Source organism: Vigna unguiculata, chromosome 2 (genome assembly GCF_037176805.1).
Source record: "Vigna unguiculata cultivar grain cowpea cultivar isolate G323 ecotype 2 chromosome 2, ASM3717680v1, whole genome shotgun sequence".
NCBI classification, from domain to species: domain Eukaryota; kingdom Viridiplantae; phylum Streptophyta; class Magnoliopsida; order Fabales; family Fabaceae; genus Vigna; species Vigna unguiculata.
Window position 1 is genome coordinate 31,268,061 of NC_140793.1, and position 52,930 is coordinate 31,320,990.

Sequence of the window (52,930 nt, forward strand, 5' to 3'; positions counted from 1 at the left end):
AACATTTAGATATTTAAAAGTTAAGGTCAAACATAGTTTAAATATTTTTTCCTCCACCCACCGAAACATTTTTTAATAACAAAACTGTGACAGAGCTCTATGCTCCAAAACGGATAATATTTCAAGAACGCGGTGATCCGAACAATTAGAAAAGTTGACTACCAAATAAATTAATCTTTAAACATTTTTTTTTTCATAACCGATCATTATTTAAGAAATTTTTATGTAGAGATGTTATTATTCTATTGTTTCATTTTAGTTTTTTTTATAAAAGCCACAACTTTTTCACTTTTAGGTTAATGAGTTTTTCGTTAAACTAAAATTTTAATCATTTTTGTTATCTAATATATACATTTAAAAATATTTAATGTTCGTTGTATTTTATAATTAAAACAAGTAACTAAATGACCTGAACAATAATTATTTGTATGAAACACTCATGTGACGTTACTATGCACAGAAGAGAAAAAAAATACAAATATCACCAGAAATTTCTCCAAAAAATTTTTGAGAAATATTACTTCATCGATCTCCTAATATATGTTTTAGAGACTTTTTTTGTTTCCATCAGAATAGGTATCATTTTAGGGAAGGAGAGATATGAATTGTTTTTAGTATATATATTGTTTATTATTCTCTACAATAAAATAATCATATTTTATATGTATATATAATTGTGAGATATACTGTGATATATATTTTACGATATTTATTGTGTTGTAAGTATTTTGATTGCACCAATATTAAACAGAAAATATATTAAAAAGAATATGATAAGTTTACAGATGATATAATAAAATAGATTAATACATATTTATGTAATAAATACAAGTAATAATTTTGAAATAAGAAACTGACAATGAATTTTATTACATAAATCAATAATTTAATTATTCAAACATACTAAACTAACGCTATTGTTTGATGTTGTTTAAGTGAAGACCGAGAGAATCCCTTATAACCAATTCAAATGTTTGATGATAGTACCAAATTCGAAAACGTAGAATTTGGTAGCGTAACGTTGAAACAAGGAGCGGTAAAGAAAATAAGATGGTTAAACGTTGGAGTTGGAAGGTTTGGCAGGTAGTTTGTATATAAAGGCAGAAAGCGATAAAGAAAAAACAAAATACGGAACTTTGTGGAGTTTCCAACAAAAAGGCTTTTTCCTGAGAAGTATACACCAACAAAAGTTAGGACACATATTTATCACTGTTAAGGAACCTCACTCAATGTCCTAACTTCCTAAACTTATCTACAGAATTTAACTTATTTGATATGGATTAAATAATCACTTTAGTACAATAATTATTGATGTATTTTATTTTTGATACATGAAAAAATAAATTATTATTTTGTTAGAATACAACAGACCGAAAATCTTGATTTGTCCTAACAAGGGGCGACCAGTGAGTCAGTAGACAGGTTGGTTAAACAATTTTTTTTTTAAATTTTAAATTATTTTTTTTTGCATTTTTTAATATTAAAAATAATTTTAATTACATACATATTTTCTAAAGTTTTAATTGATTAAATGATGTTTGAAAAAGGATAAATTGAAATAATTATTATATTTACATGTTAAATTATTTAATTATAATTAATCTTAAATTTTAAGTGTTAATGATATTAAGGTTAAATATGTTTTTGATCCATTAACTCATATAGTAAAAATTAAAATTACTTTCTCTTTTAGTCCAGTTTAGTCTCCAAATTTTAGAAATATGCTGATTTAGTCATTTTAACCAAAATTTTGTTAATTTTGTTTGACGTTCCAAATTCACTTGAGTTTTTTACAACGTTTGATATATTTTCGCTTCAATGTTATTTGAGAAATGCGTTTGAAACGTCAAATAAATTTAACAAAACTTGATTAATAAGACTAAATTCATGCATTTTTAAATATAAGAAACTTTTGAAAATTGACTAATTTCAATTTTCACTAAAAATTAAGAGATCAAAAACATATTTAACTCATGATTTAAATTATACTACAGTTAAATATTTCTATCATTGAAGGTAATATATAATATAAAAATGCAATTATTTAAATTCTTTTTTATTTTAATTTTTAAAATTAAAAAATGGTTGGTAGACAATCCTAACCATGGTGGGCTAGACAAAACACACCAAATTTTAATGGATTGATGGACCAATGTCTAGATCGTTACTCATTTGATCACCCTACTATCTACACTTTAATATATAGTATATTTTATATTATTTCGTAATATTATTTATTCAACTTAATTAGAGTCTTGTTTACTTTAACCAATTTAGTTACTAGAATTTTATCTGTGTTAACTAGTTTAGTTAATCGTGTACAAGACAGTCATTGAGATGTGACCTTCCCTCATGATGGACATCATCTGGGTCCATGAGATATTCTCAATCCATGATCAAGAATAGCATAAAGATAATGAAAAGATTAGTATTAGAACAATAAAGAGATTAACATCAGGATTAGCATACCCTAAATATCCCTACACCAAACTAGGTCTAACTTTTCTAGCTTAAATAAGCTTACTAACATAAGGACACATGAAAATAGTATAACTATTCATTTTTACTATTACATTTATTACATTTGACAATAATTGACTTGAGTTTCACATTATCTTTGTAGGCACCCTTCTACATTTTCATTTGAACCCATCCGATTAGTGGACCCAAGGAAGACAAGCAGAAGACAAGATCATCTTGACACTCGGAAAAATAAATTGAATTTAAGACATGTGGATTGGAAGTATTATCAATATAAATTAATAATTGATAATACAATTAGATTTTCAAGTATTCATCTTGGCTGGCTTTACAAGTTACTTATCAGCTTCTATTTGCTTTGTTATTTAAACTGCAAACCCTGAATGGTTAGCTAGATCTATTACTTTCTATATCAATTCAATTAGTTCAATAAACACATTTTCTTTCGCTCCTTTGCTTCATTCTGTTTCTCTCCAATCTGTATGAGTTATAACAAGCATCTAATGACGACCATTCATATAAAGTGAAATCAGTAAACAAAAAGTAAAACGAAAAAAAGAATGCATGGTTATGTGTGACATGTATTCACACAATTCCTAATTGCTAACCACCTTCCTTAATCTTATCCTTGCCTAACTTTACAAGTCTTTTTATAAAAAGTTTATTATCGTTCCAACATTTTTTTTTTTCACTCTTCCAAATTGAGTTTTCATCACTTTCTTAATATCACTATAGTTGTTATTGCAATACCGTTAATTAAATAATAGCTTGTTCATGTACATGTATAGTTTTTAACGTTTGAAATGAATATCTGAAGTAAGTTATATTTGCTTACAAAGAAAGTAAAAGTTATATTTAGAAATTTTGTCGAATGTGGTCCCATGTATACTACATTTAATTCGCTCTTCTGAATGAAAAGACTTAGGATGCCGGATAGTTATTTGTTGTTTGAGTGTGGCGTAAATAAATGGTGTAGTAGTAGCATTTGAGTATGGTAACCAAACAAATTTAATGGAAGGTGAGGCTCCATAATAGTGCCACCATATCAGGACATGTTTCATTTCCAACAACTTTAAGAAATAAGATAAGTGGGAAACTCATGAATCGGTCATAGAAAAGAAAGCAAGACTGGTAATATAAGATGTTAGGCTATGGATGGAGGAAACTAATTAACCATAGACTCATAACTAAGGTTGGCACATGTGGTTGTTTTAAACAAAACATTAGCTTCGACCCCAGTTTGAAGATTCTATGATTTTGTCTATATATGCATATCTCATATTGCAGTATTTACGTCATAATAAAAATAAATATGATGCACTCCAATTTTCTCATTCACGTGGTTCACAACATCAGATGAAAAGCACGGTTCAGCAAGACAGAGACTGTACGAGGCACAGAGATCACATTTAACAGCATTAAGGAGAAAAAAAATTGAAAAAACCTGCACCAGCCGGGAATCGAACCCGGGTCTGTACCGTGGCAGGGTACTATTCTACCACTAGACCACTGGTGCATTTTGCTTTGAATTAACTTATAAATTATCTACAAAATAATCGTTTACAGATACTTCATACCAAAGTTCATGAAATTTCTTTAGTGGATTTTTACAAGTAAAATATTTCATTAACTTTATGTTGTGAAAATAAATACATGAACAATGAAAGAGTGTGATCTCAATATTAAAATTCTTAACATTTTTCATATTTTTTTTCTTATTGCATCTTATCACATTAAAATAAACTCATTTTTATTTCTTCTTAAAAAATAAGCCCTTTTTTTTAACAGGTGAACCTGATTTCCTCGTGTAAATTACTAATTTGTCTTTACTTTTTGTGTATTCCTTTTTTACAAGAGATATTTAGTTTATTATATACATATTTTTTTTCTTTGTAAGAAATCAGCTTTTTATTTCGGTTTCTTTTTAACAACTTATAAAGTCCTGTCATTTTAATTTTCCCTTCTTCCTTAAACCCTTAAGTGGACCTTGAACAAAAGGATCCAAGTCATTTTGGTTAACAAACACCATGGGGGGCTTCTCCCTACACCTCCAACTGTTTCTCCTGTACCCCAAAAACATATATAATTCCATCTTTGTCCACAGTAAAAAGTAAAAAAAGCGAAAAGGTAATCCTCTCTCTCTTCATGCACCAGACCCCTGCACCCCCACTCTTTGCACACTCCATTGCCAACACACACACTCTGCCAAAATCCGTTTCAAGGCAACAACAAATTCGGAAACGAAGAAGAAAGAACTCTCGTCTTGGTGCAGCATTCTCTGCTGGGCCACTAAATTTTAGGTCTTTAATTTTCAGTTTAAGCTTCCACCACTATCTATCGAAGCTCTGGTGCATTCTCCAATGGCTCTCTACGCAACATTTATTCCTTCCTCATCTCCAAAATTTAACCTTTACGCCAAAATTGAGTCACCCTTTTACCCTCACTCTGTCAAAACCCCACAGTGAAATTACATTCCAAACTTTAATATCAAAGTAAACAAGAGCAACAATTATTTGCATAAGACAAACCCAATACAAGAAAAAAAATCTTGGAATCGCAGGGATGTTCGAAAGAAAAAGTTGAGTCATGAAAGAAGAACCTGAGTAACGTGCAGCTTCCCTCACACATTAAGGACACGGTTTGCCAAGTTTGACTTCAATCCCTGAGTTCACAAAGAAAATGAAAACGAAAACACAAAATAGAAAAAACACACAGAAGAGTTCAAAACGATGAAACGGAATACACATTCCGTTTTTACTTTTCTTTTTTGAATTTTAGTGAAACGGAGTGTGGAATCCGTTTTTTTTAGTGAAAACGATGTAATTTTTTTTTGAAACGGATTACAGAATCCGTTTCATAAAATTGTGAAACGGATTCTGTAATCCGTTTCAAAAAAATTTGATTTTTTTTTTGAAACGGATTATAGAATCCGTTTCACATTTTTATGAAACGGAATTCGTATTCCGTTTCCCAAAAATTTTCAATTTTTTCCCGAAACGGATTACGTAATTCGTTTCGTAAAGATGTGAAACCGAATTTGAATTCCGTTTCACCAAGTTGGAGAGGGTTTTCCCGGGGTCACAGGGCGGTGACGGTGGAACCGAAGCAGCGCCGATTGCTGTGACGGTTTTCTTTGGGGCCAACGACGCTTGCCTTCCTGATAGATGTTCTGCTTATCAGCACGTGCCTCTCCATGAATACAAGCGGAACCTTCACTCCATTGTTTCCTTCTTCAAGGTAAATTAGCCTCCAAATGTTTTAGATTAAATGATTAGGGAAAAGTTGTAGGGTGTTGAAACCCAGAAAAAAATCACTGACGCACTGAGAAATGAGAGGTGTTTTCAGCTCTTACACGTGCATCGTCATGGGATTGGGAGGTGTGTTTGGTTTGGTTTCATGTTAACCTGTTAAAACGGATTTCACACTCCGTTTCGATGAAAAACCAACAAAAAAAATCAAAACGGATTTTATATTCCGTTTCAGCGTCCTCCGACACGGATTTCAGAATCCGTTTCACTAAAAAAAAAAGAAACGGATTGTGTATTCCGTTTCAGCTTTCTGCGAAACGGATTTCACATTCCGTTTCGGACAAAAAAACTAAACGGAATGTGTGTTCCGTTTCGGTGCAATACAAAGTTTATTTTTTTATCAGTTTTCACGTTTTACGCTTTCTGTTTCCTCTAGGTGTTCTTCTTTCCTCTAGCTACATTTTCTGCGTATAAATAAAAGGTGTTTGGAAAGAGCAGAAGAGCATGGTTGCTATGTCATTCTAGTTAGTTCTCTGTCACATTAACCTCCAAAACATCATGGCCATGCTTGGTTTCCTTTTCATTCTCGTGCTTTTACCCTCCTTTGAGGCTCTCTCATATGAACCCATTCACTCAGAAATCCAAACCCAAGACATGCAAGCATTGATTGCACAAGCATGCATGGACATTGAAAACCAAAACTCCTGCCTCACAAACATCCACAACGAGCTCACTAAAATAGGCCCTCCAAGCCCCACTTCAGTGATGAGTGCAGCACTGAAGGCCACACTCAACGAAGCACTAGTGGCCATCGACAACATGACAAAGATCACCACCTTCTCCGTCAGCTACCGCGAGCAACAAGCCATAGAAGACTGCAAGGAGCTCTTGGATTTCTTAGTTTCTGAGCTTGCATGGTCCCTGGGAGAGATGCATAGAATTTGCGCAGGAGACACCAACGTGCAATACGAGGGCAACCTCGAAGCGTGGCTTAGTGCTGCACTCAGCAACCAAGACACGTGCCTTGAAGGGTTCGAAGGAACAAACAGAAGCCTCGAGAGTTACATCAGTGGAAGCTTGACACAAGTCACACAACTCATCAGCAATGTTCTGTCCCTGTACACGCAGCTGCATACCTTACCCTTTAAGCCTCCAAGAAACACTACTATTGCAGAATCTGATGGAACCTCAGAGTTTCCTGAATGGATGAGTGAGGGTGATCAAGAGTTGCTCAGAGCCAAGCCACATGGTGTGCGTGCGGACGCAATTGTTGCTTTGGATGGGAGTGGTCACTATGGCTCCATCGCCGAAGCTGTTAATGCAGCTTCGAGTCACAGTGCAAGAAGGTATATTATTTACGTGAAAAAGGGACTTTACAAGGAGAATGTTGACATGAAGAAGAAGATGACCAACATCATGCTCGTCGGAGATGGTATAGGCCAAACCATTATCACCAGCAATCGGAATTTCATGCAGGGATGGACCACTTTTCGAACTGCCACGCTTGGTAACTAATTCCGTTTCACATTTATATGAAACGAAATTCGTATTCCGTTTTAATTTTTTCCCGAAACGGATTATGTAATTTCGTGTTGTTTTTTGGGGGTGCAGAGGAGTTGGTGACGCAGTAAATGAAATTTACTGCGTCGTTACCTACTTTTACCTGTATATTAATGAAGGACATAACAGTAAATTTTGGGGGTGCAGAAGAGGTCTTGGAGGTGCAGGAGAAGTGCCCAACACCATGACCAGGTTTGAAAACTGTTAATGGACTTTGAGGTTGATCCAAGCCCGAAGTTAGGGCTGTTTGAAGGTTAGTTACATTTTTTCCCTACTAGGCCGAACGAACAAAGTCTCAATAATTTAAAACTAATTTATAAAAATTTATATGTGAACTGCTAATCAAATTTCCTGGAGTAAATCCTTAAATTATTCATAATTAAAAAATACAGTGTTACAACTTAACTTTATGACTAATTTTATTATATGATTCTTTATAGACATGAAATGTTTTTACAAACTAAAAAACCAAGTGGTGGTGTAACGTTGAGGACTAGTCTTCCCCATGGTTCACGTGGTTGTAAGTTGCAACGTCTATGAGGGACAAAATCTTAGCGTTGACCAGAACCCTCTATGAACAAGGATAGAGTCATATATTTGTACAGCATTTAAGATAAGATGTGTCATCATAAATCAGCAACTACAAAAGCAAAAAATAATAATAATAATTATTCACTGGTTGAGACAAATCTATTACACTGTTTCAATGGCTTCTGTTGTCCACCTTGGCAGAAGAAGAAACTATGAGGGCACCTGTACAAGCAGTTATCAACTAAACTCACGTTCGCAGAATCGCGTTTCAGCGTTAACAAGGGTCGAGGAATCCCTCCCACCAAGTAATTCCCCCCCAACAGAAGCCTCCCCAACTGAGACACTCCCGTTTGGGGAGACACCGTTTTCACCGCAAACTGGGTCGCTATTCGCCCTGTGAACTCGTTATTCTCCAACGACAACGACGACAACTTCGGCATCATCGCCATGAACGACGGCAAAAACCCCTCAAGCCTGTTGTTACTCAAATCAACCGCGATAAGCCCGCTCCGCGACTCCACTCCCTTATAAGGTGCTTCAACCCTCGTGAACTCGTTGAAGGACAGCGTCAACTGCTGCAACGACGGAAGCTCGAAGAAAACCGAAGGAATGGAACCGCTGATTCGGTTGGAGCTGAAATCCACCACCTGCAACCTCGTCAAATTCCTGAAGCTTTCACTCGACAAGACACCACTTAAATTGTTGTTCCGAATCGATATCTGAACGAGCGAAACAGGGAGCGAGGCCGGCAACACTCCGGCGATGGAGTTATCGCTGAGATCGAGGTATTTAAGGTTTGTGAAGGAGTCGAAGTTGGATAGATAGGTGCTGAGTTTGTTGGACTGGAGTTCGAGTCTTTTAAGGTTGTGGAAGCCTTGTGGGATTGTTCCTATTAGGTTGTTGTTGTCGAGGTAAAGCTCTTCGAGGGTGGGGAGTGTGGCGAGGGAAGGGGGTATCTCGCCGGAGAAGGAGTTGGACGAGAGACTGAGTCGGCGGAGGCGAGTTAGGTTTGAAAAGGAATCGGGAATTTGGGCGGAGAAGTGGTTCTTGGAGAGATCGAGTGTTTGTAGAAAAGGAAGGTTCCACGTGAAGGTGAGAGAGCCAACATAACCGGCTTGGTCCAGCGCAAGTTCCGTGACTCGACTGAGGCCTGAAACGACAAGGTCGCATCTGAAGCCGCACGTGAATTTCTCGCCGAATAGGTTGTCGCAGGGGTCGACGGTGAAGTCCCAGGAACTGAGGCAAGAGCCTGGGATGACCGAAGCTGGTTCCAAACCTCGCTTTAGCTCCTTCAGAACCTCTGCATCTTCCCAATGCGTCTTTGATTCAGCACCCAATAGTACTAGACACCAAATTGCGAAGATCGCAGATAGAGAGACACACAGAGATCCCATTCGCACTTTCCACTCTTGTGTGAAGCTTTTGATTTTGATGGTGATGGAAGAAAGATGGGTTTTTTTTTTTTTTTGTGTGAAGAGTAGGATTCTTCCTCTTTAAGTAGTTTGCGAACTTTTTTGGGTGAGTGGCTTCACGGACAGAACTGAACTCAGATGCTTGTTCGATGCAACAACCTTTTCTCAATTGAGATTTTTTTTTTTATGTATTTTGATTGTTTACAGAAACAAGAAAGGGACAACCTTTTTCTTGTACAGGGAATAGTGAGTGTGTGTGTATTTATATGTATGAATCTTGGGTTAGTAATTGTTTTTTTTAATTTTAATATATGTCGTATAGCTGGGTTAGCCGTTATGTGGTTCCCTCTCACAAGGGCCCCGCTTTGTGGTTGGAAATGTGATATTATATTTAGGATTAAATATCTTTTTAATGATTATTTTTTTCTAAATCTGAATATTAAATTAAAATTTATTTTTGTTTTAAATTTTGAGATATTTTTTTCAATTTGTTAAATGATGTTTCATGTTACATTTGTGTTTAAACATCATTTTAAAATATGTTTGACACATAATTTTTTTGATATAATTAAATTAAAAGAAAAATATATTTATTATTTTTAAAGTTTAAAAATCAATTTACATCAAAGTTTAATACAAAATTAAATTTTAAATTCATATCAAAGTTTAAAGTTTAAGAAATAAAAAACCTTAAAAGGATGGGTATGGATCGGAAAACCTAAAATAGATGGTTTGTAAAAGTTTGTAGTAGCACCTAATTGGTTAGTCGTGAAATAGAAGAAACAATGTAAGGTTGGTGATATTGAGGCAACGTGGCAGCTTATGGCATGAAGGTGGTTGTGAAAGTGCTTCCCTTTGGTTTGGACTTTGGGTCCCAATGCTAAAGCTTAGTTATATGTGTTTAGACATTTTTATCATGACTTTAAATTTCAGCAAAGTCACTCAAATCACTTCTCTATCTTTTACAAATATATACTTTCTGTAGTTGCTTCCAACCAACTTACCCAACCATTGGTAGAAAAACAGAGTCTTTTAGATTAGTTGTCACCCAAAGTCATGCATTTGGTGCATGCATTTCTTCAACATCAACCATTATATAAATCCAACCTATTTTAACTCCTATCTTATACTTAAATCTCACACTTATCATTGCCTCAAAAGCATTGTGATACATTCTAATAATTAATTAAGATTGAAATTGTCACATTTTTAAAAACTATTCTCTTTTTCTCTATATATCTTTAAATTTAAGAAAGCATTAACATTTTGTCTTTGCTTGATTTATAATTAATTTGGATGAATATTTCTTATGAAATAAAAACATAAAATCTTATAAATATTTTACTATAATAAAAAATCATTATATTTCTTAATTAAAAAAACTTATGAGGATTGCTTACTATAGTTAGAGATGGGATGGAACACAGAATGTGAATACCACATGCTTGTGTAACCTAAAATTGATGCTATTAACTTAAAAAACAATGAAAGCACTAATAATATTTTAACACTGAATATAACTACTTAATAACCTCAATGTAATATTATAATCATTTAACATTTAAAAATTGTCTTCTGAGGAGAATGACGGTTTGGCACCCATTTTTTATATGCAGCCAATTGACAACTTTTTTTAAGAATAGTAACATTTTAATTAGCCAGTATTATTTTAACAAGTGATTAAAGAAGTGGTTATACAGATAAACATTAGTTGTCAATATATCACTATTTATCTTGTTAATTCAAATATTCGTATTATTGTATTATTATATTCTTATAACAAGTTGTCAAATGAAAACGGGGTCAAAACATCGTAAATCAAAAGAAAAAAAAATGTGCATAAACAGAGAAAGACAAAAAGAAAACAAACCTTGAGTTACTCAATTAAAAAAGAATATTAAATTATTAGTTTTTTACAATAATAGTAGCATTATATATTGCATAAAATTATGCAGGTGTTGGAATGTCAATAACTGAACTACAAATTAATAATTAGAAAGTTTGTTTTAATATTGTTTGTTGAAAAAAAATTAAATGGTCAAATCTATCAGTTGTCTCAAGCGAATTAGATATTCCGTAAAATATATTGTCGTTTTATTTTATTCATAAAAAATGAAAGTTTTACAACAACTTAAACATTCGTCAATCAACTTAATTGAATCCCTTGACATGATCAGTTGAACGACTTAACAATTTTTTTTTGTCCATATTTAACTGACACGTATTAAATGAATAAGTTAGGATTCAATTTTTGGAGCCCATTTCATAAATTGATCAGTTGGGCCCAGTTTGGGGATAGGGCTTAGCTGTCGAAGTCTGGGCCTGTATTAAGAAGTTTTTGAACTGCATTATTGTGTGGTAGGCAAATAATTTTTGTGGTATTTATTCTGAGGATTTATGTATAAAGTATAAGAGAAAATGAGAAAAATATGTTTATATATAGAATATGAATATTTTGATCTTAACCGCGTTATTCTGATTAATCTGGTACAGATTCTCTCTCCCTCGCCAAACATTCTCACGTTCTCAACATACCTAATTACCTCCCCTCCTTTCCTATGTCTCCTCTTAAATGTTCAGTGCTCCACTCTCTGCTACAACAATGCCCACTGTGTCATCAAATCCAATAACTCGCTCAAAAATAAATGAGATTTCCTGAATAAAAATAGATTTTTTTGTCATTAAAAAAGTTAATTTTTATATTTGTGAAAAAGAAAAACTAAAAATAAAATATGTATAAAAAATTATTGGATGTGAAAATAACATTAGCTTATAAAAACAGAATATTTAAAAAATCAATCAAAAGTCAATTTTTATTAAAATCCGCCATTTTCTAAATTCAGTTCAACTTATCCAAAGCTTATTTTTTTATTCACACTTTGGAGGATTAAACGAGATAACTTGCATACAAATGTGTGTAACAGTATGCAACTGCGACGACACTGGAAGTAAACACGAGAAAGATCACATTTCAAGAATTGTTTTTATTTGGAACTAATTTTAACGTGTATATAAGTTTTATTAAAAGTTACTTTGGCACGTGTTTAATTCTTCATAAATGTTCATTAGGAAGACTATTAGTGTCTAAGTGAAATGATTATATATACTTAAAAGCAAGGAACATAGCATACACACCCAAAGTAAACTTACAGTAATAACAAATAAAGTACACTCTTGCTGTTTTTTGCAGAGCAGAATGTAGGCAAACACCATATATAGGGTAGTTAATTCTCTAAAGCTGGATAGAGATAGAGAGGTTTCTGGGTTTACAGGTCCAGTAGGAAGATAGTAGAAAGCATGCATGCATAAATAAGAAATGGTAGGAGGAGCTAGTTAACATTAATATAATTTACATGGGTTACTACTGATTGAGGCATGCAAATTGAAGTTGCAGTGAATTAAGCAAGGCGCAGATCGTCATTTTTAAAGGGTTCTTCTCCATGGTGTTGATGTTGATGATGTGAGGGAATGTTCAGATGAGTATGGTGCTGACAGAATGCATAGAGGGTGGAGGCACCATTGGCCAGTGCAACTGCTGATTCCTCGTCTCCTTCATCGTGCAAAAGAAATTGTGGATGGATCACACACTTTTCCTTCTTATTATTTTCCATTGTCAATCACACATCAATGAAACCAAATCAAAACAACAACATATATGTATATGTATATATATCTAACTTTTATGTCTGTTCAACTCAACTTAATTTACCGACATATTCAAAGTTCTTACAAGTTCAAGCAGAAGATTTCCATTCATCTGCTCCAAGCTTTTAACCTGCATATATTATTCAATGTTCTTCACATTATCAAGAGTGAACCATACATAACTAAGAAAAAAAAAACGTTGATTAATAACTATCTTACTTTCATTAATTAATCATCACAATATAATGCTTACCTTTTTCCTACAGGTATCAGTCCGAGTTTTGATCACGTGGAACTGTGAAATAAAATGCACAAGAAACGTATCAGTTGAAAGCCTAAAGATAAGTAGTCATGTTTGGCAGTTAAATTTGCAACCTCACTTGAAGGCTGGTTTTATAACTTTTTTTTTTCTTGAGAAGAAACAACAGAAAAGAAACACAGATATTGGTAGATAAACCCAGACGAACAGTTTACAAATTTAATTCATTTTATGAGATCATAAAGACCAAATTTAAGGGTAGTAATTGGAAACTACAGAACTAAAAGGAGGAAAACCAGCAACTTTTAAATTTCTTTCCCATTCCATTGTTTAACAAGAGAACATGATCTTGACCAGCTACATAACTTTTGCTTCTTCATTTTTTTTCATTTTGCAAGGATATGAATAACTTGGCACCCTTATTTTCTTTGCATATTCTCTTCATTGGTATGGTCCTGTACTTACTCATGTCTGGCTTGTGTTTCTTCAGCTTTCAATTTTAGAGGCCGTTTAAGAAGTTATCTTAATCTAGTGAAAGGGAAAAGTCTGAACCGAAGCAATTCGGATGACAATATGGTTGGTATTCACATGGTGTGTTTTGATTTCATACAAATGCTCTAGTTTTCAAGAAAGAAAGTTTGACTCAACCAGATTATTGAACCTTATAAAGGTATTAGATCATGATTTTGGATTTGACTGTCTCCAAACTTCACAGTTAAAGAAGTCTTTTCTATTTTTACACTCTCATGTTAACCCTGTTCAAAATTTGAGCTACTGTTTACGTCGATGCAAGAGTTGGAGCATCCTTATTATATTCTGTTATACAAACACTTATTTTTGCCGATGAATAACTTAACTGAAGCAAGTGTGATCTTTTTTTTTTTACCTTTCGCTCGCGTATTTTCCCTATGGAAGCGACCATATCCTCTTCAAGAGTTCGCAGTTGCTGGAAGCTCAGCTCGTCCAAATCCAAACCCTCACCAATCCTGTGCCTTTTTCAATCCACACAACTCAGCAATGAGCTTTATTCAACCATGCCAAAACAGTAAACACGCGTAGTAATAAAGACATAAACTCTTTTAACATGTAGTGTTATTTACCTGATCTGTCTCCTGAGTTTGTTGTTAATATCTTTCAGCTTCTTCAAGTTCTCAAGCATTTTCTGATTGCAACAAAACACATAATAAGAAAATCAGAAAGCAAATCGTTAGCAGCACCATAACCACAAAAAAACAAGAGAGAAAGAGGTGGTTAACCTCATAGTGGGAACGCCACAGATCGATATCCCCCAAAGTCTTCTGATACTGATCAACGATCTTTTTTGTGCTGATTGAGAAGAAAGCAAGAAGTGGAATAAGAGAAAAGAAAAAGAAAAGATGAGAAAGAAAGAGATAGAGAGTGGAGAATAGGGTACGGACGTAAGACCAGGACTAATATATTCATGCATCTTGTTGTTTTTTGAGAACATGATGAGTGAAACCTTGGCATCACAGAGAACACTGAGTTCATGAGCTTTCTTGAAGATACCATTCCTTCGCTTGGAGTAGGTGACTTGCCTGTTGGTGGGGTTCTCAATCAACTTTATCTCAATTTTGCCGCGACCCATCTGAAGATCGATGAATGGATCTCTCTCACAACTAACCTACCTTACCTTGGCTTGGCTTAGCTTAGCTTAGCTTAGCTTCTACACTGCTCTGGATCTTCTTTTGCTTCCCTTTCCAACCACAGATATTAATAGAGGGAAGAACAAAGGCAGTAATAAGGCCAAGGAGGAGTTCACTCAATACAAACTCATACAAACAAAAAAGAAAAAGGTAGAGAGCAGTGAAGAGCCTTTCCCAAATCGGAAGCCTAAGCTGCCAAAGAAAAAGTAGGCTTGGAGTGTAACTCCGAATAAATTCCAAATTCGTGAAACTGTGTGGAAAGCATACCCACGCACTATTCGACAGCTGGTACCTCTTTAATTAATACCCAGCGACCCTCAAATACCTCAATTTATTGGACAACAATGCCACATTCATTCTTCACTACCTTAAATCATTACTCCATTTTCTCTTAAACTGCACCCTACCCAGACTCAAAGTACAAATCAACTCCTCTTAAATAACTACTATATACATTTCATACGGAACTTAAGATTAATGACATGGTTAAGGTTGTAAACCCCGCGTTTTTTCTCGATACTAAGTAGTACCATAAATTTCTGCATTTCAGTTTTGTTACTCATTTTTCCCGTCCAAGAAACCTACTACCTTACCATGATTGATTGCCTTTATTTCTGTCATGATGAGTGCAGTGTAAGTTTGATAATTACTCCACACATGATATCACGAAACATCAACTCCATTTGTATTCATCCAAGAAAAATCATGGAAAAGGAATAACTTTGGCAAAGAGTGGTAATCAGATATCAGATTAATTTACAAATCATACAACTGGGATTACAAAGGTGGAAGAAATGGAAGGAAATGAGAGAAATTAATTAAGGCTTTTTAAGAGAGAAATAAGAGATATATTAGTAAGGGTAATGGAATAATGGAGTGCAGAAGCAAGAAGCAAGAGAAAGAGTTTGTTTGATGTTGAAAGGTGTTACAGCACGTACATGGTGTTGTGAGTAGTGGACTGGTATGAGCATGTGGTGTCATTATTGTATATAGGCATAGCTAGCGAGCTTAGCTTGGTACTGTACTATACCAGTTACAAATTATTTATCTCTCGTCAATATCGAGGCATGGAAATGTGATGGAGAAAGTTCGAAGATATTAACGTTGTTTGGTTGCATATGACCCGTCCCATCTTTCTCTAACCCACTTCCTACACCCTTCCCTGTCTAATTCCTGTTTTTCACTTCCTTCTCCTTCTAAACTTCACCACTCTTTCTTTCGTTTTCAACCTCTCTCTCATCTCATTCATTGCCTTTTATGCTATAAATTTTACATTAGATAGGTGTAAGAAAATTACTCACAAACACATGTGCGTCATGAGATACCAACAAAAAGGTAAATGTATAAAAATTTATCATATCAGTAACAATCAAGCTTATGCTATGAACGTCTGCTGTGCAATAACTGGTGTAAGGTTAAGGTGTTGCCAGGTTTTGACTGCATCATGATTTGGGGAACGATCCAAATTCATCAATCAATCATTCCATCGTCTCAATCTATCTATAAAATGTAAACAATATTATCTCTAAAACAAATTATATGATATAAGTTATCAATCTAAAAGAAAAATTTAACTATTTTCTGCTAAATAAAGCATTATTTTTCTCAAAGCCACTACAGAACTCCATTAAAAATAAAGGTTGAATATGTTGGAAACTTTTTAATGTAAAGTTAGTTTGAATGAAATAGTTGAAGTTTTTCTTACCCGTTTTCACGATGAATACTAAGCAACCACCATTCCATGGATTGGTTGTGACCTTGTTTGTGGATTGATGCACACAGACCCACAGACACAGTAGCTATGTGCCTAGGTCTGCTGGATTTGACTTCACTTCACAAATTCTCATCCTCTCAATGAATCTCCATTTCACAACAAACACAACCCAACTCTTTCTCTTTCTTCTTCTTCACTTATTTTTTATATGAATATGGGTAAAACAGAGAGAGAGAGAGAGATAAAAAAAAAGTATAACAGAAGAGAAAAGAATGAATGTAAGGTTAATTATGTAGTTTGTCTTAAAAAAGTTAATCAAATTTGATTTTAGTTTTTAAACCCTTTTGAGTGGTCTACTTAATCTTAACCATGATAATACTAATGGCTACCAAATGGTATTAACTATGACAATATCGGTCTATGTTGCAGTGTTTCACACTTTTCAATACATTAAGAAACTGTTTTTTTACCACAATACATTGAGAGATTTTTAAAAGACGTGTGCTTTTCCACCTAGTTGCTTCATGTTGTAGTCTACATAAATATCTTAAACCCATCTTCTTTAGTCATATCACTAAAAATGAGGATGAAAGATAGAATAATGACTAATTTTATGTATTTCAAAAGAATTCCGACGTAAAACTATTAGCTCCAAATGTACTTTTTTTTTTTTACAATTGAATAATTAGTCATTTTAGCCTTGAGTATTTAATAAATATTCAAATAAAAAAAAAAGATTTTTACTATCATTAAGTTCCTTTATCGTCACATAAATATGATATTTTTGTTGTAAATCCTGCTATTAAAGAAAAAATTCTCGTAACATCAAATTAACCTACACAATGGATAAGATTGAATGTAAAAATGGAGTTTAAATCAGTGTGTGTTATATGGAGAGTGATGAAGATGCAATTAGATGATTTTCTTTGTCAATGTTTTATGTTTGGGAATTATTGTGGTAAATATTAGAAAGGTCGTTGTTAATAATAGGGATCTTATGATACCTACAAAAATGCCACATATTATAAAGTGTTTCATGAGAACATGTTTAACATAAAAGGAAGTTATTAGATGACCACTATTATCAATGTGTTTGATGTAAGTATATATTTTTCTAAAAGCCTAAATATCATTCATTGATAAGTAATTTAACTCAGACTTACAATAACTTTAGTTTTAAGGGTGGTAATACAGGTCAATCTGATCCATTTAGGTCAATCATGTATTTGACATGTCGAGACGTGTTAAAAATGCAGATTAAAAATTATGGTCCGTCCCACACAAGGTTTGGTTCGCGGGCTCGCAAGCCAGCCTGTTTCTTTTTTTAAAAATAAAAATAAAAATTTTATGATAAAACTTTTAATGCTCAACAAATTTGGAAACTTTAACAAATTTACAAAATTAAACAAAGACTTTGTGGAGTTGAATGATAAACTGATAATTAAATATTTTTTTATCATATTCATATTTGTACTTTGATATATATATATATATATATATATATATATATATATATATATATATATATATAATGTATTCTTAAAATTTTAGTACATTCAAAAATATGTAATATTTATCTTTTTCACTCATACAACACAACAATTTGGAACATTCATGCAGAAGTCCAGAAGAGAAGTAATCAACATACATAATTGCAAGTTTTTTTTTTTTTTATTTAGGCCGCAAATCAATCTGCACAAGCTGTGGGTTATGCGGATTTAGCTTTTGCGAGCCTGTAAACTCAATATCTCGACCCGTTCCACATTTTTTTAGCAGGTCTATGAACTGACCTACCGGACCAAATCCACATTACCCCCTAATTATTTTATTTGTAAGGTACAAATCTATTATACTCATGCTTGAGTGTATTAGGTCACATATGATAGATGAATTTGTCAAAAAAAGAAAAAGAAAAATTGATAATATACAAAGGTCATGTAACGTCTAAAATGATGAGAAGACTAGATAGAGAGATTAAGATTAGTAGAAATTGGATATCATAATGGTATTCCTTCCATATAATGAGAATGACTCATGGAACATACGATAGAAAAAACTCTAACAATTTAAATATGATGAAAAGTTACAGAAAAATGCATTTAAATCATATAAATGTAGAAGTTAAAAGAACCAACATTCAACCTTGTCGCTCTCTAAAAGAATATAAATATTTTTATAAAATTTTAAAATTTCAACCTTTCTAAAATTTTCTTAATAAAAGTCATATTTCATTACAATATATTTTAAATTCTTTACAAAAATAAATTAATCTTTTAAATTTTCATATGAAAGAGCCGTATAATTCTCGTCAAATTTGGTCTCAAACTTAATAAACTCAAGCCTAAATTTATAACGAATATATTATTGAACCAAGTTCATAATATAGGAGTCAAACTATCATTAGAATTGGTTCGAGATCTATATCGTCTAAACATAAGACATAAGTGAGTGAAATATTATTTCACAAACAAAGTTTGTATGGTTGAGTTAAACTTAAAATTCATCCTTAATAAAAATATCATATTTATTTAAAAATCTATCTTGGTAAAAGTTGTTTGTTAGACCTATTCTAATACTCCATATCCGATAATTCATAATTATATAGTCTCATCTTTTTATCGAAAAATGTTAATTGTTAGTTTTGTTAGTGGCGAAAGTTGAATTAACAACCTCACATTTTCCTTTCCAAATCCTTCAAACCAACATTATGTCGCTCAAATGTTAGTTGGGTTGTGTTGGAGAACATTCAGTAAAAGACAATTAATTTATAAGTCTTCTTCATTTTATTGTTTAATTTTCTTATTTTAAATTCAATGTGAAATTTAAACTCAAAGTTAAATTAACACAAATTTCACAAACAACAATTCAAATTATAAAGTTCCATCCTAAAATATATTTCATAACCAAATAAAGTTTACACTCCTAAAAACTATCAAACCCCACAAGATAGAAAATACAAATTCATTACTTTATCCCAAATGCAACCAAACATTACAAAATACCTCCACAAGTGACAATAATACTTTTACCGTCTTCCTTTTTATATATTGAGGTTTAATTGTTATTTTCCTAATTTTTTCAAAGTTCATCACGTGCTTTCACATATGCTATAATGTGCCTCGGCATTTGAAGTCAATTTTTTCAACTCTCAATTCTGTCCCTCAAAGCTCTTCTATTTTACACTTTCTATTCTGCTACCAAATCAAACAATAGCATACCATGGCAAAATCCTAGACGTAAATCATCCAAAAGAACATAAATTTATTAGTGTGAATAATGACTAACATATAACACATGCAAGACATGGCCAACATTGTTTTCTGCTCCACAGTCACAAACTATGTTGACTTAATATAACAATGGCACGAAACACTTGGAGAAAAACCATTTACAAATACTGAAGAAGAAAACATTTTCTTATAACGGCAATGTTTGGCTATCTTTAAACGTCAATAACTTATCCTTAACGAGCTAAATTTTAAAAAGTAATAGTTAAATACTTAATGTGAAAAAAGAGAGGATATTCTTAATTTATTGGGATAAAAAAATCGGCATATTTTCAAAATATTAAAAGAATATGTTAAAATCACATGTGAAGTGTATGATTAACTTTCCTCCGACACTTTAAAAAAGATGTATGACTTGTGCAACTTATGAGAAGATAGAGGAATATAAATATGTATGACTGTGATTAGTATATTACTATATTATATACGGGATTCCGTATTTGTTTCAATTATAATCTCATTATACGTGCTTTACGGGTGTGTTCTTTTTTCGTTTTTCACGGGTAATAAATATATCTTTTATGCAAGCTTTCCTCCGCAAGTAAAAATGAAAACGCAGCACTCGTGTTCATTTGTACGAATGTGTATGAAAGACAGCTATCCGCAATTTCATAATCCATTTTGATAATTATATATCAATTTTAGTGCTAAGTTTTCAAGGAATGTTTTGTGTTAAATTGAATTTCTAATATGTCACCCACATTAAAACCACATCACTTTAAACTCATACCATCAACAGTAATTTTTCCAAAATCAAAAATAGCAGTTCAAAATTAATTCTAAAAATGCATACCCAAACATGCAGTATCAGAATTGACTTCCAACTTGGATAAGTATTCTACAGTTCTATATTTAACTGCACCTCCCATTACAATCATAATAGCATACTTGTTAAGTATAATAACTAATTTTTATTCTTGCAAAACTTCAACTAAAAGCGTTGGATAATATTTGCATTTTTTTAATAATTCTAATTAGTAAGATTATTAAGCTGGTTTATTATAAAGATACATAACTGTCTAAAAGTTTTAGCTGCAGAAAATCTTATCATCAGGGTCGCATGAATAAAGCTATCCCATTCTCCCTTGTCAGGAGTTCATATTCTTGACTGCTAGAAATACAAAGTACTACATGGAAATAAGCATTCAATGTCTGAAAAGAAAAAAAAAATTTCTACAAAAAATTATTATTTGGAAGATGCATAATCATTCGAGTGCAATTCATATTATAAAACAATTTTGTCTTACCCTGGGCTAGATGATTTAATCGTTCCAATCTCGAAGCTTTTCTACCCAAGAAAATGAGTACCAAGAACCAGGTGATGTAAAAGGAAAAACAAAATGTAAAGTCGCGTTTTTCTAGTGTTCCTAACAAAATTGATGCATCGACAAGTTTAAGAGCGAGTACAAGGAAAGATTACAGCACCTCGTAGTTACGACCTAAGATGTATGAGGAGTTGTTTTCTATACCATTACTGAAAGTCGGAAATGCATATAGTGAATTATGAGTTATAATGGACAATTCTTAAGAGAATTATTAAACACGAGTCAGCAATACGGGGTTAACCAGACCATCTATATCCACATCCAAAGACCTCAGGGATTAACCACGATGTTTTGAGTTTGTTTGCTCCTTAAGTTGCTTAAGACACAGTTTCCCCTTCCTTTACAAATACCAGGCAATGACAATTTACAGCAGAGTTATTATCCATTTAATTTAAAGGAATCCTGGTTTCTCAAAATGCATTTTCCCATTTCATTTTGATTTCAAAAGGATAATCCTCTACTCTACCTTTTGTGGACTTAATAGAGAAACTTTTTTTTTTATACTTTGTCATCATGGAACCACCACCTTGTCTCCTTAGGCGATCTGCCATTTCTGCAGTTCTTTACATAGCGATCATTATCTTCAGGGCGTTGCTGCCAAAGAAAAGTCAAGAGTTTATTAAGGCATGACAACCATTTCAAGATGGATCAATGACCTACCTAAATTCACCCGTAGAATCTTAAGTAACAACCTACCATTTATCAAATTAACGTTTAATAAAACCTTGTTAAAAATATAGCATGTCCCAGGTGTTCATTAATCCTACCACAGCACATGGAATAAGTACGAAAATACAAGATTCACAGTAAATAAATTCACACCTTTGTGGTCGAGCTAGAAAGCATCGAGAGAATACTGATGCAGATAGAACTAACTGTCATGGCAGGGGACCAGGAATCATACAATATATCTGCATAATTCCAAGCATATTAATCTCAGCTGACCACCAAAAAGCAGCAACTAGTTAATCATGTTTTTATATAAATTTACAAAGAAAAAAGATGCCCAATTATAAAGTATTACAAACTACAACACATCAAATTCCCAGAAGTGAGAAATGAATCATACCTCAACTTAGAAATCGTATATAGAAATAATAGTAATAATAACAAAGATAATATTGATTACGTAAAAGTAAAAGTCTGGAAACATGAAACCCCTGAATGCCAAAGATAAACCCTTTTACATACTTTAAAGTTCATTATAAAAAATATTTCAATATATTTCAATATAAACCCCTTTTACATACTTTAAAAATCATAATAAACCAATAAAACTTTGAACAATTTTAGTTGTGATAAAAGATCATTTTAAATATTAACAATTTACTTTTAAACTATTGAAATTTAATTTATATATAGCAATAAAAACAGGTTAATAGTAGGAAAATAAAGATAAAAGAATGATAGTTTTGGATGATTAAGAGGACTTTTGGAGCTAGTGGAGAAAATATGTGAAATGTCCAAACAGCAAAAAGAGAGTAAAGACTGAAAAGATCTAATTGAGAGAGTAAGAGGAGTGAGAATTCCACTCTAGAAATTGTACATTGTAATTTGTAATATAGTTGGATATCAGCCTGGCATGAATGAATAAAGCAGAAAATAGTGCATTCCTAACATCAATCATACACTCTCTCCACCGCTGCCCTCCTTCAAATGCCTACTTTTAAGAACAAAAAAAGTGGGGGTTGGGGGAGGGGTGGTGGTGGAAGCGGCCTTGGCATAACTCAACCATTTGCCAACAAGCAAAAGGAAATGACAAAACGACAAATGTCTGACCAGTCACATACAGTATATCTTAGTCGGATATCTTATAACTCATTCGGAATCCAAACCATTATGCAGTACAAACTCCGACTCAATTCATCCCAGAATATGGGAAAAAGAAAACAACAGAAGCAGTTCAGCCCAAATAGAATGGGAAAAAAAGATGAATATGAACATTGAAATATAATTCAATATTGTCAAACCATGAATTTATCAATAATCATTTGTTCAATTTTAGAATATAAGCCATAGAATCATTCTAAATACTCCTTCTGTTCCTTAACATAAGACACTTCTAACATAATCAATCACATAGATAATGAAAACAATAGTTTAGTTGATCTTTTAAAAATATAACCATTGTACCAAATTAACACTCATTATTAATGACTTCTAAAGTTATCTTCTCATTATTAAACAATACAAAATACAATACTTATAATATTTAACAGGTCTAAACAAGGAAAACAAAATATAAAGTTGAATAGAAATTATAAAATTCCTTATAAAAAGGACCAACAATTCCTTATAAAATATGCCTTATAATAAAAACCAAAGGCAGTAATATACTAATATTAAATACCTCAAACATTATGGATAATACCAAAAGTATCAAAATGTTCATAATCTCACATCACCAATAAAAAAGTAAATTTCAATAATACTATTATGTCATTAAAAGCCAAGTCACAAGTAAATTCACAAGTCATAATTCTATAGGTGCTCCAAATAATGATAGTTCATCCTAACAGCAATATATTGGTGAAAAAAGTTCAAAGCTGAGGTAAGTTAACATTCTTCATCTCCTTAGCCTTAGGAGGCTCATAACGTGACTGCACTACTTGAAGCCTATAGTTCAAAAGAGCAAATACAAAGCAGCAATGCAGCAAAATTAGGAACATAGAGAGAGTAAGCAGGTGACTGTGTCAGGCTTCTATTGCAAAAGATTGATAATGGAGAAATGGAAAAACCAAATAGAGTGCATAAGTGGCTTAATGACTATGCGAAGCCCCTATTTCAAAGGAAAGAAAAACAGAGGAAAGGAGTAATTAAATAAGGTGCATTTAATTCAATTTCTTTTCGTTTGAGAATTTGAGCTTCTCTGAAGTTTTTATGTCTCCTGAAAATTGGAATGGAAAATAAAATGAACAAATTCTTGAATCGTCTGTTTCATGTCTGTTACACAGAATCATATCAATGTTTTTTTGTGTACTTCAGAATCCCATCAATTTACGAATGGATCACACAGTTAAGAGTCGTCTACAGTTTATCAGAAAAAACAAATTACTAGATTTTAAAATCAGCTGGGAAAGTAGAATTGCTCCATTCTAACACCAAAACAAAACAAGATGTGAAGGCACTGAAACACCAAAATGAAAAACACTTAGCAGGAAGGACCCACACTTCTGACTTCTCTCTATTCCTGGCATATATAGCATACAGTAGTTTATATAGGATACCGTCACAATCCACAGCCATAAAATAAAACTCCTAGCATATTTACTATTGTGGTCCAATTACATTCTTGGGCATACCGAGCTGAGGACACACATCTGCAAAATTATCAAGGCCGTTCACTCTTGTTTCGTTCATTTTCTATGGTTTATTAACTTACTAAATGTTAGCTGCTTTCAAATTTCAATTGGGTTACGCTAAGTGCTCCTAACAATTTTCATACTTACTTAAAACAGTAAGACTTCATCAACAACGAAAAAACATTCCCTATTTTGAAACCCAAATGTCTCACTTAATAGTTAACAATATATTTTCAATTAATTAATTAGGACAATTCTTTCAGAAACAAGTAAACAACAAATCGCAGTCCTCTTCCCAATAGTTCTCAACAAGAAATTATAACTTTGAAGTCAAGACTTCAAAGAAATTATAACCCGAAGGTTACAAGAATCGATAACATGAAAAACAATACAAACAAGCATAAAAAGCAGCACATAACAAAACCCTGTAACAAAAGGGTGTGCCAGAGGATTATACTCAAAATACGGTAACTATAACAAAACATACCTAAACAAATATGGCCGTTGCTGTAGATATGGGGATGCAGCGGAGCCGGATGCAAGAATATGACCTGCAGAACCGTTAACAATAGAATAATAATACCAGTGAACAACAGACGCCGATGCAGATTAAAGATTAAATTGTGCAGCGAAGGGGCAAAAGAAGAACCTGGGGAGCTTCCATAGGGTAATTCTCAGGAAAATCGACCTGAAGCTGGTAGGTCTCATTGGCGTAAAGTGTCCCAGGAGCTCCAGTGACTTCAACAACCCACCTTCCAGAGAGGAACAAAGCAAAGTAGAGGAAGGAAAAACGAATGCAAAGAAAGAAGAGAAAGAGGAAATCAAAGCATAAGAAAACATGTTGTGTAAAAGCGATAAAGTTAGGTGGATTATGAGGGGTAATTAGAAGAATCCGATACCTCTGGAGATTATCGGTGACTTTGTGCTTGAAACCAGTTGGGGGATTGACCTGCCACTCCACGAGCTCTTTCTGGAGCCTATTGCAGGCAATCTTACTGAGATTCTAAAACAGCCACGATCCCAATTCAAACCTAAAAACCGAAACAAGAACAACAAAGAAACACAATCGAAGAGCGAAAGGGGTTAGGGCTAACCTTGCGAGCGGCACCAGAGGAACTAGTCATGATTCTTCCGCGTACACGAATGGGTACAGGAACAATTCTCAATTAACGAAGAAGAAGAGATTCACCACTGAACCAATATATATATACCTATATTATGTCTTCGTGAGTGTTAAATAGTAAAATATATGAAATGAAGAAATGTCCCAGACATAAAACTTTCTTATACTTTCAGTTAATTAAAAAAAAAAACATTTTACGCTATAGTTTATTTTTAATTAAATTATGTTTGTTATGGGACATTTTTCTTTTTCATTTAAGAATTGTTTGTTTATGACGTATATTCGAAAATATGGAAAGTCAAAGGTGCAATATAAGTTAAGTCTCCATAATTAATAATTGTGAGAAAAAAGAAAGTTTGGTTTTGATGTAAATCTTTCTCTTTGTTTCCCTTACACAGAAGATATTCCAAAATTGTTCTTACAAAATGTCACTATAATTAATCACTATATATATTATGATTATGTATCTTGACGTTTTCTATCAATTAATCTGTTTAAGTGAAACGCATGATCCCGAAGCGTTTTATAATTTTTTTTGTGTGTCAAAGAAATTACAATTAATGTAAGTGGAAACTCAGTGTTTTATTTCAATTGAGTATAAAAGTGCTATCCTTTTGATGGGATATTGAATATTTTGAAAAATCAAGTTTTTAACCTTGTAATGTATGGATATGGAAGTTTATAGTTAAATATTGGATATTGAATATGGTGAAAAATAAAGTTCAGAATATTATTCATGGTGGAATTCAAGAATCGAAACTATCAATTATGAAAGAATTTCATAATTAATAGAACGTTATGGATTATATGATTTGAGATTGTCTTTTGTAATACGGATTGTAACTTAGAAATACACATTTAAATTAAATATGTGGTGTTTGTGGAGGGTAGGAGGAGTTACATTATTTCAATAGACTACATTTTGATATTTTATTACTTTACTTTATGTATTTTTTAATAGTTTTATTTCTAATAATTTTTTGGATATTTTAATTGATTTTTTAACTATTTTCTTCCACTTTATTTTTTTGCTTTTTTTTTTTAATTTAGAGCACATATTTTTGCAAAACTTTCCTTTGCATATAATTGTTTTTGGATAAATTATGTATAGAGTGATTCTTTATTTTTGAATATATAAAAATGTGCAACAATAATGTTTGAAATAAATATTCAATTTATGAAAAAAAACATAAATCCTTGAAAATGTATTTATTATAGATCATGGAATGCTTGGAAAGAAAATGCATGACTACTTTCTCAAACATGTAAAATATTTTATATTGTATATATTTGAAGTACTTTCATTTGTCAACTAAATTATCATACGCTTATTATACTTAAAATATTGAACTATTATTATATAAAAAAACCTAATATTATACTTATCATACGTTTAAAAACCAATACCAATTTTAATATTTTATTATTGAAATTATGATAAAAAAAACAAGAAGCATAATTTTTTTAGCTGGCCTTTTAAATTTAATTGCTGAAAATAAGTTCAAACATATTTGTAAACAATAATAAAAATATAATTTTAAAAGGGGAATTATATCTTTAATATTTGATATGATATTAAAATTAAAAATTTGAAATATACTAAAATCAAATTAATTTAAATAAATATATAAGAATCAAGATAACATGATTTTTGTGTGAATGTATACATTTTAATTATATAACTTTGGTCATATACTACAGAAAAATCCCCTTTAATTAAAATACACTTTTAAAAGGGGAATTATATCTTTAATATTTGATATGATATTAAAATTAAGAATTTGAAATACTAAAATCAAATTAATTTAAAAAAAATATATAAGAATCAAGATACCATGATTTTTGTGTGAATGTATACATTGTAATCATATAACTTTGGTCATATACTCCTCAAAATTATTTCTTTTGTCAGTCTTTTTATTTATGCTTACAGATTATTTTTTTTCATATTTGCTTTATTGGCTTAAAATGTAGATGTTAGATAAAGAGTATGATGCATGACATGTGCTTAATCCAGATCACTCTTATCTTTTATATGTAATCTGATGTTTATTACAATATATATAAATTCAATGATAATTTATATACACTTGCTTTTTACATTTTAAAATAAATATTGTTTAAATAAAATTAGTGATAAATGACCAAATTCTAAAACATAAACTATTTTAAATGTAGATGTTTTAAACTTGTTTTAAGGAACTTAAGATGAAAATACTATTTATATTTTGATGTTCAATACATACAAATCTTAATATTAAACAATAATATTTTTGTTGGAGTTAGAAATTAAATGTATGGTTTCTTTAATAACTTTTTTACCCAAATGTTCTCTCTATTTATTTAAAGTTATTGCCAAAATTAATAATCACAAGAATAAAAATGCGTCCCTCAAACTATTTTAAAATGTTTCATAAAAAAAATCTAACAAATATATGAATTAAAAGTTATAAATTCTTAAAGAAATTAAAATCAATATTTTAATTTAGATAATTTCTCTATTCCTTCTTTTATTATAATATCTATTACAAAATAAGTCTCCACTTTTAATCATTTTTCATAAATAATTAATGTGATAATAAACAATAAAACACAATTTTATTAATATAAACATGATACATGGATCTTTCAAATACCTCACATTCATAACATTTTTTTGTATTATTCTTGTAAAACGCGTTTTTTAATTGATGAGCATCCATTGCAACATTGTAATCTCTAACAGGTATACACTCTTAATAGAGAATACATTTAGAAGAATAAATTGCATGATTGCTTGAAAAGAAATATAATTTAATTCATAGCAATTATGTAATTTATCATTCTTCATAGAAAATAATGTTGAATTCTTAATTTATTATGGAAGTGTTGAAATTAGACCTATTTGATAGTCCATCATATGTATGATATCTTCGTGGATTTTTGTAACAAAAACCTTTTAAAATATCAATACTAGTGTTTACATATTATGATCTAATATATCCCTCTTTTATTTTGTTCTCTTCTTAGATATTATTGATTATATAAAAGTTATTCTCTTGTTCAAAATAAAAAATAAAATAAATTTGTGGAGCGAATTTAATCTTAGTTAAATTGAGCGGTTGGGGAATCTTTTTATGATTGTTTTCCCCCAGTTGACGCCTTGCATTGACTTTCCCAAGTTAAGCACTGGCAATTTCAGCCTCCAAAATATGCTTATTCTCATGGCAAATTCTGGTTTGAAGATAAGCATATTCCACGCGTGATTAGTGGAAAACTTACATCACAGTTTGTGCTTTAGCAAAAACTTTGGGTCAAAAACTGCAACTCGTTGAAAGTAGAACTAGTAGAAACTTTAAAGATAGGTTTAACAAAGTAAAGGATCTCACAAAAGATAATCAATGTAATAAATAGTAGGGAAAAGGGTAAATTACAAGTGTTACGAATTCACTGCACAACACAATTGGTTATTATGACAATGTAAAAGAACACTTTTAATACTCTCCCACTTTTAGGAAGTGTGCAAAAACATCAAGTCTTGCACATGAGCTCATGAAGTGAGAGAGTAAGGAAGAACTTTATATGGGTTGAGTATGTGATTGGGGTCCATCAAATTCTTGATCGAAGCCATTAGTTGAACCTGTCCAATTTCATGCTACTTCAGACATTCATTCATTTCACAACTTTACATTATCAAATAGAAAACTGCAACTTGAGTCAATAATAAATTGATAACATAATGTACATACAGTTTCACGAGACTTGCTGTAGTAAATCTTGTTGGCTTTCATTAGTCCTATACCATGCTCAGCACTAATACTCCCTCGGTGCTTAGATGTCCACTCATATACAAAAGGTTCAATTTGTGACAGAATCTGCAAATTTTATCACTGATAATGTCATGGAAAGAAAATTTTCATAAGCAAACAGTTTTGTGCTATTCTAGAGCTACCTTATCATCATAATGAGGAGTAGAAACGTTCAAATGCAAATTACTATCTCCAAGGTGGCCATATCCAATTACATTAGCTGTGTTACCTACAATTTGAAAATAAAATATAATATCATACCTGCATGCACGATTGTGATGGAAGAGATAACTCATCTTCCATAAAAGCCAGACTTTTTTCTCTGACACAACTAAAGGAACCAAGCATATACTTAGAAAACAAAAATATAACTACATGGCAACGTTAGTCTGTTCCTTACCTAGTCTAGACCGCATTTCTTCAACAAGATTGTACATGTGTTCAAGAGGTATTGATAAATCGTACTTGTAAACAGCTCCTGCTCTCATCAAAGCCTCTGGTATACCCTGAAATCAGTAGATAAAAGTAATGCAACCAAACTCAGCAATAGTGTTTTTCATAAAACGATTAAAAATTCATATAAAATTAAAATTTAAAATTACTTATGACAAATTATCGCTGAAAATAAATAGAAGGATAACACTTTTGGGGGTTGAGGGACATCCTCTTCAAATTCTTTACAAAAATAAGAAAATGAATCTAGTAACTACAGAGTGGCAGTTATGTTTCCTCCGCTCAATATGTTCAAACATTTAGGTATTTTGTAAATCTCATCTAGAGTATACACTTAAAAAGCACTCACAAGTGTCAACTGAAAACAGCTGAAATCAGAACAAATATGGTAAACTTGGCCCATAGAATGAAAAATAAGAATATTAGCACGCTCAATCTAGCAGGAAATTCATTCCAATAGTAAAAGTAATAAATGATATAGAAAATTTGTAGTGAAATGAAACTTTCTCTAAAATGAAACCGTCTGTAGAGCATTAATAGCCAAACAAGTGGATAGTAAAAGCGAGTAGACAGTCTCATATGGCATTGGTATAAAGACTCCAAATGCGATGTGTATAGCTGCTGACCTAACTTGGTCAGGCTTTTTCATTTTCAAAAATGAAGTGTGAATTCAAGAAAGGTAAAAAATACTGACAGCAAAAATTAGAAAACCAGTCAAGAAAACTGAAAAGCAGAACATGGCAGGGATATGTGCTTAATTTTGAAAAGAGATAAAGCATATTTAAAAAAAATAAAAAATAATAATGCAGTGAAAAATGTCAACCTCACGTAGAAGCCAGAATGATGATGCTTGATTTATGTCTTGTGCAAGAACACCATCAGATATCAATTCATTCTCCATGGAGCCGAGCAGAAATGCTTCAAGCTTTTGTCTAGAGGTGTCAAAATAAAGTCACATCATATGTCAAGGCATTTAATTGCATGCTCATACTGATAACTTAAACAAAAAAATAACTAGAAAATAAGTTAAGGAACGTTTTCAGGCAAATTATAAAGTTCATACTTCATAGCATAGAAAATTTAATTTGGATTCAGGATGCTGCAAGTGAAATTATGGAAGATAAAACATTTATAATAACTGTCCTCTAATCACTTAATGATTAGACTCTGCAACTCATTCTTCCACACAACCTCCTAAAAAAGTAGAAGTAGTTTTTAATGAAAGTAGAAGCCGGAGAAGAGAAGGAACAAAATCTAGAATTAAACAAATCCAATAATTTAACAAATTACACTAATCTTTGTTGAAAATTGATAAACTACAATTTAAATGGAAGTACATGATTAATCAAAAGTCAGAACAGCAGAAATTAATGTAATTTACTCTTCTAAATGACTAATTGCCTCATGTTAAAATGCGAGATTTATATTCACGCGCACAAAAAAAAAAAATGCATAGACTTTTTACTTGTCAGAAGATTCATCACTGCCTGTTGTCTCAATCAGAACATAAAAGTTATGCAATGACGTAGGTATCGGATTTCGTGCACCTTCCAGGTGATTCAAAACCTGTCAGAAAACCAATCAAATCAGGATGACTATGAACCAATCAAGGGGAAAAGAAAATAAAGTCACAAAGATCTGATTATTTTCTCAGTTGTAAGACTTGGGATTTTATAGCAGTAATTTGTCTAGATCTAAAACGAATAAATAAATCTAAACTACTAGAGTTGTTATGACTGGAGAAAATTGTAAATATTACAATGATCAGATACTACAAAGAAGTTCATGTAACATTCATGATGAATTCCATGACAACACAGACATATTTAGAGGCCATTTTTTGAAACCATAGATCAAAGTCAAGGCTCAAGTTCCAAAGCATTTTATGCCTATATCATAGTATTGGCCAGAACTTCCTAATATGTTTTTTCATTGTGTGTTTATCGAAGTCTGGTTTATGAAGTCTCTTTTACGTCTACCTTCTGTTGACTACAAATATTTTGCATGTATGTCACATCATGCTAGTGGCAAAAGGGAAACACATGCATGACTTCCTACATAATGAGTATGGGGACTATAACTAGTTGAGATGTTAAAGCCAATCAAAATAGCAGGAAAAACTAAAACTCCAATCAAATGCAATTTCATCAACAAGACCCACTACCAGTTTTTTCTTTAGTCTCTATCTTCCATGTCTACCTACAAAGTATTAAAATCACTACAAGACATGCAACTTTGAATTTTGTAAATTGTGTACATTATGTGATAGTTATTGTTCTGTTTTTTACTCCTGTACCAAACATCTCATTGTCACCTCACCATCATTGCGACTCTTTTTTTGGGTATCGCACAAATTCAGAATACACAAAAAGACACAACTACATCCTTATGCACTGTAGCCTCAACAATTTCTAAGACACAGGATTACTAAAGTATCATTTGCACTCTTGTACATGGGTAGCTGGTAATATCAAGCACAAAGTTAACACTAAACATAAAGTTTATCAAGTTTTATCATATGAGCATGCATCAGAACAACTTTAAGGCATTTATAACTAGCAACCATCACACAGATTAATTTCATTAGGGTATCACATGATATTACCAAATTCATAGACTGGCTATCCAGAAATTCAAATGCAGATAAAATCTCCCCAAGTTTCCTTTTTGCTTCCTGTAGCAATTTCTGAAGCATAGAAACAAAAGCAATCTGATAAGATGGATGCATGTTTCATTCTGAAAACAAAAGGGAAAAAAACATTGGTGCAATACAAAAGCTTATACACGAAGAGTATGATACATATGCTTATAAAAGAATTTCACCCAATTGGTAACAGAAGGTTCCTATATAATTTATCACCTGTCATTAAAGATCTAGTTTAAACATGCTTAGAAAGAAGTGTTTGTGGTAATAAAATTAAAATTAATTTAAAAGACAAGGCGTGTTTAGTCTAATAAAAGGTTTTTTATTTCTATTTCATGCTTTTGAAACAAAAAAGAAGTTATTTTCACCGTTGCCCACACAAATCCTAGAAAACAAAAAAACAAAAAATAGAAAAAAGGCTTTTTCACAATTATTTGTGAAAAAAATGAAAACATTTCCTCAAACAAAAAAGGCACTAAGGACCCTTCATCAATGAAAAAGGAGAAGAAAAAGAAAACATATAATTCTTCCCAATCAGTCAATACAGTATTGTCCAAATAAATATCAATGGCAATCAATTAAGGTAATCCACAGAAGTCAGAAAAGCAATTAATGCAGCTACAATGAAACTAAACCTATTTAAGAATAGGAGTATTGATCATGCCTGGCAGCTGTTATAATCTTTGCAAGCAAGAAAAGCCACATTTACTGAAGATAACTTCGGTGGGGTAAGTATTGAAACTTTAGTAACAATTCCCAAGGAACCTTCACTTCCTACATCATCCGTAATTTAATTTACAATCAGATATTTTACTTGTTTCGAGATTCGACGTGTTGTTCACCGCATACCTATAAATAGATGTTTCAAATCATAGCCAGTATTATCTTTGCGCAATGTCTTAAGCATGTCAAGTACAGTACCATTTGCTAGAACAGCTTCAACACCTGTAGGGCAATCAAAAGCTCACTTCAGAATGAATAGAGTACTAGCGAAAGAAAAAATGGATTGACATGCCCCTAACTTAACAATATATTGAGAAACTCTGGTGCTTTGATACCTCAACATGAAAACTGTTCCACCTTTCAACTGTATTCCATTCCAAATGACTAAATCAATACAAAATCTAGCATTCCTACACTAACTTTAGAAGTATTCAGATGATATAGAAAAGCCAACACGTTAGTTATTTTCTTACCAAGTACATTGCCATGAAGGGATCCATAACGAACAAGACGCAAACCACCAGCATTAGTTGAAACATTTCCACCTATCTGGCAACTCCCTTTTGCACCTAAGTCTAGTGGCATAATAAATCTGAATGAAAAGTGCAGAAAATTTAAATACAGAGAGCCTACATTAAAATTATGGTTTTAAAACTTATATGCGTATGGAAAGGGCAACTGGTAAATAAAATGTTCAAGACATTAGTCATAACACCGCACTTGCACTACATAGAACTTCAAGAAAAAAAACAAATCTTTTTCTAACATCAATATAATTTTGTTAAGTGCAAAACCCAAACAGCTCTGTTTCAGAATTACTCATACAAAATATGGAAGAAAAGAAGTACCATTGTTAATTTTCTTCTAGAAATAGCAAGTATATAAGATTACCCAAATTTAAGTAAAAAGTCTTATATTGAGGTTAGATGAAATTGATCCAAATTACAATAACTTTATAAAATTAAAAGGATTACCCTTCATTGTCCAGGAATGAGATTATATTTTCCAATATGCACCCGGCTTCACATACCAATATTCCACTAACCTAAAGAAGACAATGGCAGAAACTTCAGAATTAAGTATACAAACCTGTCTTTTTAATGTTTGACATTGACTTTAATTATAGTGAGATAATTAATAAAATTAAATTAAATTCTGATACAAATGGGTGTACAAGGTAACTAGCACACTAATATTTTGTTTCCCCTTTAGAGGAGAAACTGATGCATTGAAATGTGCTGGATATGGGCATTGTTAATGATGACTCACATTTATATTTTTTACAAAACAAAAGACTGTTGTAGTAAAGGGAGAGGCACTGAACTGTTGATATGATTTAAAATAGATGGATTCTAGTTTTTAAATGATGCATATGCTGTACAATGCTCAACAAAAATTATAATAAGCTCTGAAAACAAGTAACGCAAGAAGATATACACACAGAAGAAAGAGGTAGTTCATAAGTCATAACAAATATGCCGTTCAAGCAGTAGATGGTCTACCTTGTCGAAAGATATGATCTTATTCATAGAACTAAGACTGATAATGACCTGCAAAATCAGATTATAAGAAATCTGTCAATAATCACATAATAACGAGTTCGTTTAATAGTACATTCAAGGTTGAACCCTTGTAAAGCAAGAGAATGAATCAAAGAGTATACTTCATCAAAGACGGGCACACTTCCTCCTACAAGACCAGTGTTTCCACCTTGGGGAACAACAGCCAAGCATCTGGAATTACAATATTTAAGAATCTGAGCAACCTGCAAAACGAAACACTCGAAAAAAAGAAGTAAACAAACCAAACTCCAAATGCTACTGGACCAAGTTTCTAAAGGGTAATTGTTCATTCTATTCAATAGAGACAAAATAAATAAATAAATAAAAGAACCTCGTCAGTGGTCCTAGGCTGTAGGAGGAGCTTACTGGAGCCTTTGTATTTATGCATCCAATCAGTGTTTGAAGTGGCAAGCTTGTCCTCATCCTGAATAACATTTTTACTACCCAATATACCCTCGAAGTATCTAACGTCATCATCGTTAAACTTTGAGAATCTGGGGTTCCTTTGAACCAACCCCGCCGATGAACCATAGCATTTGCGCTGAATTCCAACACCCCATTGTTTGGTTTCAACAAAATTTCTTACAAGGTTGAAAAGCGACAAAAATCGCCGATCCCCGTGAACGATATTGCGCTGTGAAAACCTGCGTTTTTCATCAAAACCCGAAGGAAAATGAGAAGACAACCTTGCAGAAGGGAGAAGAGGTGGGTTGTTTGAGCAGTGAGGGAAGGAGCGTAAGAGGAACTGAAGTGTGGCTCTGCTATTGCGCTTAGCCATTGTTTGGGGTTTGGGGTTTGGTGGCTTGCGATGAACAACTGCACTTGGAAGGGACAAAACCAAGTTGGTTACGTTTCGCTACTAAACTGGAGTGAAAAAGATGACACCTACACGTGATGATGATGATGATTATGGGAAGTGAAGGTTGTGATAATGTTAAATAAATGTAGAGTATTAAATAAATATTGAAACTTCAAATATACTTTTTAAAATGTATTTAATTAGATATGGACCTTTTTAAAGTTTTTCATAAAACAATATTTAATTTATATGATAAAAAAAACGAAAATCTTATACTATTAGATAAAAATATAGTGAAAAAGTTTTCTGACATAAGTAAAACTAATAAAATATTATGTATGACTTTTAAGTAGATAAAGGGTAAATTACAATGTCTTTTTTAACAAATAGAAGCGTTATACTGTATTTTTTTTATGGAAAATTATGTGTTGACAAAAATTTTGTTGAAAAAGTTGAAAAAGTTTTTATAAATAGAATTAAAATAAATTATTTTTATTTTTTCATTAAAAGAAAGTAATAAAATAATATTTTTTCACTTAAATTAGTAATTTGTTTTGTTAAAGTTTGTTAAAAAAAATCATTAAACTATCATTCTCATTTTTTATACACCAGAAATGTTTTTTTCTTTTATTCGCTTTTAAGTTTCCTAAGATTAAAATAAATGACATTTAAGTAATAATAGATTTAAGTAAATTTTTCTTATTTGAAATAAATTTCTTATTAAAATATCTTTTATGTTGTGTTTGAATTTGTATAATTTGATTTTACTAATTTACTAAGAAGATAAATTTGTACATAAATTGTAAATTTTAGTATTCATTAAAATAAAAGAAATACAAAGAAATACAGTTTACTTCGTGTGTTTAACAATTTAATTTACTTATATTTATTACTTTCTTTATATATATAATAATTATAATTATTATAATAATTACTATGTAATAGAATATATATAATAATTATATGTATATTATGATAACACTCTATACTATAATATATATATATATATATATTATATATTATAATTATACGTATATATTTATTTACTAATTTTAAAATAATTATTATTATTATTATTAAAATGATTAGTATATGTAATAATAATATTATTATTATTATTACTCAAATAAATATTTTTTGTAAATAAATTAATATATAAAATAAAATAAATTTAAATAAATATGGAGATATAAATTAAATAGTCTATATTGTAAATTATTAGAAATATGTAATTGATTTTTAAAATATTTGTTAAATATAAAATTAAAAAAAATAAATATGTATATAAAAAAATTAAATAATTATTAAAGACAAAATTGATTTTTAAAATAACAGTTAAATATAAGCTATTTATAAAATAAATAATTTTTAAAATAATAATTGAGAATAAAACTGAAATAACAAAATGTGGATAGAAAAGAGGATATCTCTTTATATATTGTTATAGATATCAAGTCATCATTCAAAATAATAATAAATTATTTTAAGTTATTAATAATAATATCAATAAATTATATTTTTCTAATTTTAAGTAACATTTTTAATCTTATTATAATATCATAATACAATTTATTCAATTAAAAATTATAATGTATTAAATTTTATGAATTACATCATACACATGCTTTCTTCAACTTTTTACTCATGTTCACTCAAATTATATAATTTTTTTCTTAGTTCAAATAATTTTATATTTATCTATAAATTAACTCAAATCAACACAAATCCACTCTTCAAACGACACACCCCAATTAAACACAACATTATACCACCACATTTTCAAATTTTTTCAAATGTTTTCAAATGTGATGATATCAGCTCTCTATTTGTCTGAACGCACACATTTTTCATTATTAACAATAGGCACGATAAAAAAAAATCATCTAACTAGATAAGAGGAAATTCGAAAGAAATAAATTTTTGAATACACATTTAGATTTCATCGTATGAACAAATAATTTTGGATAAATAAAGTGTAATGAAATAAATAATTTCGCTCGGACAGATAACGGATTAAAATTTTCTATATATTTAACCCAATTCAAACATTATTTTTAATATTTATAAATTTATAGTTATATTTTAAATTTCATTATTGGTATGATATCTTTTTGTTGAAATTTAGTAATAAATATAAAATCCGAATCTATTAAACATTCACTATTAAAATTACGCATATCATTTTTTTTTCTAAAAAATCATTATATTTATTTATTTTATTTAAAACAAAAATACCTTTTAAGAAAATTGACTTAATATAAACTCTTAATCCAAATTAATTCACTATCCAAACAACTCCTATATGAATATATTTGAATCATACTAGATTGATAGATGGATCCAAATCCGATTCAATCCAATTAACAAATATAAATATATTATATTTCACTTTATATTTTCTTCGTGTTCCGTAAGGAAAATGACTTTGTTCTTATTTTTGTCTTCAATTTCGATGTGTTTGTTGCGGATGGTTATCATTTTGACACAAGGTTTAAAATGGTCCTCAATTTTACAGAATGTTTAAAATGGTGCTCATTTTCGCAATTCATGTTTTATTTGGTCATTTTCTGGAACGCCGTTTCATTAACGAAACATTGTACAAGTGACACGATTTGTATTGGGGTGTGTTATGTGTATTGTAATGTACATATGGCTAATTAACGTTAATTTTTCAATTTAGGGAAATTTCTTCATCTTCGTCTTTCTTGAGCTCGAATTTGCAGAGGAAACAGCTAATACTTGCCATTTCATCATTGGATTGCAGTTGCAACTAAATTTTGCATGAGGCATCTGTATGCAAATTTTAGAAAAAGATTCTCTGCCAAAAAATTAAAAATACTCATGTGGAAGGCTGCTAGGTGCACACACCCAGCAGTTTGGAAAAGGGTGATGTTAACAATTAAAGAGTTAAATATTCATGCTTATAGATACCAGATACCTTATTACTATACCTCTGCAATCCAATGATGGCAAGTATTAGCTGCTTCTCCTGCAAATCCGAGCTCAAGAAAAACGAAGATGAAGAAATTTCCCTAATTGCAAAATTTTCACTAAATTAAAAAATTAACGTTAATTAGCCATATGTACAGTACACATAACACACCCCAATAATGTTCCGTTAATGATTTAAACGGCGTTACAATAAAGGACCAAATAAAACACGAATCGTGAAGATGAGGACCATTTTAAACATTAGGTAAATGAGGACCATTTAAAGCATTATGTCAAAATGAGAATCATCCGCAACAAACACTACGAAAATGAGGACAAAAAAAGTATTTAAGCCATCATTTTCTAATTAACCAGTACATTAATTATTTTCTCCCTAAACTGACCATAATTAATTTACACTTTTCAGTAAGATTCAAGCATAAAGTTTTTTCAGACGTGTAATAACACTAAATATGTTATTATTTTTAAATAATTTCACTAAAATACTTTCATCCTCCGTAATTTCATTACTTGCATTTTGAAATGGCATAAATTATTCGGGAGAGAAACAGATAACAATTAATTTAGAGACAAATAAGAAATCAAAAGTTAATTCTTCATGGAAAAATGACATGATTAGTAAATCAGAACTTTTTAAAAATCTAAATTTGCATGTGAAACCAGAGAAGTAACAATATAAAGATTGAAGCAGAAAACATCTTTCTCTTTTTTATTAATATAAGAGAATATGAGTAATTACAAATTATATAACCATTATTCTATTTTTAAATGTAGTTTAATTTGGAGAGAAATAATTAAGAGGAAATGGATTAATTATAAATATACTATTGACAAGACAATGTTAAACACATTTAAGATAATTTTAAATAATATGAACTATTGATCAAATCTAATATCACGTTTTAGGGTGGGAGATTTCATGGGTTTTGATGATAGGGCGAAAAATGAAAATGGAAATGTTTTTGTGACCGCAAGGACCCTATCCGCCCCAATAACAGGGCGAATTCAATACAGAACCCAACTGCGAGTGAAAGAGAGACATGGCTTCTTCACTGTCCTCCGTCATCAACCAACCTCACATAGCTCAGCGCTTCAAACTCCATCGCCCATCTTCTTTTGCCACTTTCACAATCTTCCACCACAAACGCAAACACAAACACCACTACAATGTGTTTTCTCCACACCCATATACCTCATCGCCACGCTCTCGCCCTCTCAATCTCATCATCGCTTCCAGATCCTTCTCTCATTCCACCACTCTCCGCCACCATTTCATCCCTCAAGCCACGCTCACTGCTTCCGAAGCTCAACCCTGGTGAGTTTTTTGTTGCAATTGAAACAGCGCCACCACTTTGTTGTGTGTGTGTGTTTTTTTTTATTATTACAGGAATTTTATTTTATTTTACTTGTTGGGTATTTCGGATTCACTTCAGTTTCGATGAATTGAATGAAAAGACAACTTCTTTTTTTTCATTTTTGATATTATTAGTCATGTGGAAGAATGGCATGAGAATGTTCATGGGAAAGACGCAATTTTTGTCCCTGTATCATCTTTGCAGAATTGCAAATTTTAGATTGGATGGATTGGGGGTTTAGGGATGAAATATATTTACTCGTTATTTGTTTATTTGTGTGGGTAGCCTTGTGCCAGATGCTGAAGTTCCTCCCACTGGTCGAATATATCATGAGACTTATGGATGTCAAATGAACGTTAATGACATGGAGATCGTTCTTTCTATAATGAAAAAGGCCGGTTACAGTGAAATTGTGAGTGTTCCCGAGAGTGCAGAAATAATATTCATCAATACCTGTGCCATTAGAGAAAACGCAGAACAGAAAGTATGGCAGAGGCTTAATTACTTTTGGTTTCTTAAGAGGCATTGGAAGAGCAATGTTGCTACTGGAAGAGCAGAGTCTCTGCGCCCTCCCAAAGTAGTGGTTTTGGGATGTATGGCTGAGAGGTTAAAGGAGAAGATACTTGATTCAGATAAAATGGTTGATGTGGTATGCGGGCCTGATGCTTATAGGGATTTGCCGCGCTTACTGGAGGAGGTTGACTATGGTCAGAAAGGGATCAATACCCTCCTTTCACTTGAGGAGACTTATGCTGATATTAATCCTGTTAGAATCTCCAAGAACTCGGTTACTGCATTTGTCTCAGTGATGAGAGGTTGCAATAATATGTGCTCGTTTTGTATTGTTCCTTTCACCAGAGGCAGAGAGAGATCACGTCCGGTGGAATCCATTGTGAGAGAGGTAGCGGAGCTTTGGAAAGAGGGTGTTAAGGAGGTAACGCTTCTTGGACAAAATGTGAACAGCTACAACGATGCATCTGGGAGTGAGGGAGAGGTTGAATCGGGGTCCAATTGGCAACTTAGTGAAGGGTTTTCTAGTATGGCTAAGGTAAAAAAAATGGGCTTAAGATTTTCTGATCTACTGGATCGATTGTCCTCAGAATTTCCTGAGATGCGATTCAGATTCACTTCTCCACACCCGAAGGATTTTCCAGATGAGTTGCTTTATCTAATGCGAGACAGACATAATATATGCAAACTGATACATTTACCTGCACAAACTGGAAGTAGCAAAGTGCTGGAGAGAATGAGAAGAGGATATACCCGAGAGGCTTACTTGGAACTTGTGCAAAAGATCCGGAGTATCATTCCAGATGTGGCTTTGAGCAGTGATTTCATTTGTGGTAATATGTTTTTTTTTTAAATTTATTTTCCCTGCCTTTTTTTTTACTTTTATTTTGTTATTCATTAATTTCACCATTTACAATTGGAGAACCTTAATTTCAGCAGATGAGTGCTGGAGTTTCTCATTTATAGTTCCTTTCATTTTATAATGTTGTTGTATTTGATGATCTTTTATTCTTAGGGAATCTAGTTTATTTTCTCAAGCAATTCAGCTTCAGAATACACAATTTACTCGAATTTTTATAAACCCATCTTGTGTTCATCTTCGGGAGTTGTAAAATTTGCATCTCTCAAATAATTGAGCATTCCTTCAATAATTTGTTCTCATCAAAATGAAAGGAGCTAATGAAATCTTTATTTGCAAACTTTTGCCAATTTGTTTTGTTACTGAGGAGTAGCATTTTTGTTCAATCTTCCCATTTTAAACTTTTTTTCCTACAGTGTATTAGAAACTTGCACTATTTTTGTTCAATCATCTGTTCAACAAGTCCTTCCTGGACCATCATGTGATTCAATGATTATTTTTGTTCCTCTCAAACTCAAACTTAGGGTGTCAAATGACATTGTTCCACTACCTCTTCTCACCTACTAGCGTAAATAACTCTTTCATCCTTTCTTCAATATTCTTGTGATTCAATTCCTCCATAACATTGTTGTATGAGAACAAGGGAAACAATTTAGTGTTAGGGTATAGCGATGCAGATTGATCTAACTTACCCATTGATGGGAGATCTACCACAAGATATTGTTTACTTGGAGGGAATCTTGTGTCTTTTATCTTGGAAAAATAAGAAACAAAGTGTTGTTGCCCAATCTAGTGTAGAAGTTGAATATAGATCTATGGCCCGAGCTACATGTGAACCTGTGTGGATAAAATAATTCCTTTAGAAGTTGAAATTTTGTGAAGATGAGCAATGAAGTTGTATTGTGACAATCAGGCAGCTCTTATATAGCTTCCAATCCCGTGTTCATGGGATAACCAGACGTATAAAGATTGATTGTCATTTCATTTCATTAGAGAGAAGTTGTTGTCTAAGGAAATTATTCCTTTGCTTGTCAATTCATTAACAACTTGTGGACATTCTAACTATATCTCTAAGTAGACCTTGGATTCGGTTTATGTTACAATGTGTATATGACCTATATGCTCCAACTTGAGGGAGAGTAGTGTAATATTATTTTATTATTATTTCTTTTGTATGTACTCAATTTTGGGGTTAGGGTCCTAGGTAAGTGCCTTTGCATATTTTATATATACATTAATAAAAAAACACAACAGTGTAGGTTAAATACAGTGCTTTTCCTCAAATTTTATTAATTCAAGTAGGTGTAACTAATTATTGAACACTTATTCATTAATTTTTCTCAACAAAATAAATGGGACGGTTACAATCTTTATTTGCAAACAGCATCACCAAATTCTGTGTTATGAGTAGTATCATCCACCAGTAGTATATGTTTCTTTGTGGAATTGTCGATGGTGTTTCGCCTGGTTGTTTATCCTATGAAATTGTTAAAAGAATACTGCAGGAAATTAATGAAAGGAATTTATGGTTTATTGTTGAGAACTTGGTTTTACAATTGTGCCTATGCTGTAGTGTGATCCATGTAACCGACCTTACTACATTAAATACGGCTGATTGCTGTTGTATTACTCATTCTATATGAACGATGCATTCATTGATTTTTTAACTATGCAGTTGTAGTCCTCAAGTCCTAGTTATTATCCTGTACTTTTTTCTTTACCACTTATATTTAACTGCATAAGAAACTAGCCTCTGATTGTGATACTTTTGCAATTTAAACAGGATTTTGTGGAGAAACAGAGGAGGAACATTCTGAGACGTTGACTCTGGTAAATGCTGTTAGTTACGATATGGCATTCATGTTTGCTTATAGCATGAGGGAGAAAACTCATGCCCACAGAAATTATGTTGATGATGTTCCTGAGGAAGTTAAACAGAGGAGGCTGGCTGAACTAATTGAGACTTTCCGCGAGAGCACAGGGAAGTGTTTTGACTCTCAGATCGGAACCACACAGCTTGTATTAGTGGAAGGACCCAATAAAAGAGCTCCAGATACTGAGCTTATGGGCAAGAGTGACAAGGGTCATCGTGTGTTGTTTCTCAACTTGCCAATCACAGTTAGGGAAGACGTTAATACAAAGCGAAATCCTGTGGTTGGTGATTATGTTGAAGTCCGAATAACAAGATCTACGAGGGCATCACTCTTTGGTGAACCACTTGCTATAACTAAACTAACTTCATTTTACGATAATCTGGATAAAGAAGCTGTTGCATGCAGCATGTAGAACCTTGTAGCTTAAATAGCATGACAATTTTTGGATGTAGTTGTTCATTAATTGCTTTTTCTCTTGTTTCACTCACTACACAACATGGCAGCACTTTTTATACAAGACACTACAAGGGAATGAGGTTTTACATTCACTAGCGACATACCTTCAAGATTTTGTATTCTTTGTTCATCCTCTCTTCACATTAAAAGGGTTCGAGTCTGCATTAAAATTACACTATTGATTATCCTATTTATCATGGCAGTTTGGCTCTGTTATTTTTTGGAGCTGCATTGCGAAAGTGATTTAAGTGAAAATCTACGTTGTGTCTTCATTCTTTTTTTTTTTACAAGTTCTGTAGTTAATCATGCAAGTTGGATGAAATGTAATATGAAATTTATGTTGTTTTTGTTTTATTTTTTATTTATTTATTTAGCTCATAATGATAGTTTTTAAAAAGAATTCTTTTTTGAGTAGTTCAACAAGATAATAATATTTTATGATTGCGAAATTATGTTTAGATCATTTTATTTATCGGTTTAGTAGGTCTATAAGATAATAACACTACTGGCACACTAACACAGCAGCAATGAGATTGAGTCTAACAATAACAACATAGTCAAATGCAGCAAATTAACTGCGTACAAAATCTAACTTTCACTTTCCATTCAAATGCAATAAACGGAACCCTTGTTTTTAACAACCTCAACCGTCCATACACTAATTTCTTTGGAGTGGGAAGTATCAGAAAAGAAAAAGGAAAAAAAAAAGTGAAAAATAATATTGTTTTCATTAAAGATAAAAAGAAGTGAAGAAAGATGACTAGGAACTTTTTTAATGAATCCACTGATAGGATAGAATGAAAGAATTAAATTAATTGAGAAATATAATAAATTATCAAACTATTCTTAATTAAAATTTAATAAAAAGTATAAATTAAAATAAAAGATAATTAGTCATAAAATAATTATTTTACAAAATTAAAAATAATTTCAAAAATACATTTTATTTATTTTAATAATTAATTATAAACTATACACTATTTTTTTATATTATATACCAATTCTAAAAAATAAAATTTAATGAAACTAATTTAATTGATTAAAATTAAGTTTATTTTAATAAAATTAAGTACCAAATATTAAACTACAAAATATTAAAATTTTAAAGATTTGATTTATTAACATAATATTATTCATTATATTCTAATAAAAAAGCTTAATAATCATAATTGATTATCTTTACAAGATAATAAGTATGATTAACTAAATATAATTTAGGTGTAATCGTGTTAAAAAGGTATGATTGATTATCTTATTTATTGGTATTTATAATATAATCCAAGGTGTTTTTGACTGTTTAATTTTCTGAAAAGTTAATTGTAATTTTTTTTATTTTTTTGTGTTGTTGGAAACAAAGAAGGAGAGAAGAGTAGGTGTGGAGTTTTGAAAATTCATGGTGTTTGGTCAAAAGTGTTTGAAAGAAAAGAGTGGAAAGAGAGTAGTAGTTTTGTTTAATAATTGTGCATCAGAAAATGGGAGAGTGGTGCTGGTGAAGACTGTAGCACTGAGGATGATGCAGACTAGACGAAAGCACCTCAACTTTTAACTCCATAATGGAAAAAAAGTGGAACATCGAAAAGACGTTAACGACTTCGGCACCCTTTTTCAATTGCCCTCACAACCTTTTTTTCTTTCAAATCGACACATGCAGTGCTTCTCTTTCACTTACCTTCCTCAAAAACACTGTTATTTTGTGACTTCATCGTAGTTACTTTTCTGTGGCGCTTTCACAGATAAAAAGAAAGAAATGAAATGCATGGTGCATTGTGTCGTAATGTGCATCTGGCAGCACCAACTGATATACGATAAGACGTTTCAGTATCACTTCTTTTTACATTCTTTCAACTCCTGTTACCACTCCATTCCAAACCATCATAAACTGGTTACATATGCACCTTATGCATGGGGTTTCGTTTCATGGTTTCAACTTTATTTTTCTGATTTTTAGTTCTGGTTTTACAAGTATACCATCATTTCTGTTTCCAAAGTGATTCAACGTCTTCTTCCCAAACGTACCAACTCAACTGTCACACTGCTTATTATTTATTATGAATGAGAATGTTTGAATAAAAGAATATAATGATAAAAAGGTTGAAAACCAATTCTTTATTATTTATGATTTATCCAACTCAAACCATAAAATAATCATCTCAATCTTCAATCTTCTCTTCCCCTCCTTCTGATATGTTCCTTTTTAATAGTTAATCGATTAAGCATTATTAATTATTGAATTATCAATCCGATAGATCATGACATAACCTCTAAACTCAAGTTATACTCAACCTTACATATCTAGAATTAACTCTTTATTATATGATAGGATAAATTTTTCTGATTGTGAAATTTAATTTTTCTTTTCACATGATACTTTAAATACAAAAACCTTCATCAACTCTTATTACCTAATATCTTCCTATCTGTTAGTCTAAATAATATCCTTCATAGTCCCTACTCAATACAAATCTTATATTTATTATAACATAGTATTACCTCTTTGAAAATAACTACATTATCATAACTACATATATTTATGTATAATCAACAACTCTTAGTATATTGTAGCATAAACTTTAGCCATACTCGACCCACATACCTGTTAATAGATTATAGTCTTATGACTCTACTTGACCCCACATACCACATGCATTTTCATCTCATTATTAAAACATATCACATTTTTCCTTTCTCTTTCTCAGAGAGTTATGCATGGTAAAACGATATCAAGTGTTCAAATATTAACACTTCCTAATGATCATCTTCACTCACCTAATGAGTCGCCTCTAAAGGTGAGCTTTACTATTGAATACTTAGCTCACTCAGCGACCAATTTCCTTTGAGGTATTTAAGTTTTTACAAATTTATTTTCGCTCAGTAGGGAAACTGACTAGCCCAAATAGACTTAGATTCATCTTAAACTCTTTTGAGCCACATGCAATCACAAAAAGCACCACATGCATGCAAAAACTAAAAATAACTTTCCTTGTTGACAAAAACTGACAACTAACAATTATCGATAAAAAAAAAACTCAAAAAAATAGTAAAAAATAAACTTACTCTATGGAAAATTTTGATCGATTAAGATAATAATTTATACTAGGACTCCTATGACGTATTTTGATCTTTAAACAAATACATAAATTGGTAAAAAAGTTAGAGAGTACAAATAAAAAGAAAATATATATTTCAAAGATATTGTAACTCTTATAAAATATACTTGATTAACTATTTTATTTATAAATTAAGTTTTTAATAATAAAATAATAAATTCTTCCTTATAAAGTCTATTTTCACTCTTTGATATTTTTGAAGTCCTTGCTGTAAGTACAATAAATTTAACAATTATATTTAATAAAAGAATTAAAAATTAATTAAAATAAATTAAAATTTATTTAAAGGTTCATCCTAGTTAAGAAAGTGATAATGACTAAGCCATTTTCATAAATTATAATAACGGCTTTTGTAAAAATGTACAAAATTTTGACTTTCTCGAATTTGATATTAATGACCACTTTCCTTATTTCAATCAAAGCATTAATATTTTAATCCTAAACGTTTTAAATATGGATGGTAATGGCATGATTTAATTGATTCTACTGAAGAAACGGATAGAACGGAGAAGCAACTTAATAATAATACCATGAACTTGCTCAAACATATAAAGAAATATATACGAAGGACTCAAAATAATAATAAACATGGTAACAATGGTAACCATTTACAATTTTTAAAATAAAATAATATATTGTAAAAGAAAATATTATTTATACACCACTTGAACGAAATGAAATTGTGAAAAAAAAGTAAACTAATAATAATTTAAATTTATATATGAATCTTTTATTTTTTGAATTTTAATTTATATTGGATCGTGATAAATCCAATTTTAGAAAATAAAAAAAGTTATTATATTATAGTAAATAAAACGTTTTTAAACAATTATAATAAAAAAATTACACTTATCAGGATGAGTTAGAAATAAAAATAAATATAAAAAATTAATATTATATATAATAAATAATAAATAAAAATATTAAAAAGAAGGCATAATGATAAAATATGCACTGAATAAAAGGTTTGATACACAATTGAATAAAACAACAAAAAGGAAAATAATGTATAATTGTAGGTATGATAATACAAGTAAGTAACTTAGAGATAGAGGAAAGCTTTCTAGATATCAAAATAATTGAATCACGTAGAGATAATGAAATTTGTTTTAATGAGAAAATTTCTTTAGATAAAATAAAAATTAAAGATCAAAGGAAAGAAAAGATAATTTTTTTATATTACCTGATAAACAATTGAATACTTGAAATATAGAAATATTTTTATGTGAAAAAAGATAAATAATAAATAAAAATATTAAAAAAGAGCAAAATTAATCAAATGTGATACCTAAAAGTTATTTGATTCAATGAAATTGATAATATGCCATTTGAACTTAACTGTACAACGAAAATAAAATGTATAATCAAAATTGTGATAAGAAGGAAGATACCAAACAATCAGAAGATATGAGAAAAAAGTAAGTGTATGATTGTTCTCGGGACAAACATGTACGTATCTATTATCGTCCCCATGTCCAATTTGTGTATGTGGGCGGATATGTGCATATCTACGACCGTCCCTATATTCAATTGAAAAAATTAGGTATTGGCCACACTCATACTAGTACCTAGTCAATGTGGAAAATCTCCGTCAAAACGGGAAAGTGTTCGGTTAATAACCATAGGGATGAGTTTGTTTGCTATGTTTATTTATTAATGCTTATGCTCACACAACTTTTAAGAAACATGAAGCGATCTGGCTTCATTCAAAGTAAAACCTTTCACCCGATCATCAAGCTCATACTCGATTATGATTGAATAACACACCAACTCGGTTGTTTTAATTTGGACTTAAATGGTTATTCTAGCTCAATTATCTCATTTTTTAAGAGATCAGATCTTTAGGAGCTTATGTACCTCCCAATTCAATCCAAAATAATAAATAATATAATTATAATTATAATGAACATTTCCAAATATCTCACAAAATACATGTATTACTCTCGTAATAAATATGATTGTACTACATTACAAAATATTATATCATAATATTTATAATTATGAGTATAATATCTTACAAATCTCATTAAATCTGATAATTAACACATATTTAAAAATAATAAACTAAATAGCATATATATATACATATATATATATATATATATATATATATATATTCAATCAATTAATTTTATTTATAAATTAATTACCAAATTTACCTTTTTTTATCCTCCCCTGCCTATAAATATGACACATTCCCAGAGGAAACATTTGTTTAATTCTCATACTCATTTCTATATACTTATTGTTCTGATCTTAATTTCGTTGAATGACATCGTAAGGGTCAATTACATTCCGTCACAGTTTATATTTTAAAAGACGTCTTGGAGGGTGGAAGGAGGAAAAAATATTTAATGATTCTTGAGTAATATGAAACTATTGGGTGTGGTAGGAACATAAGTTTCTTAGTCGATGTCTAAGGGGAATGATAAATTATCCCCAATGGAGGGTTTAAGAAACTAAGGGTTCGTCTTAAAACCATGTTATCGATCTCACGGTGAGTAATGTTCTGATTCCAAGTCCTTTGAGTGACATCATAAGGGTCAATTACCATGTATATGAGGTATTCTTTGCTTTGAAGTTTATGTTTTGTCAGGTTGTTGTCTTTAAAATGTCTTGGAGGATGAAGGAAAGAAGTATCTAAGTACCTTAAGCCTTAACTCCTGAATAATGTAAAATTATTGGATGTGGTAAAAACACTTGCTCTTATTTCTTCATATTTCTTGCGTTCCCCGATAAGTGAATCTCTCATGATTCCACACAAGTGTTTATAGTCGATTTGTTCACATCGTTTCATAAGAGTTCACAGTAAATAACATTAAAAATTTTATTAAAAATCGTGAAAAAATTAAAGTTGAAAAGAGAAATAAAAAGATCATTATGTAATAAAAAAATCAGTTAATTCATTAAATACAAATAGTTTTGTAATAAAAGTTAAATAGACAAAAGTTCAGTACCCAATTCCTATTAGCCTACACCCATTCCTCACAATAATACTGCATGAAACAAAATAAAAGAGTTTTAATAATTTTTTATTTTAATTTCTGTCCGAATTATTGAATGTTATTTTCTTTTGGTGTTTTACTTTTTTTAAAAGGAAAAAAAACAGTATTTTAAATTGTTGTTAACAATATTTAAATAAAAAAATTGCAATATAAATATTTACAGCATTACAGTGTAAATAACACATGGTAACTATATTAAATATTACAATATCACATTATTTTTCATATTCGATACAGTGTTAAAGCAATTTAATGACAATAATTAAATTAATTTTTTTAATAAAAGTACAAAACCACATTAAAATAAAATAAAAAAACCTATATTAAATAATTTTGAAAATAATTAAAAAAACGATTAAACTAAAAATAATTACGAAGAACGATTAAAAAAATTAACAAAAACGTTAAATCTTGTAAAACTTACGGCTTTTTAACTGTATCTTTTATTTCTTTTTCAATTATCTACACTTTCACTCCTTGTATAGATTTAATACGTGAAAAAGGATTATTTAACATCGTTGGCCAAATATTTGATAACTCGTCTAGGAATAAAATATTATAAGAAAAGTAATTTTTTTATATTTATAAAAAGAGAGAGAGTAGTGAATGATAGCATTAAATAGATATAAAAAGTTTATGTATTGAAATGTATTATTTTTTATACATTAGTTAAAGAATCGTATATAAAACACCGTTTAAGATGTATGAATATTGAATTTTGTAAAATTTTATAGTTAATTATAATATTAAATAAATTTTATTCTTAATAATTATTAATATAATTTTATTTTATTTGAAAAATAAAATTAAGTATTGTACAATAGTAATTGATTGACAATTTATTTATTACATAAAAAAAGAATATTTTTAATATTGTTAAAAATTAAAATATAATTAAATATAAAAAAAACTTAAATTAACAAATAATTAAATATTCTTTGCTTTTAATAAAGAAGATAAAAAAATTTAATATAACATTGTTTGTATTAAAAAAGTAAACAATGTTTTATTTTCTCTTAATTAATTTTTTTATGTTTAATTATTTTTTAACTTTTAGTAACATTAAAATATAAATATTTTATATTTAATTATTTTTTAACTTTTTTTTGCATTAAATGAATTATCATTTTCATATATAGTATTTATAGATATTTTTGTCTTTTAAACAGAATAAAAATATACTAAAGTATATTAAAATCATAATTCATTTAGTATTATAGTTATCTATAATTTAATGTTTTCTAATTTCAGTGACCTAAAATAGTGTCTTTAGACATATCTTCTATTAGACATATCTTCTGGAAGAAATTTATGTGTGAAAATATCATTGTTTTTTATACATTAGTTAAAATAAATATGGAGAATGTTAATCAGAGCCTCCAGGAGCAATTATGTTCAGGAATAATTAATATGCATTAATTCTATTATTTTTATATTAAAAGTTAGAATAATTAACTCTATTAATTAAAATAATTTAAATGCATATAAAAGATATTTTAAAAACAAAAATAATCTTTGAATTTTGAAATTTGAAATTTCTAACTTCATGATATAAAATAAGTATTTTGAATTCGTAAGGTATTTGTTAAAAAGCAAAAAAAAATTAATCTCTAACATAATTGCTAGTTTTATGTATTTATAATTAATAGTTTCATTGAAATATTGTTTACTTTTTTTAATACAAGAGATTTTATTATTAAGTTAAGATGGATGTTGCAGAAGATTATTAGAAGTTAAAGATACGAAACTAAACGAAGTTTCACATTGATACTTTCATTTTTTTTTTTTTTGTAAATTTTTTAGATGTTTAACACTTTTTTTATTGGTTATTTTTATAGATTTAAATTTTGTTATGTTTAATTATATTTTAATTTTTAACAACATTAAAATATAGCTATTTTATTATTTAATTACTTTTTAACTTTGATTGATGAACATTAAATAAAATATTAAACACATCATACAACACTTATGATTGTTTTGTCCTTTAAATTAAATAAGGAGAATGCTAACTAGTGTCACTGGTTAAGAAATACTCAATGCTCATTGGTTTCATCACTTTTACATTGAAAACTGAAATAATTAAGTACATTAATTAAAATAGTATAAATGCATATAAAAATTTTATAAAGACAAAAATATCCTTTTAAATTTGTAGACAATAATTTTCTAATACAAAACAATAACTTTGAAATTTGCAAGGTCTTTACTCAAATTGATACTTTAGTTAACTGTTTTTATTTTTTATGTTTAACACTATTTTTTTTGCTAGTTTTTTTGTTAATTTAAATTTTCTTATGTTTAATTATATTTAATTTTAACAACATTAAAATATAGTTATTTTATTATTTAATTATTTTTTTAACTTTTATTGGTGAGCATTAAATAAACTATTAAACCTACATGCAAAATACTTATGAGTATTTTTGTTCTTTAAATAAAATAAGGATATGGGTTGAATTCTATAAAAAAATACATAGGTAAGTGTAATATTAAATTAAATATGACATAATCACTATTAATGTAATTTTATTTTATTTAAAAGATAAAACTATTCATAAGTATTGTACATGTGGGTTTCATATTTCATTTAATGTTCATCGCCATTAATGTAATTTTATTTTATTCAAAAGACAAAACTATTCATAATTATTGTACATGCGAGTTTCATATTTAATTTAATGTTTATAGATAAAAGTTAAAATATAATTAAATAATAAAATAACTATATTTTAATATTTTAAAAATTAAATATAATTAAACATAAAGAAGTTTGAATTAACATAACAACCAGCAAAAAAAATAAAAAATTAGTGTTAAACATTTAAAAGATTTATAAAAAAAAATAAAGTATTAATTTTTTTGTAAAACTTAAAGACATACCTTTTAAAGGTTTACCGTCTTCATATTTGAAACTTTCACCTTGAGTGACTCTTGAAGTGCCACCAGAGATATTTTTTTTCTTTTTAGTAGAGACTTAAAATTTTCAAAGTCATTCTTTTGTATGTTATTGTTTACAAATTTAAAAGGGTATTTTTATCTTTATAAAATTTGTTATATGCATTTATAATATCTTAATTAATGTATTTAATTATTTCAACTTTCAATGTAAAATTGAAGAAACCAATGCAAATTAATTTTAGCATTCTCCATAAAATAAAATTGCATTAATAGTTATTAGGTCATATTTTATTTAATATCACACTTAATTATATAATTTTGTAAGATTCAATATATATTAATTTTTTTTAATCAGTGTTATTAGAATATCCATTAACAAGACTGATCAAAT

General features: G+C 30.4%; 5 protein-coding genes, 1 non-coding gene and 1 pseudogene across 11 annotated transcripts; 2 read left to right on the forward strand and 5 right to left on the reverse strand.

Annotated features, from left to right (window-relative positions):
- Window positions 1-3,926: 3,926 nt before the first annotated feature.
- TRNAG-GCC (transfer RNA glycine (anticodon GCC)) lies at window positions 3,927-3,997 on the reverse strand. The gene has a single exon. It is a non-coding gene; the product is annotated as a tRNA-Gly (tRNA).
- A 2,269-nt stretch (window positions 3,998-6,266) lies between these two features.
- Window positions 6,267-7,244, forward strand: LOC146888512 (putative pectinesterase/pectinesterase inhibitor 22 pseudogene; annotated as a pseudogene).
- Window positions 7,245-7,896: 652 nt separating this feature from the next.
- Window positions 7,897-9,449, reverse strand: LOC114168715 (uncharacterized). Its single transcript, XM_028053626.2, has one exon. It carries the CDS (start codon window positions 9,212-9,214, stop codon window positions 7,958-7,960), a length of 1,257 nt encoding a protein of 418 aa, XP_027909427.2. The 5' UTR covers window positions 9,215-9,449; the 3' UTR covers window positions 7,897-7,957.
- A 2,911-nt stretch (window positions 9,450-12,360) lies between these two features.
- Window positions 12,361-15,080, reverse strand: LOC114169448 (agamous-like MADS-box protein TM6). Of its 3 annotated transcripts, none has more exons than XM_028054613.2 (7): window positions 14,555-15,080; window positions 14,393-14,462; window positions 14,237-14,298; window positions 14,023-14,128; window positions 13,131-13,172; window positions 12,963-13,007; window positions 12,361-12,782 (listed from the first exon to the last, which is right to left on the reverse strand). In XM_028054613.2, exons 1-7 carry the CDS (start codon window positions 14,740-14,742, stop codon window positions 12,705-12,707), a joined length of 591 nt encoding a protein of 196 aa, XP_027910414.1. In that variant the 5' UTR covers window positions 14,743-15,080; the 3' UTR covers window positions 12,361-12,704. The 3 variants fall into 3 exon arrangements, with proteins under 3 accessions (XP_027910414.1, XP_027910413.1, XP_027910405.1); XM_028054612.2 differs by having other exon boundaries at window positions 12,361-12,825; window positions 14,555-15,074; XM_028054604.2 differs by having other exon boundaries at window positions 12,361-12,828; window positions 14,555-15,062.
- A 6,275-nt stretch (window positions 15,081-21,355) lies between these two features.
- Window positions 21,356-25,688, reverse strand: LOC114174112 (putative ubiquitin-conjugating enzyme E2 16). 2 transcript variants are annotated; one of them, XM_028058872.2, is made up of 6 exons: window positions 25,523-25,686; window positions 25,328-25,431; window positions 25,078-25,180; window positions 24,916-24,979; window positions 21,949-22,037; window positions 21,356-21,720 (listed from the first exon to the last, which is right to left on the reverse strand). In XM_028058872.2, exons 1-6 carry the CDS (start codon window positions 25,550-25,552, stop codon window positions 21,625-21,627), a joined length of 486 nt encoding a protein of 161 aa, XP_027914673.1. In that variant the 5' UTR covers window positions 25,553-25,686; the 3' UTR covers window positions 21,356-21,624. The 2 variants fall into 2 exon arrangements, with proteins under 2 accessions (XP_027914673.1, XP_085526283.1); XM_085670157.1 differs by having other exon boundaries at window positions 25,078-25,431; window positions 25,523-25,688.
- A 3,227-nt stretch (window positions 25,689-28,915) lies between these two features.
- Window positions 28,916-35,632, reverse strand: D2HGDH (FAD-linked oxidases family protein). 3 transcript variants are annotated; one of them, XM_028051017.2, is made up of 14 exons: window positions 35,053-35,630; window positions 34,823-34,924; window positions 34,662-34,709; window positions 34,134-34,204; window positions 33,633-33,751; window positions 33,286-33,381; window positions 33,101-33,210; window positions 32,398-32,478; window positions 31,258-31,358; window positions 30,616-30,724; window positions 29,740-29,845; window positions 29,483-29,568; window positions 29,280-29,405; window positions 28,916-29,170 (listed from the first exon to the last, which is right to left on the reverse strand). In XM_028051017.2, the coding sequence occupies exons 1-14, from the start codon at window positions 35,497-35,499 to the stop codon at window positions 29,081-29,083; spliced, it is 1,692 nt and encodes a 563-aa protein (XP_027906818.1). In that variant the 5' UTR covers window positions 35,500-35,630; the 3' UTR covers window positions 28,916-29,080. The 3 variants fall into 3 exon arrangements, 2 of the variants coding, with proteins under 2 accessions (XP_027906818.1, XP_085526284.1); XM_085670158.1 differs by having other exon boundaries at window positions 35,088-35,301; XR_014993089.1 differs by lacking the exon at window positions 29,483-29,568 and having other exon boundaries at window positions 35,053-35,632.
- A 3,769-nt stretch (window positions 35,633-39,401) lies between these two features.
- LOC114173900 (Methylthiotransferase) lies at window positions 39,402-43,625 on the forward strand. The gene is made up of 3 exons (XM_028058566.2): window positions 39,402-39,787; window positions 40,113-41,170; window positions 42,980-43,625. The coding sequence occupies exons 1-3, from the start codon at window positions 39,513-39,515 to the stop codon at window positions 43,480-43,482; spliced, it is 1,836 nt and encodes a 611-aa protein (XP_027914367.1). The 5' UTR covers window positions 39,402-39,512; the 3' UTR covers window positions 43,483-43,625.
- The last annotated feature ends 9,305 nt before the right edge of the window (window positions 43,626-52,930 follow it).

What these genes read in the sequence shown, in the direction of transcription:
- LOC114169448 (XM_028054604.2), bottom strand. Translation starts at nt 14,742, where the DNA reads ATGGGTCGCGGCAAAATTGAGATAAAGTTGATTGAGAACCCCACCAAC. An exon ending in TATATTAGTCCTGGTCTTAC is followed by an intron (nt 14,463 to 14,554) that starts GTCCGTACCCTA and finishes CTTCTCAATCAG; the next exon opens with CACAAAAAAGATCGTTGATC. An exon ending in AAACTCAGGAGACAGATCAG is followed by an intron (nt 14,129 to 14,236) that starts GTAAATAACACT and finishes GGATTGAAAAAG; the next exon opens with GCACAGGATTGGTGAGGGTT.
- D2HGDH (XM_028051017.2), bottom strand. Translation starts at nt 35,499, where the DNA reads ATGGCTAAGCGCAATAGCAGAGCCACACTTCAGTTCCTCTTACGCTCC. An exon ending in AGCCTAGGACCACTGACGAG is followed by an intron (nt 34,925 to 35,052) that starts GTTCTTTTATTT and finishes TTCGTTTTGCAG; the next exon opens with GTTGCTCAGATTCTTAAATA. An exon ending in ACAGCAAGTCTCGTGAAACT is followed by an intron (nt 29,171 to 29,279) that starts GTATGTACATTA and finishes GAAATTGGACAG; the next exon opens with GTTCAACTAATGGCTTCGAT.
- LOC114174112 (XM_085670157.1), bottom strand. Translation starts at nt 25,552, where the DNA reads ATGACTAGTTCCTCTGGTGCCGCTCGCAAG. An exon ending in CCTCTGGTGCCGCTCGCAAG is followed by an intron (nt 25,432 to 25,522) that starts GTTAGCCCTAAC and finishes TGGCTGTTTTAG; the next exon opens with AATCTCAGTAAGATTGCCTG. An exon ending in ACCCTATGGAAGCTCCCCAG is followed by an intron (nt 24,980 to 25,077) that starts GTTCTTCTTTTG and finishes ACGGTTCTGCAG; the next exon opens with GTCATATTCTTGCATCCGGC.
- LOC114173900 (XM_028058566.2), top strand. Translation starts at nt 39,513, where the DNA reads ATGGCTTCTTCACTGTCCTCCGTCATCAACCAACCTCACATAGCTCAG. An exon ending in GCTTCCGAAGCTCAACCCTG is followed by an intron (nt 39,788 to 40,112) that starts GTGAGTTTTTTG and finishes TTGTGTGGGTAG; the next exon opens with CCTTGTGCCAGATGCTGAAG. An exon ending in GAGCAGTGATTTCATTTGTG is followed by an intron (nt 41,171 to 42,979) that starts GTAATATGTTTT and finishes CAATTTAAACAG; the next exon opens with GATTTTGTGGAGAAACAGAG.
- LOC114168715 (XM_028053626.2), bottom strand. Translation starts at nt 9,214, where the DNA reads ATGGGATCTCTGTGTGTCTCTCTATCTGCGATCTTCGCAATTTGGTGT.